Genomic DNA, 72,089 nt, shown 5'->3' on the forward strand with positions numbered 1-72,089 from the left:
CTGGAAAAGAGTTGGGTTGTGTTTGTTGGTGTTAGATATTTACATGTCAGCTGCTGTGAATTCCACCTTCAGTCACTTAATAGCCCATTAAGAGACTGCCTTGATGAATACTTATTAAGTACAAATCCTGAATCCATTTTCCGTTTTATTAATTAAAAGATTACTATTGGGATCTTGTGGCACACATCCCGGCATCGTTTGGTGTACGTGAAATATGATGATTCTTTTATTTTCCTATTAGAATATTTTAATATCTGCCTAAGGAGAGAAATGGTGCTATGTCTTGCTCTGTATATATCATTAGGCATGATTACTAATAATAATAAATAATAAATACTAATTATGGGCTGGCGTGTGCTTCTGGGAGGCCCTGTGCCTAAGGGTGTGTCTACACTGCATGCTCCTTATGGCAGTGTGGAGAACATAGATGCTGCCTGCCACCGCATGGGTATAAATACCAATGTAGACAGTGAGACACTGCTTAGATGAATAAAGACATGACTGACCACTGTGGGTATGTACCCAACACAGCTCTCTACACACCTAAGCCCTGCCTCACACATACACTGCTATTTTTAGTGGCGTCGTGTCCCACTGCCACCCCACTGCCATACCTTTTCACTGACGTGTGCCTGCAGTGTGGACACAGCTTGCTTTTCACGGCGGATTGTCACTACCCATGCCCTACACTCTGCCTCAAAGGGTGAGCAAGGTAGATGTACCCTAAGAGACACCCCTGTGAGACACAATTTCCTATCCCTTTGCTTCAGAACAATGGCATGTTAATGCATGATTATTGGCCTATATCACCAGTAAATTAAGATGTGCCAGCATAACGAAAGGGAGCTAACTGCACTGGTTGCACTGGGGGTTGGTATAAGTTGAGTCAAGGTTCTGTCCCTTTTTCCATCCCTCTCCCACGTCCCTCACCCACCAGCTCCAGGGCAAGCCCACTTAAGCTTGGTCCAGGCAGCCCCAGCCTAGCAGATCTCTATGGAAGGTTCTTTTCCACCTTCCACCTTTACTCTGCTCCTTGGGTACATAGGCCAGGGCCCAGTCTAGCCTAATGGGTGCTGACAATGTGGTTGTGGCATTGTACCCCGATGTACAGCCGGCAGAGGGATAAAACTCAACTCCAGCAAAATATACAGCAAAACCTGCCTCAGAAGCATTCTCAGATAGGCAGTATTCTGGGCTAAGCGTCCACTTCTAAATATCTCCAGGGGGCTTGTTATCATTTTGTTTGACCTCTCATTAAAGAGTCAGCTCAACAAGGCAACTGATCCTGGCTGGTCCCTTGGGTGGCTGGCCAGTGAGGCCTGGTTTAAACAATCAAAATAAAAAACAAAAAACCCAGCAGTCAAGATGAATCCACCAGCATCACAGCACCTAGAGATCAAAGCTGTCTTCAGTGCTTTTTCATAGACCAGCAGGGAGTGGCTAAACAGAGCCTCCAGTGGGAGCCTATCCACCCTTAGTTACTGGAGTCATTACTGCAAATAGCTGCTTGGTGCTAGATTTAACAAGGCAGCCCTTCTAAGAGATGGGCAGAGGAGTGCAGAGTCCATGAATGGAAAGCTGAGAGCAGTTTCAGAAAGGACTTGAATCCCAAGCAGGCTATTTTTATTCATGGATACTGTTATCCTTAGAATATCAAATTTGCAATTTTTGCAAATATTTTTTGCAAAAATGTCATCCACTTCTTGGACCAAAATACAAAAGTGGGACCAAAAATGTAGTTGAAGTTGAATGTTGCAATTTTTCAACTAGCTCTAATACATGCATTAGTGTCAAGAATACGTGACCACTTCGAACCTCACAACAGTCACCATGCTGCAAACTGTGGCCAAGAAATCCCTCCCAACCATTATTAAACAAACACAAAAAGCTTAAAATAATGTGGAACCAACATAGCGTTTGCAAGCCATGGCTGCACTGACTCTGCTTGTGTATTCTGGCTGTTCCTCCTACCTATTGTCTATGGAGTGTGCAGGTTCTTTAAGGCAAGGATTGTCTCTCACCCTGTGTTTGCACAATGCCCACCACAATGAGGCCCTGCTTTTGGTTGGGGTCTCTAGGCAGTACAGCAATAACAAGAAAGAATAAATAACTTGCATCCGACTAAGTGGGTATTCACCCACGAAAGCTCATGCTCTCAAATGTCTGTTCGTCTATAAGGTGTCACAGGACTCTTTGCTGCTTTTAATAATAACTTGGAACTTCATAGTGATTGCAGGTCTAGAATCATGTCTTTCTGTCCCCAAAGGACAGCTCGCTGCCTGGAAGAAAGGGAAGCATAAGGCTCAGGCACAGACGCACTTTCTGGTTTCCTTAAATTCAAGGGACGTCACTCATTTTAGTCCCTCTGTTATCTATGTTCCTCACAGATCTACGGTCCCCTTCACTTTTTCTATTCAAAATACTTTGCATCAGAAATAACTCATGAGCACAAGGCTATAGAAGGAATCATTGACATTAAAGGAAGGAATATCCCAAGGCATTTTAAATTTACTGCAGGAGAATACACACATACACTTATGATCCTAGAATACAGTACCTAAAAGCCTCCATGCACGGGCTTATTACTGACTTACATGGAAGTCCAACATGAAAGGTTTGCAAAGATCAGGCCCAAATGTTTTTTTCCAAAGGTGTCTTCATGATGTTGAGATTAATCTGTTCCTAGTCACAGCCTTTTCTCAGTGCTGACAAATATGGCCTTCAGGGTACCATTTTGTTGTCAATTGCAACAGATATGGAGATAGGAGCATTTAAAAAAAAACCCACAGGATACATAGTGAGTCTTTTTGCTTTGGTTCTAGGAAAGAGGAAATTTTCACAGAAGCATGGAAGAATTAGATGTTATAGGCCAATCTCATGGCAAAGAAGTTAATCCTACAATGAAATTGGATGAAGCACCTGAGGATGAGGTTTGGCATGTGGGTTTGTGAAAGTTGGCTACAGTAAAAGTTACCGCTGCACATGGGAGACTCCTAGAATGAGGTGGTCAAAGAATGCAAGAGTTTTATTTCTAGATAGACTGTTTTCTTACAGATATAACACCTTTACATGGTAATGGGTCCCTACCAAATGGCTATGACTTGGGCTGTAGAGCTGATGTTTGTCTATCAGGGTGATTCAGGAATAACTAAAGCCACCCTGCTGCAATGTGGTGAAATGGACCAGAGTCTCTTCTAACTAGAGATGGATCAAGCCCCATGTGACCCAAGAAGCTGTGGGTGCCAAATGACACAGGGCACAGAGGTTATAGAGGTAAAATAGAACCTCAAAGTTACAAACACCAGAGTTACAAACTGACTGGTCAACCACACACCTCATTTGGAACCGGAAGTACACAATCAGGTAGCAGAGACCAAAAAAAAAAGCAAAACCAGTACAGTACCATGTTAAATGTAAATTCCTAAAAAAAGAGAAAGCAGCATTTTTCTTCTGCATAGTAAAGTTTCAAAGCTGTATGAAGTCGATGTCCACTTTTTAAAGACCAGCCATAATGTTTTGTTCAGAGTTCTGAACATTTCAGAGTTATGAACAACCTCCATTCCCGAGGTGTTTGTAACTCTGAGGTTCTACTGAACAGGGATCCCCTGGGTTCACCAAAAGAATGCTACATAAAATCTCTACTGAAAGCCTGTGTCACTCTGGTCATCATAAAGTTTGTGTGTGTCTGTGTGAGGAATTATGTGGATAAACTAAAAAATGATGTTCTCGTGGTCCGGAGAACAAAGCAGGTTACTCAAAGGAAATAGGTCTTGAAACCGCAGGTCTCCAGGCAGAAGATAGGAGACACTTATCTCCATGGTGGACATGTCATACTATAGGTGTCTATTAGCTTACTAAATCAAATGCTAATGAAAAGCTGGTGAAGACTTGAGAAAGAAATTAACAGGAAGGAGTAAACAGCGGGGGCTGGACGGGGCCTTATTTTCATGTGAACAGTAAAGGCCTGCTGTGGTATATTTGAGGGTGCAAAGAGACACCCTGGCATCCTTCATTGAAGAAGTAAACTGGCAGTGGGTTTACTTAATGGAAAAGAGAATTTAGCTAGGCTTGGCTGAAAATGCTGGGAAGAAATTTGGGTGAAATAAATTTCTTCAAAGAGGATAACTGGTTAGTTAATTTTAGTCTCTAGAAAGCATATTAGGATTTTGTTTTAGATGTAACTGTTTGTTTCCAATATTCTCCCCCTCTGTTACGTGACTCTCTGTTCTTTGATAACAAACTTATTCTTGTTTTCACTATGTATTGTGACAAAGTTCCTCCTCTACCTTGGTGGGTCCCGCGCTTATTGGCAGATCTGCTCACCTCAGTGATCTTCCCCACAGTCTGGATCAACTCCTCCTGTGTCTGATCAGGAGTTGGGAGGTTTAGGGGGAACCCGGGCCCGCCCTCTACTCCAGGTTCCAGCCCAAGGCCCTGTGGATTGCAGCTGTCTATAGTGCCACCTGTAACAGCTGCATGACAGCTACAACTCCCTGGGCTACTTCCCCATGGCCTCCTCCAAACACCTCTTTATCCTCACCACAGGACCTTCCTCCTGGTGTCTGTTAACACTTGTACTCCTTAGTCCTCCAGCAGCACACCCTCTCACTCTCAGCTCCTCGTGCCCCTTGCTCCCAGCTCCTCACACACACTTCCTCTCCTCTAGCTTCTCCTCCCCTGACTGGAGTGAGCTGCTTTTTAAACCCAGGTGCCCTGATTAGCCTGCCTTGATTGGCTGCAGGTGATCTAATCAGCCTGTCTGCGGTAATTGGTTCTAGCAGGTTCCTGATTACTCTAGTGCAGCCCCTGCTCTGGTCACTCAGGGAACAGAAAACTACTCAGCCAGTGACCAGTATATTTGCCCTCTACCAGACTCCTGTATCCCACTGGCCTGGGTCTGTCACAAGATATATAGCTAAGTGCTGTGTGTTAGGAAAAGTGGTCATCCTGAGCTGAGTCTTACATGCTGGTGTATACTAATCCTTTGGGAGTAGCACCTTCCAGAAATGCATTAAGTAACACACTCATACAACAAAATATTCAGCTCCGCTGACAATTGCCTTGACTTCTATACACACATTGGCCACCAACACATTGCAAAGGCATCTAACTCAATCTGGAGAGCAAGAGGGGACATGAGAACAAGGCAAAGGGAGAGAGATGCTATTGCTCCAGACGCAAAAGGAAAAAAAAAAGATATAATTGAACTGCACAAAATCCTCTACATCATGGATAATGACAGCCTGCTGCCTGGGATACCTTTCTTTATCTGTGGATTAGAGATTAGCAAAAGGGGTGATAAAGGGAAATTAAAGACAAATAAATTAAGGGCCAGCATTTGGTAGCGGCTGATTTCCTGTCATTTACAAAGCAGAGCACCAGGAGGAATGAAAAAGTGTGGCAGATGTTTTCTTGGCCCTGGAGGGACAGTCACAGTGTTGTAAGCTTCTGCCACCTTTGCTCACAGTGAGTAGATCCTTACTCTTCGAGTAGCCCTATTGATTCCAATCGGACTACTCAAGGAGACTATTCAGTGTGAATAAGGGTGGCAGATTAAGGCTTTTCATGCCCCAAGCGTTCAGTTCAAAATGCTCCCGGCTCTCTGGCCACAAGTCCTGATCCTATCTCAGCTCTTCACCCTTCCCAGGTAGGTAAACTGAGCACTATGACCAAGATTGTCAAAGGTGAGCAGCGGTTTGGGCAGGCCTCTGTTTTTGGGAGCCCAATTTGGGACACCTTAAAGAGACCTGATTTTTAGAAAGTGCTGAGCACACACCCCTCTGGAAGTTAGGTCCTTTAAGGTGTCACAAATAGAACAAGGCACCCAAAATCATGAATCGCTTGGGGAAATCTTGACATATGTCATGTGGATCTGCTAAAAGCGGAGCCCCTGTCTGCCCTGCCTAGCACTAAAAGACCTCTGTCTGCTTTTGGAAGAGAAGGGCTATTTCCTCAGGTCCTTGGCCAAAATCTTTCCTGTGTGGCACAGAGATTCCTCTTGGTTGCCCATTGGTGGGCTGTGTGGGTGTAATGGGCTTTGGGATCTTTTTGGATGAGCACTGCTCTCTACAGTAAGTTATGTTTGTTCATCTCTTCGAGTAAAAAATGGTATATTTACAGCATACACAGAGAGAAAATTTAAAAAAAAAGAGTTTTGCTAGAAGGTTGCTGTGTACCACTACTTTATGTCTTAGAATGATAATACACAAGAACCCCAAAACAGAGAGAGAGAAAACAGGCTGCTCTCGAAGCAAGGCACAACTCATCTCATCTTGTTTACGCTGGCTTTTTACAGAATAACTTTCTCTGCTCACACTGCACACTTTCCCTCCACCTCCTCGGGTGGATGTTACATGCTATTACATGTGTAGGAACAAGATTAGTCCCTTCTCCAATCCCCTGGTGAGAGGCCAGCAGTGATGCCTACAGGGGAGTTGTATAGCCTGCCCAATCTGTGTATTGCCAGGCAGACGTTATGACAATTGGGCCTTACAAATACCTGGGAATTCCTGGGCAAGGCAGTGTTGTGATGGATAGCGTACAGAGTCTGACTTGAATTTAACAAAGCACTGAGCCCTGCAGCAAACAGTGTCATCCTTATTCCCCAAAACCTAGACTGTCACAGGCACTCTCATTCGTTTGTCCTTGTATTGCAAAGAGCCCAGAGCCGGGTTCAGTCTGGACAAAACACTCAGATCTTGCAGGAAGAAATATGAGGGGAGAGAGCAGGACAACCAGGAGGAATACAGCCCAGGAATGTACCACAGACTCAGGAAGACTAGAGCTAGAAATGACCCATTAGATCTTCTTATCCATCCACTCCACTGGAAGAGAAGTACAGAACTGCCCCAGTCAATACAATCCCCCCTTCACTATTCAGTTCACTTTGAAATAAAGCACTTGGTTCATGCATTTCAGGCTGAGCTGATCCCTCCCAGCCAGTGTGACTCAGATTGCAGCGGGAGGAGCAGCAGGAGGCGGCATATGGAAACCTGGCATTAGCATCGCTTTCAGCTGACAGAGGATCAAAGAGCTGGACCTGGGAGCGAATTAATACAGGGCTAGGATTCACTCAGAGGGTTTGCTGCTGTCACACACTTCTCTGGATTTCAGAGAGAATGAACACAAGGGCTGGGAATGGGATTCACTGACAGCACCCTGATGGCTGCACACAAGGCCCGTGTCAGTCAGATCCAGGGAGCAAGTTAATTCAGGATTAATATGCTCAGATTCATGCCAAGGGTCGGCATTGCGCACCATGAGAGCACATACTGAGTAATCTTGGGGTACAAATATACCCCAGGACAATCTCAATCACTATTGATAACAGGGATTGATCCAAAGGCTATTGGAGTGGATGAAAAGACTCCCACTAACTTCAGTCAGCTTTCTAGCAGACCCCTGAGTGCTGAGAGTGTGTTTGGCGCTAGACAAAAGGGGGACAAGGACCCTCCCCCACGAACCTTTTGATCTCACTGGATGGACAGCACAAATCACACCGTAATAGCACTAAGTGACCCCGGGGAATGTTTTAACTCAGAGAGCAGCTTCTGGGGCAATGGGTGTGTGAGGCTGTTTTTACACTGGTGTTGGTGTCGGGGGGGTTCACAAAATAAGGGAGTTTGCAGATGGTATTTGAATGGGGTTATTATTGGGGGGGCGGTGTCTGGCACAGTGAGATAGGATGTCCCAGTCCAAAGGGTCAGCCCGGATCACCGATGATCACTATCACTATTTATGGCTCCTTAACTGGCATTGGTGTCACTTAATGTACATTGCGGCTGCGTGATCTCAGACATGCGGGTGATTAACTTGGGAGGTTGGCTGCTGAGTCGCAGCAACTTCCCTCCTGCAATGGGAGCTGCTGATTTCCACAATGAGCAGGGTCTTTGATGCATAAAGTTTGGTTCCGCCGAAGCAGATTCAGGATTCTTGAGACAACGATCCTCACCTTTTCCATTTCTGTGGCCAACCCATCTCATGGCAACCCTGCTGTGATGCACGGTCACTCTCTTTGCTCAGAGCGTTAGTCCACACATGTAGGGCATTGCTGCAAGGCATTGTTCACAGCTAGAGGGACTGATGGCATTGGCAGGGCCATTGGTGCATGGGAGTCCATGCAACTGTTGAATGCACATTCCTGATATAGGGGTTGGCAGGTAGAATAAAAAACTGCTCTAATGCCATCATCTTCCAGTGGGCCATGGAAGGCAGAGGGGATATTAGGTTCATGGAGAAGGAAGTACATATGTCAACTAAAAATGGATCTGGGGAGGAGACGGAAAGTGAGACAGATATGTAGATATTGCAGTAAACCTACTGAGTTACAAAAAGAATCTGGTCCCCATGGTTGGAAGGTTAATGGTTATTCAGAATAATGCATCCCTGAGCCGGGGGGGAGGCGGCAATGGAGAGGAGGCTTTGATTCCCCCCCGCAAGGGGTAGGGAAGCATGGAGCCTTGAGCACAACAGCAGCCAAGTATTGTACAAATAGAGGGATAGAGCTCAAGTGAGCTCAAATCTCCACATCTCCAGCTCCCTGAAAAAGAGAGAGAGAGAGAGAGCCCTTGAAAACAAAATGAAGACAGAGAAGAAGGGAAAATCAGCACTAGAGGAAACAGGTTCAAATAATTACACTGTGTAAGTGTCACATAGACACAGCAGATGCTGGAGCGTCCCTCGCAAGGGAGGGACATCAGGACAGACAGAATGAAGGACACCTAGGAAAACTGTCGGAATAAAAATGAAACACTCTGGGCCAAATTCATCCCTGCTTTAACTCTGGGGAATGGTTTCAGGAATTAATATGATCCTGTATTTAAAACACCCCACAAACACACACCATGGTGTGGGGAGTTTAGTTCTGCACCCCTCTTTCTGGGACCCACAGTGACTCTCAGCCAGCCAGTAAAACAGAAGGTTTATTGGACAACAGGAACACAGGTTACAGCAGAGCTTGCAGGCACAGTTAGGACCCCTTCACCGAGTCCTTCTGGGCTTTTAGGGTGCTTGGATTTTAGCTAGGATACCCTGAATTTCGCCCACACAGCCCCAAGCCCAAACTCCAACTGCTTCCCTCCTGCCACTCCCTTTTTTTGTTTTCTTCCCGGGCACAGGTGCTGACCTTTTCCCTCCCTTACCTAGCTTAGGTTACAGGCCCTGGCATTGTTCATTCCCTAAAGTTCTCCCCTGCTCTCCCACTTCCCACACAGACAGTCCCTACTGCATCACATCTCTTCCCCCTTCGAGACTGAACTGAGCGGGGTCACTCTGCCCAGTGACCTGGGGAAGTTCAGGGCCCCCTTTTCGGGACAACGCATTTGCTGTCAGGTTGGCACTTTCTTTTACATGGACCACGTCCATGTCATAGTCCTGCAGGAGCAGGCTCCACCTTAGGAGCTTGGCGTTGGCTCCTTTCATTTGGTGCAGCCAGGTCAGGGGAGAGTGGTCGGTGTACACGGTGAAGTGTTGCCCAAAGAGATATGGCTTTAGTTTTTTAAGGGCCCACACCATGGCCAGGCATTTCTTTTTGATGGCTGCGTAGCTTTGTTTTTGGGGTAGCAGCTTTTTACTTAGGTACACGATGGGGTGTTTTTTTTCCTTTTTATTTTTTTGCATTAACACTGCCCCCAGTTCCGTGTCTGAGGCATTAGTGAACACCATAAAGGGTTTGTTAAAATTTGGGTTTGCCAGAACTGGGCCACTAACCAGAGCCTCCTTTAGCGCCCGGAAAGCCTCCTGGCACTGCTTAGTCCAGATCACCTTGTCTGGCTTTCCCTTTTTGCATAGTTTAGTGATGGGGCCGGCTATGGCACTAAAGTGGGGCACGAACCTTCGATAGTACCCCGCCATCCCAATAAAGGCCTGTACCTGCTTTTTGGTTTGGGGAGCAGGCCAGTTTTTGATTACCTTTACCTTGGCTGGTTTCGGCTTCAGGCAGCCGCTCCCCACCCGATGGCCCAGGTAAGATACTTCGGCCATTTCCACCTTGCACTTTTCAGCCTTTACGGTTAAGCCAGCCTTTTGGAGTCGGTTTAGGACTTGTTTAACCTGGGACATGTGGTCCTTTCAGGTCTGGCTGAAGATGCAGATGTTGTCAATATACGCCACGGCAAAACTTTTTATCCCCCTCAGTAGCTGATTTACCAGGCGCTGGAAGGTGGCTGGCGCTCCCTTGAGGCCGAAGGGCAGGGTCAGAAACTCATAGAGCCCCAGAGGGGTGATAAAGGCCGATTTTAGCCTGGCATCTGCGTTCAGCGGCACTTGCCAGTAGCCTTTGGTAAGATTCATAGTGGTGAGGTACCGAGCACCTCCTAGCTTGTCTAGGAGCTTGTCAGGCCTGGGCATAGGGTAGGCATTAGATACGGTGATGGCATTGAGCTTTTGATAGTTCACACAGAACCGGATTGACCCATCCTTTTTGGGGACTAGCACCACTGGCGAGGCCCAAGGGCTGGAAGACGGCTGGATTACCCCCAAAGCCAGCATGTTTCTGACCTCTTTTTTAAGATTTTGGGCAGTTTTACCAGTGACCCGAAAAGGGGAGCATCTTATAGGGGGATGTGACCCAGTTTTCACCCGGTGGACAGTTAAATTAGTGCGTCCAGGCTGGTTGGAAAACAGCTGTCGGTACAGATGCAGCACCCCTCTGATCTTAGCGTGCTGGCCCGGGGTCAGTTGCTTAGAGAGGGGAATCGCCTCCAGGGGGGGAACCAGCTTTTGTCCCAGGGAATAGATTCACTAAGGGGTCATCTCCCTGCCCCTCCCAATGTTCACACACGGCCAACACCACATTTCCCCTGTTATAGTATGGTTTTATTATGTTCACATGGTACACCCGACGGTGATGTGCCCGGTTTGACAGCTTTACCACATAGTTTACCTTATTTAGTTGCTTGATAACCTTGAAGGGCCCTTTTTAGGCGGCCTGGAGTTTGTTTCTTCTTACGGGGATAAGAACCATTACCTGATCCCCGGTGGCGAAGGTACGGGTTTGTGCTGTGCGGTTATACCAGACCGTCTGCCTCCTCTGGGCTCGGGCCAGATTTTTCCTGGCCAGGCCCATGAGCTCGGCCAGTTTTTTCCGGAAGGTCAGGACATACTCCACCACTGACTCTTCCTCGGGAGCGGCCTTCCCCTTCCATTTGTCCCTCATTAGGTTTAGGGGCCCCCTCACCTGCCTTTCATACAACAGTTTGAAAGGTGAAAACCCAGTAGATTCCTGGGGTACCTTCCTGTACGCAAACAGCAGGTGAGGTAAATACTTGTCCCAATATTGCGGATGCTGGTTTATAAATGTTTTTAGCATTATTTTTAGCGTCCCGTTGAACCTTTTTACCAGCCCGTTGGACTGGGGGTGATACGCTGAGGCCCAGTTGTGCTGGACCCCACATTTTTGCCATAAGGACCGGAGCAGGGCCGACATGAAGTTGGACCCCTGGTCCGTTAAGACCTCCTTGGGGAACCCCACCCGGCTGAAAATTGTCAGCAGCGCATCTGCCACTGTGTCTGCTTCGATAGAGGACAAGGCCACCGCCTCGGGGTAGCGAGTGGCAAAATCCACCACCACCAGGATGTATTTCTTCCCTGACCGGGTCGTCTTGCTGAGAGGTCCCACTATGTCCATGGCTACCTTCTGGAAAGGTTCTTCTATGATGGGTAAAGGCCTCAAAGCCGCTTTCCCCTTGTCCCAGGCCTTCCCCACCCTCTGGCAGGGGTCACAGGATTGGCAGTACTGTCGGACATGGGTAAAGACCCCAGGCCAGTAAAAGTTCTGTAGCAGCCTCTGCCTGGTGCGCCAGATTCCCTGGTGCCCTGCGAGAGGGATGTCATGGGCCAGGTACAACAGCTTGTGACGGAACTTCTGGGGAACCACCAGCTGCCTCCTGATCCCCCATGACTCTACTTCCCCTGGGGGAGCCCATTCTCGGTACAGGAACCCCTTTTCCCACAGGAACCTCTCCTTGCAACCTCTCCTCATGGTCTGTACCGCACTAAGGTCAGCCCGGTCCCTGTGCTTCCGCAAGGAGGGATCTTTCTGCAACTCGGCCTGGAACTCAGCAGCTGGGACAGGAATGGGGACCGGCTCTCTCTTGCTGGCTGGGTCTGAGGCCGCAGCCTCTCTGCACCGTGCCCCTGGGCGTTCCCCGCTCCCTGAGTTAGGGTCCTGCACCTTAGGTCGAGTACCTTCCCCGTTGTCGGGGAGCAGTGCCATTTGCCGACTCTGACTACGAGTCACGACCAGGGCACTCTGGGTGTTACTAGGCCAGTCCTCAAGGTCCCCTCCCATTAACACGTCAGTGGGCAAATATTGGTGTACCCCCACATCCTTGGGGCCCTCCTTGGCCCCCCATTTCAGGTGTACCCTTGCCACGGGTACCTTGAATGGGGTCCCGCCCACGCCCATCAGGGTCAGGTAGGTGTCGGGCACCATCCGATCTGAGGCCACCACCTCGGGCCGGGCCAGCGTCACCTCTGCGCCCGTGTCCCAGTACCCAGTGACCTTCCTCCCATCCACTTCCAGGGAAACAATGCACTCTTTCCGGAGGGGCAGCCCCGCGCCCACCCGGTAAACCAAAAACCCGGAACCGGGAGCATCAACAGGTGGTACGTTGCCAACCCCCCTTTCCTGGAAACGTAGCCCCTCCTCCGATTGGGTTTTTACCCAGTCCACCCTCTGCGGGTTGGGTCTGCTTGGTCTGTCCCTGAGCTTGGGGCACTGGGCCCGTATGTGACCTCGTTGGCCACAGCGATAGCAGCCCATATCTCGTGGGTCCCCTTGCGTGGGTCGGAGGGACCTGCCGCTGGATGTTCCCCTTTTGGGGGGGTTCTCCATAGGCCCCCTTTGGGAGGTCCCATGATGACTCTCTCTCTGCGTTGAGGCAGGCCTGCTCCTTCGAGACTCCTCCCTGCCATCCCCTGCCCGACTGTCCACAAATTGGTCGGCCAGCTGGCCTGCATGCTGCGGGTTCTCCGGCTTCTGGTCCATCAACCACAGCCTCAGGTCGGACGGGCACTGCTCGTACAGGTGCTCCAGTATAAATAGGTCAAGCAGGTCCTCTTTAGTTTGGGCCCCAGCTGTCCACTTGCGAGCATACCCCTGCGCCCGGTTGACCAGTTGCAGGTATGTAACCTCACGGGTTTTACGCTGGCTCCGGAACTTTTTCCGGTACATCTCAGGAGTCAGCCCAAACTCGCGGAGCAGGGCCTGTTTGAACAGTTCGTAGTCCCCTGCCTCCGCCCCTTTCAGTCGGCTGTACACCTCCACGGCTGTGGAGTCCAGTAAGGGGGTGAGAACTGCAATCCTGTCTGCAGGGTCAACCCTGTGCAGCTCGCAGGCATTCTCAAAGGCCGTCAGGAAGGTATCTATGTCCTCCCTCTCCTTACGCCGGGGCAGCAAGTGCTTATCAAAGCTCTTTGTAGGCTTGGGTCCCCCCTCACTCACCGCAGCTGGAGCCTCACTGCTCCTCAGCCGGGCCAGGTCCAGCTCATGTTTACGCTGTTTCTCCTTCTCCTTCCACTCACGCTGGCGCTGGTTCTCCTCATGTTTACGCTGGTTCTCCTCATGTTCACGCTGTTTCGCCTTCTCCTCCAGCTCATGTTCACGCTGTTTCGCCTTCTCCTCCAGCTCTCGCCTCTTTAACTCGAGCTCCTCCCGTCTCAGCTCCCTTTCATATTCCAGCCGCATCCGCTCCACGGATGCCGAGCGTTGCCGGGAGGATCCCCTGCTGGGGGGTGAGCTTCGCCGTGAAGCTCCCCTGCTGGCCGGGGGTGTCACGGTGCCCTCGGTATACACTGGGCTCCTTCCCGCCCTTCCTCTACGCCTAGGAAGGGGGGGTCTCGGGAAGCCCTCGTCTGCCGGCTGACCACTCCCAGCAGGGACAGTCACTGGTGCCTGCGCTGCATCTGCTCGGCTGCTTCCCTCAGAGACAGGGCTCCGTTCATTCATGCGGTGTCCCTGCTCCAGCTGGGCAATCAGCTGGTCCTTGCTGAGCCTCCCTGGGGGCAGCCCCCTTTGCTTACACAGCTCCACCAGGTCACACTTGCGCCGCTTGGCATACATCTTCCTGCTGGCCACTCACAGGCCGGGGTGCTCGCCGCTCCCCACGGTTTCCAGGGGGACCCCTAGTGCACCAGCCCTTCGTGAGGTCACCACCTCTCTGCCAGGGTCGAGCTGCAGACTCCTCCGCCCCTGGGACCGCTCGCTGCAATCCCCCGGGGGACCCTGTTACTGCAAAGTCCTTCTCACTGGGCACACACTCCCAGGGGTTAACCACCCCTTCGTTTTACTGCTCCCCAGTCACTTACTGCAGGAAGCGCCGTCCACGGGGTGCAGTATCTCCCACCGCTGCCACCAGTTGTCACGGAGTGTGGGGAGTCCAGTCCTGCACCCCTCTTCCTGGGACCCACAGTAACTCTCAGCCAGCCAGTAAAACAGAAGGTTTATTGGACAACAGGAACACAGGTTACAGCAGAGCTTGCAGGCACAGTCAGGACCCCTCCACCGAGTCCTTCTGGGCTTTCAGGGTGCTTGGATCCTAGCTAGGATACCCTGAATTCCGCCCACACAGCCCCAAGCCCAAACTCCAACTGCTTCCCTCCTGCCACTCCCTTCCTTTGTCCCCTTCCCGGGCACAGGTGCTGACCTTTCCCCTCCCTTACCTAGCTCAGGTTACAGGCCCTGGCATCGTCCATCCCCTAAAGTCCTCCCCTGCTCTCCCACTCCCCACACAGACAGTCCCTACTGCATCACATATGGCTTACATTACAGGCAGCTGGAAAGAGAGTACTATTGGAAGATCTTTGGGGCAGGGATTATCGTTCACCCTGAGCCAGATTTACACAGCTGAGCCTCACCTCCAGCTCCCAATGAGAGCAAGGGGAGCTGCTGCAGGTGAAGCAGTTTTGAAAATCTAGAGACTTACACATTTAAGTGCTTCCCTGAGCATTGAGCTCCAGTGCAGATCTGGCCTTGTAGGTTTTGTACAACACTTAGCACAATGAGGCCCTCAGCTTGGTCTTTAAGTGCTTTAATTATTCCATTTATTCAACTTGCCCCATTTATTTGCTTTCCTCCTCACCTGGAAAATATGTTGTTCAGTTTCACACTCGTTTCTAGTCAGTTTCACTTCCCAGTTCTCACAGGTGAACTCAATGCTATAGCCTTTTGCCCCAGGACTGCAGGGGATTTTTTTTTTCAAGAGCCAGGAGCTCAAGGGCCCAGAGAGCCCCTCACCCCAGCCCACCCACTACCTCACCGGACTCCCACCAAAACAAACCAAAACCCATCCCCTGAGAAACTTCCACATACTATGGGTATTTCCTCAAGCTGCATTTATGAAAAAAATAACAGTATTGCAAAGTAACGGCCCCACTCACCACAGGAACACTAGGGTAAGGCTACAGTATAATGCTATGGACTGTTGTATCACAGCATGCACACGCGCGCACCCACACACACTTTATAACCGTGTTTTAGGACATTACACTTTCCTGTTTCCACATTTGTGCTCAAGATCCTAAACGTCCCATCCCTCCCACTTACACACTCTGTTACAAGTGTGCTCTCTAATAGCGCTATCCCTGGATATGAGTACTTAGCTGTTGTGCTTTTTGCCTTTTTTGCTGCAAAAATAATATGAAGAAGCAACATAGCATGGTTATTTGGGACCCAAATGTGCCTTACTAGTTGGTTGCAAACACACCAGCCCTAATAGCATAAATCCTGACACTCTCGGCTGGTCTACATTAGGGAGGGGATCGATCTAAGATACACAACTTCAGCTATGTGTATAGTATAGCTGAAGTCGAAGTATCTTAGATCAAGTTACCTACCATCCTCACGGCACAGGATCGACATCCACGGCTCCCCCTGTCAACTCTGCTACAGCCGTTCGCGTTGGTGGAGTTCCGGAGTCGACAGGAGCTCATTCACGGATCGATATATCACGTCTAGATGAGACGCAATATATCGATCCCCGAGAAATCGATTGCTACCCGCCGATACGGCCGGAAGTGAAGACGTACCCTCTCACTGGTCTCTGCCAATGCCTGAAAACACAGACCAACCTGAGCACCACCAGGGGGCTCAGAGCTAGATATACCGCTCTATTCCTATCCATTACATTGGTTAATAGACAATGCACCATCTGCAGGCACATATGAATGCAACGCACTGCCTGAAAGTTAGTAGGTTAAATAAAGCTGTGGTTCTACACTGCAGACAGTTTCACGAGTGCTGCTGTCAACAAGCAGTTCCTAAGGCCCCCCCTCCTTCCGTCCTCCCCACACACACCCTGGCCCCCTCCAGCCAAAATGACACAAATATCTTTCATACGGAATGCGCCTCCATTATTCTACTTCCTATCGATCCCTCGGCCATTTCATTTCAATATCGATCCCTCAGATGATGGTAATTCACGATAGATGCAAGAGGTGAATATCAAGCAGATCCTCTGCCCTGTTACTGAGAAGTCTCTAGCTGTGCAGAACACAAGCCCTTCCGATTGGTTTGTTTGCTGTTTAGAGAAAAAATAACAAGCCAACTTATTTTCTGTATGTTATGGTTTAGAAGTGCCAGTCTGAGCAAACAATCCAAGCAAATCAGGGCATTTAATGTCTCTCTTTGAGTCTAAAAGTCTTTCCCTGTGCAGCAAGTTGAAAGAGAAAAAGAAGGGGGAGGTTGAATGAAGGCTTGGTGCGTGCTGGTGAGATATAAAAACCTTCTAAGCAGGCAAATCTAACGATTGTAGGATTTTTTTAAAATAAATCTCTCTCACAGACGACCTGGTATTAAATCAGGCATTAGTCAAAACATAGCAAGAAAAGTGCAGCTCAAAAGGCAAAGGTTTAAAGCAATCTCCCCCAGGTAGGAATGCTACAGGAGAAACCAGGGGACAGAGATCAATGGCCTGAGAAGATGGCAGGAGTAGAAGCAATGGATGTACTGAGCTGTCCAAGGCTAAGAAGCATCACAGAAAGGTCGCCTTCATTAAGCTCTTCATCAAATGGGCCTTCTGCTGTCTGAGACTGCAGCCGTCTCTGTGGTGCCAGCACGGAGTTCTCGCCCCATGCTCCTTTTCTCGTCATTGCTCATCTTTATCCCTGAGCCAGCAAGGGAGACGCATTTTATAACCCTAATATTATTCCTCTCTTGCTGCTCAATGATGGACTTTTAATATCGCCGTCCCCGAGGAGCCCAAGAGATATGGCTCCCACGAAAAGCCAGGCACAGCGCTGAATTGAGAGCTGCCAGTAGCCGCAAAGAAACGGAGCGCATGAATACAAATGCAGGCCAGATCAGGGAGGTCATTGTATCTATAGGATTTCATATGTTAGCAGTGCCATGCAATTAAACACACAAAAGAAGAAGAACATCCGCAAATCAAAGGGGAAAAATAAAATAAAACCCATTCATCTCGTCAGACAAAGCCACTGGCCTGCTCTCTATTTCCTGGCTGTTCAATAGCTGTCAAGTCCCTCCTCAGAGATGGCTGCATTGCCACTAAGGCTACGTCCAGACTACCCGCCGTATCGGCGGGTTAAAATCAATTGCTCGGGGATCGATATATCGCGTCTAATCTAGACGCGATATCTCGATCCCCGAGCACGCTTATATCGATTCCGGAACTCCATCAACCCCAACGGAGTTCCGGAATCGACACGGAGAGCCGCGGACATCGATCCCGCGCGGTGTGGACGGGTGAGTAATCCGATCTTAGATATTCGACTTCAGCTACGTTATTCACGTAGCTGAAGTTGCGTATCTAAGATCGATTTCCCCCCCGCAGTGTGGACCAGCCCAAAGAAACACACACATTTCTTCCTTTCCCTCCACGTATACCTCTCTCAGTTTGGCCATACTTCTCTTGTAACCACTCTTTTTGTGGTTTTTTGCCCACACTAGATTTTGTGGGCCCTGGTTGGAGTTGTCTTGCAACTTTGTGTAGCCATTCACGCCTATGTAACATGAGTGATTTGGTAGCATTGTATGCTCATTTTACGCTGCTTAAAAGACCCCCTAAGGCCAAGGGCATTGTTGTGTATGGTGGGAGTCACCAGATGGCACTATTGCATGTAGTTTTCCAAGTGATTTTCTTTAGCCTGTGAGCACGGTTCACTCTTAGAAGAAATGCTGCATTGTTGTTAGGGTTTTTTGCCGAATGCTTGGGGAGCTGTTGCAAACTGCAGCAGGGTTTACTCTCTGCCTTAATCTCTCTAACTAGAGTCAATTCTTGGAACAAAGTTGCTCCCTGGGACTTGGGTATTGGTGTTTTTGCTGAGATTCCTGAAAGAAGGGTTGGGCTGTATGCTGCCTGACCATCTCTGTTCCAGGACTGGTGTATATAATGTAAATGAAACAAGATACATTAAGAAAATACCTAGCTTCCAGCCCACTGATTTCTCCAATGGGAAACTGACCTGCAAGGCCCTGAAATCTGCCCCCATTTCTCAAAGCAGGTGACAGGTGACTCAAAGCTTACCATATATTAACTGGCAAACTGTGTCAGCAAGACAGGGCTGCATGAAGGAAAATATTGGCTCCATTGCATCTCTTTTCTAAATACCTATGTTCCATGAAGCATACAGGCCGTCCTGCATTCGTTTTGGATTGTGCAGTGCTGTACGGAATGTAAGCTGCTCAAGGCAGGAACCTGCTATCTGTTTGGCACAATTCACCTACCGTTAGCACTTCAGGCACAACGTAAATACTGGGTGGACTAGAAACATATGCCCCAAGCTCACCCCTACACATGAAACTGGATCAAGCCGGGATTCCTGTCCCATTTAGCAATCTAGGGAAAGCAGGATGGTGGTGACTCCCCAATAGCTTTTCATGACCCTACTAGAGGCTGAAACCCCTGGATTGAGAACCCCTGCATCTTCTGATTCAGACCATTATCAAGGTAGGCTAGATCTGTGCCATTCAAACCTGGATCTGAAGTTCAGATCCCAGGGGTTTAATGTGGGCCCATCCCAGAGGTAAAGCTCTGTTTTTTCTAGAGGATGCACAGCCTGAAACATTACAGGAACTTGCTTCCTTTCCTTTCATTTCCCCTCTCTCTGTGTGTCAGCTCAGATCCATCTCCTAGTGGTTGCCGCGAGAAATTGCTCTAAACGTCCCATAAATAGCAGCAGAATAATTGCAATGTATATTCTAATAACTGCTACTATAATAACACCCCTCCCAGCCCACTTTCCTCTTCAGGGGTGAGCTGCCAAAATGAGAAACAAAATTACTGTGTCTGTTCAGCAAATTTTTACTGACAAAATCTTTAAGCGCTGACAAGAGTAATACACTGAAAATTCGTTTAGAAGTGTTTCAAGTTTCAAAAATCAATCAAAATCAAATTAAGTTCTGAAGATGCTGTCTGTAGAGTTTAAGGAAAATAAAGATCAGCTCCAGTAACTCAGGAGCGTGGGCTCAACCTTCGAGCCGGTGACTGGTTCCTGCTCAGCAATTGGCTTGTTTTACAGTCACTTAGCCGGCTCCCGGCCTCTGGGAACCGAGGCCTTGGCTGGGCTGGGGGATTTCAGCCATCGGTAGTTGATAGTGCTCTACCAGTGCAAACCTCTAAACTGATATTTGCCATCAGGCACCTAACATGCTGCTTGACACTAATCTACATGAGGGGGCTGGGGGGCGGAGGAGGAGATTCACATCTCTGCTTTGGGGGATGGGCGATAGATCTCTGCTATTGAGTTGTGTAAAGGGACCATAAACAGCCTGCAAGTGCCTGGGGGGAGAACTCCCTAGACACAGTGAAATAGGCTGTGTGGTCCCTTCCTCGAAAGCTCTGACACATGGGCACACCAAGGGCCCGGGTCAAGCATGCGAGGGAGTGTGTTAGGGACAAGAGGGGGTGTGGGACCTGGGCAGTGGTGTAAGAGGGGGTTCCTCTCTCAGATGAGTATTGTAGTCCAAGGCACAATCTAACCTTGAATTAGCTCCAGTTTTATTCTGGGTCACGATAAATTCTTTTGGTTCTGGATAATGTAAACTATATCTGAGAACAATTATTCTTTCTGAGTGTCAGGTACTTGTCTGGGCTAATGGATCGCACCCCACACTCTGGATGTGCTGTCTTCCTTACCCTTCATCCATATGGTCACCAGACCCCTTCTTGGTCCAGCCAATCCAACAGTTTCTGACCTACAAATTCTCAGCCATCTGCTTTGCAAATCAACCTCCGCCCTGTTATTCCAGCATTGGCTCAGGTGGATTGATTTTTTTTTTTTTAGTCTATATTTTTAGGCTGACAGTTGTGTCATTGCTGATTATATTCCACCTCAGCTCCTGGCAGGAGAACCTTAACAACTCCCCAGGATTTCTGTTCCCAAAACTGTGAGCCAGTAGCTCGTTTCTGTCACTTGTATAAAGGGGCTTCAATCTGTTTCTTGGGCAAAGTTCCTTGATAAGATTATATGCTACATCAATGTCTCTAGCAAAACACATTTCAGAGGGAATTTATTGCACAACTTCTCCAGTTTACAGCACTTTATCGTTCCAAGACATCTCAAGGCACTTTCCAAAAGGTGTACAATAATAACACTGCCTTTTATGTGAATACCTCAGAGTGCTTTATAAAGATGGGCACGATCATCCCTGCTTTACAAACGGGGAGACTGAGGCACAAGAGAATATATAAATGAATTGCCCAAATGCACCATAGCAGAACCTACGACAGAGCCCAGTGGCTAGAAAACTGTACTCTTCAGTGGGAGACACAAAGTGGCTGATGTCTTTTATTGGACTGACTTCTGCGTGAGCGCAAAAGCTTCTCTCTCCCACCAACAGAAGCTGGTCCAATAGAAGATATTACCTCACTCTCCTTGTCTCTCTAATATCCTGGGACCAACACAGCTACCACAGCTCTTGAGTGGAAGTCACTCAGAATTTGTCTCCCCATAATTGCATCTGCAATGCCCGCTCATGACCAGAATAGACAGACATCAGACTGGCTCCAGTCTACATACTCTCTAGCATGTGTACAGCTCGGGGACTGCTGTAATAATTGGGCCTACAAATTTACCCTAATTGTGAGCTTGACTGGGAAAAGTGAGTGAAAATCCGTAAGATGTGTCACAATAACCTATGATGACAAATGTGGATGGGAAAAGGTGCAAAAACGAGACTGAACGACTGAATTACTCCAAACAAATAGGCCTTGAGGTATGCTTTCAGATCATAAATAAGAAAAACATGGAACTGTAAATCAGGGATCCAAAATTGGTGTGTCTGAATTAGGCTTAATTGGTGGAGAAAATAATGAGGGAGTGGGCTATTCCGCCCACCACTCCCTTTTGAGTCCATAAAGACTTTGGAAGAAAAATTGGCAATTCGTGCAAGCTTCACCATCCCACTCCCACCCTCTCTTGGGACCCCAGGCCTTCGTCATCCTGATCTTGAGAGCTGTGTCCTGACTAGACTGAGAGAGAAATTCCAGATAAAGTCCCCTCCACCAGCTCCAGCTAAATCCCAAATACCATCTGGAATGTGAGACTTAATCTCCCCAGTGTGTCCTTTTCCTTTCCTACTTCATTTCTTCTCTTTCCTATTGTTCCTCTTTTTCTTTCTGCCTAATAAGCATCTGGTGTAGCCAGCCAAGACTGTATATTTGGAGCACTGCTGTGAGCCTGGGACCAGAAAGAGGCAGCTGAAAGCAATGCCCTAACCAGTCCGATGCTGGTATAAGTTTGCAATGTCTCTGAGTGGCTGATAAGACCATGAGCTGTACTTGTGTTTTTCTGTGAAGTTGCAAGAGAGAGTCAACACCAGAAACAGAAGCTGCATTTTCTACCTTTGCTGCTTTTTTCGCTCCCCTTTTGTGTGTCTTTGTCTTGTTTTGTCTTCTAGGTGACGAGATGGGACTTTAGCAATAACAACAGCTCCAGTCCATCTCAACTAACTTCTTCTCTTTCCCTCAAAGGCACCTTTGATACCAGCCAAAAGACTGTCAGACAAGGGTTTTCTTCTTTCTAAAAAACTCTCTCCAGCTAAAGGAAAAGGGAACAAGGGATGTTGTTAAAACAAAAGCCTTACTGAATACTTTACCTTTCTAATGCTTTACTTGGTTTTCCTTTTTTTCTGTATCTTTAATAAATGGTTAAAAGGATTTTAATGAGGTGTTTGACAGGGTACTAAGCAGGCTGACAGCTCTGTACCCAAACCCTGAACCTTGTTTAATGCTGTATAAAGTTGGCTGTTTATACGTTAATGCTGTATAACAGTGACTGGATTCTGTTTACACCTTTGACTCTTTGGGCCTATATATTCCATCTAAATTAAAATGTATTCTTTTTTTTACCATTACCTGACTGCACAGATGATCTTTCAAAGGAAACCCAGGGTTTAACCTTCAGCTTGAAGGGAAAAAAAGAAAGGTCCTTCTCCCAACTGATGTAGAAGGCATGAAGGGTGTTCTCAAAGGTGCTGATTACTTAGGGAATCAACTGTCTCCAGCTTGAAAGTAGAGGAAAGTTCGTGATGTCCCCAGTACCCATTCTTGGCTGAAGATCGGCTGCAGTGTCCATGTGCAGCTACATGTGTGAGTCTGGAGATGGGCTGAGTGAGACTCCTGGTTTTCATATGGGATAGGAGATTGGAGGCTGGGGTGGCACTGCTATTGTCTACATGGAAATTGGTCACTGAAGATGATGAACTAAGAGATTCAACAGCCTGCTGGGTAATAGGTCCCTTAATTCCTCTAGAAAAGTGCTAGACAGGGTCTTTGCTAAGTATCAAAGGTTCCTTTTGCTCTTCACTGTGTAGATCATGCAGTGACATTCAAAGGCATTTGTGTCTGGGGTGGGGTGCCATCTGTGTCTGAGATTGGAAGGAATGGCTCTGTTACTCTGTCTCCTCTTTTGTGCTTTTAGCCTTGCCCTGGGGTCATCCTCTGTTTGTGTTGGATTGAGGAGTCTCCGAGGACCAGCTGGGCTAGAGATGACAGTTGACCCAGGCCTCAGTGACGTAAACTGGAGGGGGGGATGGGGTCTTGCCCAAAGTCACATAGTGGTGGCTTTACTGATGATCAATCTTGTTTTCAGCAGCAAGAGCTTGAGGCTGTTACCCTCCAGCAGAAGCACCAGAAACAGGCAATGGAAGGTATCACTAGCGTGACTGGGTTCATCTACCTCATTGTGTGCTTTGGCCTATGGGCTGGACTTGTTCACTTTAGCTGGTGGTATCTTTCATTTCCAATTCCTTCTAGAGACTGACTTCCCAGATGTTCCTTCCTCTTGGAGAGGCACATGCGGCTGCTGCTGTCAGGTTGAGGCTTCAGTGGCCTCTCACAAACCATTTGCTTCTACTGTTCACTAACTCTGTTGTATGGCTGGCCACCTTTATCACATGGTACTGAGTCGGCTCCCTGACTGTATGACTGAAAATTCTTTATAAAGGAGACTAACAAAAACAAATGAGCGTTGCCCTGTCTGGGGTGAATTTGCAGCCAAATAATCAGTGCTGCTAAAATGAGGGAGCAAGAGAGCTGGGAAAAAAAAATTAGACAAATAGTTTATTTGCCAAAAAGTACAGTTTTGGTCTAGCCGAAACGGTTTACTGATTTGACATGAATAGCTTTGCCCATTCATAAAACAGCATTAGGAGGTGACAGCTGCTGCTGCTTGAAAACCCCCACACCACCCCGATCCTATAACCTTTCACCCAGTGGTTAAGCATTCACATGAGTTCTGGGAGCTCTCCCTGGTTTGACTCTCCACTCTGAAAGAGATCCAAAACAGACTATTTCAATTCACCAATTTTTTTTTAAAATTGTCAGATTAGGTTTGACCTGAATGCTAGTGGTTTTAGTTTTTATTTTTTCTAAATAGCCACCAAACCAAAAGATCAGTTATTCAACCAGCTCTAGAGATCAAGGTCATGGCTGTGCAGTGCTAGGTGCTGTACATTTTCCTGGATACCCAGTGTGACAGATAGGGCAACTTCCTGCAATACCTTTGCGGTCATTTGGTTTAAATGAATAGTTTGTGTGTGATTGCGTTCTAGTCCATTGGAGAGGGCTACCCTAGTTCCTCCAGGAACTAAAAACAGTGAGGAGTGATTACAGCCAATCAGCCAGAGGAATTACACCCCCTCCCCCAGAGACGCTCATATATAAATGGACTCAGGGCCTGCTTTCTGAAGCAGCAATCACACAGGATCCTCAAGGGGTGGGGGAGGGGGGCCAATACTTGCAGAAGAGTTGAAAGGACTTGACCTACAAGGCCCCCCTTAAGACTGATCTTTGGTAAGCTTTCTAGCATCCATATAGGAACTTTTATTGTTTTTATATGTTTTCTTTGTAGTGCTTTCACCTTAAGAATAAATGAGCTTGCTTAGTAAGAGCTCTAACTTGTAACTGCTAGCAACACATTGTTCAGAGCTCTCAGAGAGACAGCAATGTGCAGACGCTAGCCTGTTTAGGCAGTCTGGCTTGCTGAGAATATCACAGTGTAACACAGGGAACTATGCAGCCTTCAAAAGCCTGATTTGGGGGAGAGAAAGACAAGGGTCTCTGCCCAAGAGAGGTGACTGCTGGGAGCTGGAAATCCCTAAGTAGGTGGATCATGGAGGGGGAATACAGGTTCAGTTATACTGAAACTCCAACATCCAGCAGTCCTTGTGACACTCCCAAGTATACACAGTCTTAGAAGTAACAGCAGCGTGGAAATTCATTGAGTTTACTGCTCTGATTCTCACCTGCATCCTTGCCCCCTGTGTCACTTTGAGCTCAGCTGCCTTGCTTCCTATCGGGTGGGTGTCCTTGGCTCCTGCTTTGCCCATCACCTTTCTCTGCATTTTATCATGTTCAGCATCTGCTTTTCCCTCCGCTCAGCTTGTATCATCAAAAATCCCTTTGGCACTTTTTCTATCAGAAAACAGCCGTTTATCTGCTGTATCGTTGGAGAGATCTCTAAAGCCTGCCTTGGAAATGGACCCGTTTTTATTTGATGCAGGATCATCTGAAAGGAGGATGAAAAGCCATGAGAATATGTTTTCTTTGCATGGATCAATATGACTTTTACCTTCCTCTTCGTCTACCATGGCAAGGCTTCTCTGCCCATCTTGCTGGCTTGTGTACGCCTCCTTCCCTCCCTCTTGCTTGTTTTCCTTCACCCCTCTGCTCCCTCCTACTGTTCAGTCTGCTTTAATGCTCTCACCACTTAGATAGTTCCCATCAACTCACATGGGAGCAGACTTTTGCCTTGGTGGAGGAGGGAACCAAGCAGATCCAGTGTGTGTGTCCATCTGTGCACCCCCATGTCAATCAATTTGCTGAATTCATCATCCAGTGAATCAAAGCTCCTTTTCAGCTTGCCCTCCCCCCTTAAATCTCTTTGCCTTCCCCAGTATTATATTATATTGAATTCAGATGTTTTGAGTCACTGAATGAAGCTCTGTATTTGCCCAGGAACCCACCAAAGAAAGATGAATTTCTAGTACCACTGAGGTAGTGTAAATTTTTTCCTGTCTTTCTCTTCTTCTCCTAGTCGAGTCACAAACAGTAGAGCACTTCTCTAAAATGCCCTTCCTTCCCACAGTGGCAGATTTACTCCTCTCTGGCTCCCTTACAGCTGCTGCAGCTGCCAGGTTGAACAAGAACCTCCACATTCATTTCAGCTTTCACCACATTCCTTTTCAGTGGGACCAGCTACAGAGACAGCAGCCGTTCAGGGCTTTTGTTGCATCTCGGAAGACACCGGGTCAAATTTAAAGAGGTGGATGCACCTGGTGAATGTCCAAAACTGCATTGTTTCTTTATCAGGTCCTCTGTGGGGCTCATCTCTGTAACACCTGAGCACCTCACAAACAACAATGAATATAGCCTTGCAACACATGAAGCTGGGAGTGGAGGGAGCAGCCTTTCAGTTTTGTGCAGCACCTAACACAATGGTGCAGGACTGCAGCTCCTAGGTGCTATCGCAACACACATTAATTAATTAGTATTATTTTGCAGAGTTAAGAGGAAAGAAGCTGAAAGGCAACTTTATTCTTAATAAATAATAATGATAATAATAATAATAATACCACCACCATACCTGGGGAAACTGAGGCACTGAGTGGCAAAAGGTTTTGCCCAGGAGTAAAGACTTCCCCCATCTACTCTGAATCAAAGTCCATGCACTGGACAGACTCAAAACTTATCCAGCTTCCTCCGGTTTGGCTTTAGTAATGGAGACATTAATAATATATTAATATAAGGTTCAGGTCAGACTCTTGGGTGATTCAAAGGGCCATAAAATACAGATCCTGTCTGCCTCCTTGTTGGTTAAAGCAATGTCAAAGACTGAATGGGATTGTGGCAGCACTTGGATGACTTAGGGACTGGAGCACAATAGATGACACTTATTACAGAGATTTGAAAGGAGCACATTGTTCTCCCATTTAAAAGGTGAAGAAACGGAGGCACATGCGTTGAAATGATTTGCCCAAGGTCAGTGGCAGATCTGGAATTAGCAACCAGCTCCCTTGACTCCCAATCCAGTTTCCTGTCCACTGGATCAGGCAGATAGACAGTGCAGCAAGACAGAAGTGTCCCCTACTCCTAACTGATGAGGAAAGCTCAGATACATGTCCAGGACAGTTGTAGGGGGGATGTTTACACGGCTGGGATTTGAGATGTATCTGCTGTGCCAATAATTAGTGGGTGTCATTTTCCAGGTTTCAGTCTGGCACCTTCCCCCAGCACCACACCTGCTAAAAAAAATGGAAGAATTAAACTTTCAGTACAAAAACCACTTTGATAGTGGGAACCCAGAGAAACATCAATTCTTGCCCCTTGTCAGAAAAGCTGTAAGGAAGGTGCTAATTTTATGATTATTACGGTAACGCCACAAGTCCTTAACCAAGATCAGAGCCCAGCTGTGGCAGATGCTGAACCTACACGAAATAAGAGAGTCATTGCTCCAAAGCACTGTCCATCTGAGAAGACAAAGGATGGGAGGAGAAACCGAGGGTACGTCTACACTGCAATTGGGAAGTGTGATAGTAGCACTTGTAGGCACACCTGAGCTAGCTTTGATTTAGCTAGATCAAGGCAGGCTCAGGTATGTCTACACATGCTGCAATCTCAGCTCCTGATTGCAGTGTAGACATACCCAGAGGCACAGAGGTAAAGTGACTTGCCCAAGGTCACCTAGCAAAACAGTGGCAGAGCTGGGAATAGAACCCAAGGGCATGATTTACAAAGTAACTTAGGTGCCTAACTCTCATTGAACTCAATGGGAGTTAGGCACCTGAATATTAGTCCAGCATCATATCCACTGGACCATGCTGCCACCTCGATTTAGGCCTCACCTGCTTAGCAAGCAGCCCTGGAGCCCCTTAGTTAGCTGAGGCAGGTTCAGAAGGCTGACATATATCCATACAAATAAGGGAAGTGTTACCAATGCACATTCCATTCAAGCCCTTCATCCTTCATGCAGAGCCCTCTTCCTGCGAGCAAAGGAGATGAGAAAACATTACAGAAAAGAAGGAAAATAAAATTAAAAAAAATAGATCCTGGGACCTAGGAGATGGTTTAAAGTCTCACATCAAAACAAAACAAAACAAAAAAGACACAGAGAGAGAGAGCTAGCATGTTCTGTCCATATCTAGCCGAATGCCAGGTGCTGTCAGAGATTAGACTTTTTCGCAGATAAAAACAGGTAATAGGACCTTGCCAGATAAGGACACAAAGAGGAGAATACAGGGGAGGGGAAAACCCAGAGATGAGAAAGAAGTGAAAGGACAGACAACAGCTCTGGCTATCAGAAGATCAATCAACCAAGCTGGCCAAGTTGCTCCCTGGCCCAATGGCAATGGGATCACTTCTACCCCTGTGCGGCCAGTGGAATGATATCGCTGTCTCCATATTCACCAGTATGGTATGCCCACGTATCACCTTGCCCTGGGCTAAGAGCAATGGTTTCTAAAGGCATGGGGTTGAGAAAGAATGAATGGCTTGTGGTGCAGCTGTCTGGCTTTGAGATAGAGACCCAGAAAGGGAAAACAACCGGAGGCAGATTCATCCCGTGTAACTCAATGGAGTTTCATCAAGGATGCATTGAGCCCTGTAAGTTGAGGGTGTTTGAAAGGGTCCTTGACCCTCGCTGAATGCTTCCTCCGCTCCTCAGTGTTACAAGAGCATGATGTTCACTGCATTACCTTGGTCTGGCCAGTGCCAAATTGAAGCCACTCCATCGATACTACCCGGCATCTCACGTCCTGGGCTAGACATCACTGAGTCCTGGTAAAGATAAAGCAGAAGGAAGCTGTGAATATAACTAGTGGTGTCTGAATATCCTGTGGGAATTTGCTGAGGCTGTGGGGATCCAGCAGTGGCTAATGCCTGTGGATTGCTATGTCTCAGAGAGCCTGAAATACATATGCCAAGAATCTCTGTTCATGGAAAGAAGTTACAGCTTCGTTCAATGCATCTTAGCATGATAGCTGTCTGTGGGGAATGCCCTAAATCTCCCTCAGTCCTATCCCAGCATAGGAAGGGTTCTTCAGGAATTGGCTGAACTTTGATGGTTCCAAAATCCCCATCAGAATCACAGAGGGGTTCTTAAAAGGGCAGTACCTCTAACTCTGACTTTATTAACACTCCATAACTCAGATTAGCAGGTTGGAGGAGAGGTGCCCAGATATGCTGTGTCTTGGCTAGGCCTTTCAAGAACCAGGAATCCTCTCTTCATCATTCAACCAGTCCACTGAAGGAAATAAATGCTCCAGAAGGGGATTCACTCTTCTGCCTGCAATTCCCATGTGTAACCTTAACAAATCACTTTCTTGTTCATGTGCCAGTGCCTCTGCTTTGTTAATTACGCCAGTCAAAAAATGAGAAAGAAAGAAGGAACCGGCCTCACCCCCTGTGACACCTTCTCTGGACATCACAAGTCTGCCAAGCACCATGGAGTAAATCAGGCCATTTGCTCACATTTCATTAGCCACAGCCCAGATATATAACAAATGGACTCACCATCTGCCCTGCAGCTGATGCATCAGCATAGGCAGCTCATTTGACCTCCTTTGATTATACAGTGCAAGGCAAAGGGGCAATCAGAGCCCTTTTGGGGTCTGGTGTTTTCTCTTTGATTCAGATGCAAGTGACCAAGGCTGGACGTCAGGATTCAATCATAGGCTTTCCTGCCTGAAGTCCGGTTAATAAACCTGACGACGTTGTCACAGCGAGACGTCGGCAGTGACAGGGCACACAGTGTTTCCACACAGAACACCAGCGTTTGACTTCTCCATCTCCCGAACTGTCACGGATGCAATCTTCTTGCTTGGTGGCTATCAATCACACGGTCCCTCAGGGCCCCGCAGCAGGAAAGTTTTCTCAGACTCTTATTAAAGGTTTCAGCCCAAGCAACAACTAAGGGCCTGATCCAGCATGGTGCAGAGACACTTCAGCTCCCAGCTGGATTTTGTGGGAGCTGAGAGCATTCAGCACCTTGCAGAATTAAGTGATCAGCTGCTGAACTGCATTACACCTGTCATTTCCCTTGTATTTAGCCTCTACTTCTTGCAAGTGTGGTCTCCTCCTAATAGTGAAATAGCCACTGCTTCCTGTGATTTATCTATTGTTTGAGTGGCCTGATAATTCCCAAATCTACCATTCCTCCTCATAAATGTGGAGTCTTCCTCGCTTAACGGGCTTCTTGCTGACAACTTAATAGGGCGAGCTCTGAAGAGGATATTGAAAACCTGGAAAGATCTTGAAAAACTGGATTCCAGCAGCTGTGCTTCTGACAGTTGTGCTGGAGAAAAACAGCTTTCAGAGGAGACGTAAAGCCCAAGCCCCGATCATTTGTGGTCATTAACTATCCCATGCTGTTTTTTTATAAAGATATGGCATTAAATGCAATGTCTTGGCAAAAATTTCAATTCAGCTACCCTGCCTAGTTCCCTAAATTCTCCACACAGTGTGAATGGGTGCAGCATCCTTCACCTTCTGTCCTACAGTGTTCTGTAAGTAATGTTGCCACATGCTGTTCAACAGCTGCCCCATTCCACCCCAGACGTGGCTTCGTTCCAGGGGTGTAACTTTAGCGTTGTCAATTAATTTAGCCATTTTTGTGTCAGTTTTCCCATTAGTAAAATGGGATGAATAATATTGATATATTTACCTGACAGGGAAGCTGTGAGGATGTACTTGTTACCATGCATGCTTGGGCCGCTCTTTGTAGTAGGACTAGGTTAAGAGAGGATTAATCACTGACGATAAATGGTTAATCGCTCATAATGCTTTGTATGCATGTGTTTATAACACATGCTGTAGCAGGCCTTTAACACATATTAACCCCTTATAATACGTCTATGAATGGATCCTCAATACAAAGTTTATCGATGGCTTGGCGGTCAAGAGCTCTAGAAATGCCCGGTATAGTTTTTCTTTTATTGGTCCTTCAATGACATAATGCTGAATTTAGCATGGCACCCAGTCCGCCAGCAGTGGAAATTGAACCTAGAAAGCCTGGCTCTAAAAGCGTGAGGTACCCACACCAGCTCTGTTAGCTGAGGCAGTAGGAGCTCATCCAGATCTATGGGTATGTCTACACTATGGGATTATTCTGATTTTACAGAAACCGGTATTTGGAAACAGATTGTTTAAAGTCGAGTGCACGCGGCCACACTAAGCACATTAATTCAGCAGTGTGCGTCCATGTACCGAGGCTAGCATCGATTTCTGGAGAGTTACACTGTGGGTAGCTGTCCCATAGCTATCCCATAGTTCCCGCAGTCTCCCCCGCTCATTGGAATTCTGGGTTGTGGTTAGAAAGGGCCACAACGACACACTGTGTGGGTAAGAGTGACACCTCACCAAAGATGTCAATGGCTCCGGTGCCCATTTCAGCAGCGTTTGTAGCTCTCTGCCTGTCTCTTCCCCTATTAATAGTATTCTTTATGGTGGCACCCATGATGGGACCAACCCTTTCCAAACACTGAAGAAAGCTCAGTCTCTGCTCCAGGGAGCTCACAGTCTAAGGTTACTAACACTAGGCATTTTGTTTCTGAGTCAGCTTGCTTCACCATGGCACACGGGTCTGTGAAGCAGACTTTAACATGGCCAGGGTAGGTCTGGGGGCATGAGTTCAGGGAGGTTGTCCCATTTGGGAGTTGGTCTGACTGGTACAAGAATTGATCATTGCAGATGGACCACTGAAGTAAGCAGCGTGTGAATCCTGCTGGAAATAACGACACCGCCATGAGCCGGGCGTTTTCATGGATAATAGCACAAGGTACGGTCCGAAGCTAGGCACGAGGAAGATGCCTTGGTATGAAGCAGCATGGGAGTACAAAGCAAATGCAGGACCAGATTTACCTCCCTGAGCTTCTCTCGCTTTCTGTCCACACAGTAAAAGGAAATCAGCATTTGCCAAGCTTTTTAGGACTCAGCCGTTCCCTTTGGTGCAAGGAAGAACTGAAGGTAAGGAGGCTCATGCAGTGCTGGGCAGTAAGAAGAGAGCACAATGCAACTGGTATCCTCTGGGAAGCATTAGATAATGCCAGGATAAGGAGCACACATTCCATTTTGTCCGGGGCAGTCCCTCTTTTAAGCCTTGTCCCAGCCGCCCTGACTTTTTTTTTTCTTCAAAAGAAGGCATTTGTCCTGTTTGCTCTTGCTGACTTGATCAGCTGGCAAGAGCAAACGGGACCAATGCCCACTTTTCTCAAAAAGTGGGGTACAGTGCAGAGGAACATGCGGGGGGGTGAGCAGAGATGCCAGCCCCCTGAAGGAGTGGGGGGAAGACAGAGCTAGGGAGAGAGGCAGCATTCCAGCATCCCCCCATCTCCAGGATTCCAGCGATGGGCAACAGCCTCATGCAGAGGGGGGGGTCTTGGGAAAGCAGCTGCGGGTGTCCTGTTTTCTCTTTGGGAAATATGGTCACCCTACTCCAGGACTGCAGAGGAAATATTCGCACTGCTGCACACTTCTGTGGACAGCACGCTCCTCTGTGCAGCTGCCATGGGGGTGTACCTCCTTCCCATCCCCCTCTGCAGTGTCTCTCCCACAATCTGACTGTAAACAGATTAGGGCCAGATGCCGAGTTCTGCTCTAACTCCAAATCTCAACTCTTGTGGGGAGAAGGCAGAGTGTCAAAGCTGGGCCCATCTCCAGCTGGGAACGGGACACCCCCCCTTACTGATCATTTTCAGCATGCAGCATTAGACAGAGGAGACCCAGGCAAAGCACTGTCAAACCACAGCTCGGCTGCACTAACTTTTCTGGGGGAAAACATGGGTGCTTTGCATAAGGCAGACATATGCTGCGGCTTTGGCACAAGGAGATCCGGTTGGCATTCGCTTGCCAGACTTTTCCCACCCTCCTCCCAGACCATCTGCCTCTGTAAAGCACTGAAACTCCCATCTGTCAATTTTACTGTAAACACACAATTACCGAGCTGCCGAAAAAGCTCAGCCGACCCCTGGAGGTTAGCAGGCAAGCCGGGGAGCTGGTCAGCCCTGGGTACATGTTATCTCACTCCTTTCCAGCGAGGTGCTCTGGCGCTTCTGAGTCTGTGCCCTCCTTTCCTGCTATGCTTTAATGGGGCTTTCTGAATCCTTCCTCCCAGCTGGGAATCAGAGCTATTAACCTCGCCGACTTCTCCTGACGTACTGAGGGCCTCGGAGAGCGCAGGGATCACGGACGTGAACTTGGAATTAAACACAAAGGAACAGAGCAGCACACTGGCAGTTGCAGAGCCCTGAGCATCACAGCTTAAATCAAAGCCCCCTTGACAGCCCTCATGGCTCATTTGCTGGAGAGCCCTACCCCATCCTGGCAATTAGCCGGGGATGCGCACTTCCTCCCAGCAGTGCCTGGCCAAGTCAACTAGAACTCCCAGCCATGTGAGTCTCCTCATGGCAATGCCACATTGATGGCATTCAGAATGCCAGCAGAATGAGCTTCACCTCCCGGGCTGTGCCAGACAGGATGCGTTCTGATGTCCATGCTGGCAGTGTGAACTTCCTAACAGCAGTGTCATAGATTCATAGACTTAAGGTCAGAAGGGACCGTTATGGTCATCTAGTCTGACCTCCTGCACAATGAAGGCCACAGAATCTCACCCACCCACTCCTGGAAGAAACCTCTAACCTATCCTCACGCCATACAGAGTGCTGCCTGGGAAAGCTTTGCTCCAGTCATACCAGGTAGGAAAGCACTGGCTGTGTCTGTAGCACAATCTCAGCATAAGCCAGCCAGCACCCTTGTCTGTGTTCAGCATCTGTAATGAGGTTTGTTGCTGATCAGCCACTTTGGTCCCTTCTCCTACTCCGAGCCAGAATGCAGGAGGAGAGGGTGGTGTGGAGACAGTGAGAGGTGGGGTGTTGGGGGCCGAGGAAGATGCAGATAGTTCACAAAATCATGGCCCCTCTGGGGCATCTCCAGCTCAGGATGTGGCTCCATCACCTGTTTCATTCACAGGGAAAGAGAAGGCAGGGGCGAGGGCAGCAGCTGGCAGATGGCATGTGTTCCAGGAGATAACATTGGGCTTGTTCACAGGTTACTAATTGGGTTTCTGCTTGCCTTTCATATTCAATGTGAATCAAAATGAGAATACACAGTTTAACACACACCTTGTCCTCTCCTCCTGCCTCCTCTCTCCCCCTCACCACCTCCCTGCGCGCTTGCACCAAAGTAGCTAGAACCAATGAATGAGATCATTACTGTTCATTCACAAGCCAAAGCAAAATAGCAGCACTTCTGGCAGAGAAGCCAGCCAGTCCCTGCTCACTCAAGGCAGCCCCAAAGACCAGGATTCAACCCTTCCATGCCAGCCCATCTACTACTAAGCTGCAGCCTCAAACAGCTAATGTTAAGCCATCCACTGATGCATGTGGCATGCAGAAGAAAACTCACTACCCAGGTAGTTCCCCAAGTGACTACAGAGCATGCTGGGGAGTGGTATGACACATGCCAGCCAGCAGAATCATAGAATATCAGGGTTGGAAGGGACCTCAGGAGGTATCTAGTCCAACTCCCTGCTCAAAGCATGACTAATCCCCAGACAGATTTTTGCCCCAGATCCCTAAATGGCCCCCTCAAGGATTGAACTCAGATTGAGCTATCCCCCAGTAGAAGACAGTCATGCATGCCCATAAGATCCCGTTCATTTCAGCCTTTGAAGGGGTGTGTCTTCAAGCTTCAAAAGCCTGCCCTGCTTTCCTTTCACAGCAGCGCACTCCCCTTGCCATCCAATTGTTGGACATGTATTTCCTTTTCAGGGGCTGCCACCTCTAGGCTATCTTGCCCCAATAACATGGCAGGACCTTCAAAAAGGGGTCTCTAGCGATGGCAGCAGGAGCTGCTCAGGAGACTCTGATGGTGTTTTTGCAGAAAGGGAGCACGGTGCAGTCATTAGATGCCCTTGGTCGGGATGTTTGTGGGATGCAAAGCCTTGGCCTTGGGCTCTAAAAGCACAAGCCTCTACTGCTTGAGCTAAAATTAACTGCTACGGTCTGAGAGTTAAGGGAGACTCTCTATGTGGTGCAGCCACCAGAGGAGGAGAAAAAAAACTTACAGCTGCCAGCATGAGTTATGCAAAGCCCAGGCCTGCATAGTTTATGAGCCCATGGGGACAGCAGACATATGGACAACATTTCTCCCTTGAGTAAATAGCTGTATTTTCACAGCATACAGTTTGTGGTGGGCACCATAATATGGTCTCCTAGCCGGTGTCAGGATATGAGACTGATGGCTCTTGTATTCTATCCTCGGCTCAGCTGCTGACTTCCTGCCTGGCCTTGGATAAATCACACAGGGCCAGATTTTTAAAGGCATGTAGTTGCTCAGGTCCCATTGAAATCCAGACCTGCCTCTGTAAAAGAGGTTGCTCGGGAGCTTCACTGATGTTTGTAAAGTACTGTGAGCTTCTTGACTGAAAGATGCCATAGAAATGAAAAAAAAAAAAAAGTCTGAAAATGCAACCAAACAGGCCATCATGATTTCTGTAGGAAAGGCCTGGTTAGAATCAAATCCCATCAATATTAGGATTAAAAAAAATAAGCATCTAGAGTCTCTGGGCAGGTCCAGACTAGAGCTTCAAATCGATTTTAAGAGCTCTAAATCGATTTAAAGCTGTAACCGTCCACACTACAGAGTGCATAAAATCGATTTTAAGGGTCCCTAAAATCGATTTTGGAACTCCATCAAAACGAGAGGAGTAACCCCAAAATCGATTTTTTAAAATCGATTTTATGATAGTGTGGACGGCCATCGAAGTTAATGGCCTCCGGGACGTATCCCACAGTGCTCTAGTGGCCGCTCTACACAGGTAAAGGTACTCTTCTGCTGGCCAGGTAAACAGGAAAAGCCCCGGGAAGTTTGAAATTCCATTTCCTGCTTGCACAGCGTGGAGCTCTCAGCAGCAGAGAGAAGAATGCAGTCTCCTGAAAATAGGAAAAGAGCTCCAGCATGGAGCACACAGGAGTTACTCGATCTGATAGCTGTATGGGGAGAAGAGTCAGTGCTTTCAGAACTGCGCTCGAGCAGACGAAATGAGAAAACCTTTGAAAAAATTTCTAATGCCATGCGGGAGAGGGGACATACCAGGGACTCGTTACAGTGCCGAGTGAAAGTGAAAGAGCTCAGACAGGCGTATCAGAAGACCAAAGCAGCAAAGGGCAGGTCAGGCTCTGCCCCCAAAACATGCCGGTTCTACGACGAGCTTAATGCAATATTGGGGAACAGCGCAACGACGAACCCCCCCTTGTCTGTTGATTCAGAGGTGGGCGTTGTGATTCCTGCAACTACGGAAGATTTATTTGATGGCGATGATCAGTATGATGAGGACCAAGAGGAGGAGGCTCCAGCAGAGAGCACAGAGCATTTTATCCCCCCAAACAGCCAGGATCTTTTCCTCACCCTTACTGAGGTTCCCTGCCAGCCATCTCAAGGCAGTACTCCAGAAAATGAAGCTGAGGGACCGTCCTCTGGTGAGTGTAATTTTTTTTACTAAAAGCTTCGGTTTACTGTAAGCCTTTTTTAATGGGTGCTTCAAATCACTACCTGTACTTAGAGTCACTGACCAAGTAGATTAAAAACCTTTCCTAAAACAGTGACCCATGAGGTGGTTTTTAGAAAAGTCTCCATTGTAACAGGGCGGATTCATCCTGCTTGTTGGGGGAACGCGAGAGCAAAGCAGGGAAGGAGAGTAGCTTTGCCGCGGTTTGCTCTCGCGTTCCCCGAACCACCCAGCAAACCGCAGGCAAGGAGACCTGCTTGTTCGGGGAACGCGAGAGCAAAGCAGGGAAGGAGAGTAGCTTTGCCGCGGTTTGCTCTCGCCTTCCCCTAACCACCCAGCAAACCGCAGGCAAGGAGACCTGCTTGTTCGGGGAACGCGAGAGCAAAGCAGGGAAGGAGAGTAGCTTTGCCGCGGTTTGCTCTCGCCTTCCCCTAACCACCCAGCAAACCGCAGGCAAGGAGACCTGCTTGATTACCAGGACAATCTACTACAGGGATTACTAGCCATTATTAACTTAACATTTTCTCCGGACACGGTCTGTGTGCTCCCCTGACCTGCGTCTGAGCAGAACTCTCTGTCCTCAGCCACAAGCAATAAGTATTAAATGAATCCTAAGGTGACCTTGTGGTAAAGTAAAATGTTCCAGGTTCGGTAACAGGCACAGGTCAGTGAGGAGAAAGACTGTATGCATGGTTGTGTGAAATGTGTCTCTTATGATTCTTTTATCACTCTTTCCAAACCCCACCCCCCCACACACAGCTGCACATTTCTCCAGCCTCCCTCTCGCTTCTCATCTACGTGGGGGGGGTATCATAAGAAGACTGAGGAAAAGGAGGACGCGTGAGGACATGTTCACCGAAATTATGGCAGTAACCCGTACAGAGAGAGCTCAGCAGGGAGACTGGAAACAATTGGTCGCAAAGTACAGGGAGGCTGCCAGTCAACGCGAAGACAGGAGGGACCAACGCGAAGACAGGAGGGACGCCAAAAATGATGTCAGGTGGCAGGAAGATCAGCGCTGGCGAGCAGCAACTCTGGATCTTCTTCGTGATCAGACTGACATCCTCCGCGATATGCTGCAAGAGCTCCGTGGTTTCAGAATGCCCCTACAGCCCGTGTATAACCTCCCTCAGTACTCACCCTGTCCCACACCTTCCAGAACCAGGCGTGTAAGAACGCGTGGGGGAAGGCTCTCTGCACCAGCCCCCTCCACTGCTGCGGACACTCCAACCAGAAGGCTTTCATTAGATTGAAAAGCCCTTTGTGTCCTGTTTTTTCCCTCCTCTAATGATCCAAACTTCTCCCATGGCACCTTTGCCTATTTTTACTCTCAGGTCATGCTATTAAGGCAGTGTGACTGTAGTTTGGTAATGAACTAAAGCAAGCAGCTTTGGAAAGCTGCACGGAAGCTAGTTATCAGCATCAGGATTTGACAATTGGGGATATGGGTAATACAGGGAAAACAAAGAAAGCAGCCATACCGTAACCTGGTCCATGAGAATTCTTGTTCTGTCTTCTCTGATGCACTTTCTTCTTTCAAACCTCCCTCCCCCTTCCTCCAAACCTCCCTCGCTCCGTCCCCCATAGAACGCTGAGTTATGAAATTTCATGCACAGTACTGTAACAACAAGCATGATGCTTGATTGATGAAAGGGTCTGATTTTAAATAAAGAACACAATTCTTGTAACAAATAGTAGTAACTTTATTTTCAATAAAAAAGCAGTTAAGGAAGGTTGCAGGTACTGTGCCTAGCAGCAGACGGAAGCAGCTAATGGTGGAGGTAGGTAATAATTGGGAAATACAGAATTATATGTTTTCCAATGGACAGCTCTCGCAAGTAACCTAAGCAAGCAATTGAGGAATGCTGCAGGCAAAGTATCTTGCAGCAGCAACACCGCATAGACGGGGAGGGCAGCAATCAATTGAAAGGAAAAATCAGCATTCAAACTGTACCCTGGCCCATGAGGAAGCTACTTTTCAGTGCTTCTCTGATGCGCACAGCATCCTGGTGAGATCTTCTAATTGCCCTGGTGTCCGGCTGCGCATAATCAGCGGCCAGGTGGTTTACCTCAGTCTCCCACCCCGCTATAAAGGCCTCCCCTTTGCTCTCACAGAGATTGTGGAGCACACAGCAAGCAGCAATGACAAAGGGGATATTGGTTTGGCTAAGATCTGAGCGAGTAAGAAGCGTTCGCCATCTCGCCTTAAGCCTGCCAAATGCACATTCTACCACCATTCTGCACTTGCTCAGCCTGTAATTAAACAACTCCTGAGCACTGTCAAGGCTGCCTGTGTATGGCTTCATTAGCCAGGGCATCAAGGGGTAGGCTGGGTCCCCAAGGATAACAATAGGCATTTGGACATCTCCAACTGTTATTCTCTGATCAGGGAAGTAGGTCCCTTGCTGCAGCCATTTAAACAGTGTAGTGCTCCTGAAGACACGTGCGTCGTGAACCCTTCCTGGCCATCCCACGTGGATGTTGGTGAAACGTCCCTTGTGATCCACCAGGGCTTGCAGAACCATCGAAAAGTACCCCTTGCGGTTAATGTACTGGGCACCCTGGTGTTCCGGTGCCAAAATAGGGATGTGGGTTCCATCTATGGCCCCCCCACAGTTAGGGAATCCCATTGCAGCAAAGCCATCCACAATGGCCTGCACGTTTCCCAGAGTCACAACCTTTCGAAGCAGCAGCTTAATGATTGCTTTGGATACTTCCAGCACAGCAGCCCCCACAGTAGATTTGCCCACTCCAAATTGATTACCGACTGACCGGTAGCTGTCTGGCGTAGCAAGCTTCCATATGGCTATTGCCACTCGCTTTTCCACTGTGAGGGCTGGTCTCATCCTGGTATTATGCCGCTTCAGGACAGGAGAAAGCGAGTCACAAAGTTCAAAGAAAGTGCTCTTACGCATGCGAAAGTTCCGCAGCCACTGCGAATCGTCCCACACCTGCAGGACTATGCGGTCCCACCAGTCAGTGCTTGTTTCCCGTGCCCAAAAGCAGCGCGGAACGGGTAGAACCTCACCCATAACCGTCAGGAGCTCCAACGTGCAGGGGCCCGGGGTGTCAGAAAACTCGTTCTCCAGTTCGTCATCGCTGTCGTCCCCGCATTCAAGCATTCTCTCTTGCATTTCTGCATCATGGGTCAGCAGTGATAGAACGAGAATGCGTGAATTATTTACAGCATTCGCGATCAAGGACAAGAGCAGACCTGAATCCATGCTTGCTGCAAAATGGCGTTTCCCTCACTGCAGCCAGTAAAAACAGCGCGAACTGACTGTGTGCCGTTTACAGGAAGGGGGGGGGGGCTGTACCCAGAACCACCCAGGACGGGGACTTTGATCCCATCATGCACTGGGCTAGTAACCCATAATTCCAAAGGGCAGGGACCCGTGCAGGAACTGTGGGATAGGTACCCAGAGTGCAACGCTCAGGGAAAAGATGGACGCCAGGGAACATGGACGCTCAACATCGATGTAAGTAGCCCTAGTGTGGACGCGCAAAATCGATTTTATAAAGCCTGCTTTATAAAATCGATTTTAATAACATCGATTTTACCCTGTAGTGTGGACGTGGGCTCTGACTCATAGACTCTAGGGCTGGAAGGGACCTCGAGAGGTCATTGAGTCCAGTCCCCTGCCCTCATGGCAGGACCAAATACTGTCTAGACCATCCCTAATAGACATTTATCTAACCTACTCTTAAATATCTCCAGAGATGGAGATTCCACAACTTCCCTAGGCAATCTATTCCAGTGTTTACTACCCTGACAGTTAGGAACTTTTTCCTAATGTCCAATCTAAATCTCCCTTGCTGCAGTTTAAGCCCATTGCTTCCTGTTCTATCACTGGAGGCTAAGGTGAACAAGTTTTCTCCCTCCTCCTGATGACACCCTTTTAGATACCTGAAAACTGCTATTATGTCCCCTCTCAGTCTTCTCTTTTCCAAACTAAACAAACCCAATTCCTTCAGCCTTCCTTCATAGGTCATGTTCTCAAGACCTTTAATCATTCTCATTGCTCTTCTCTGGACCCTCTCCAATTTCTCCACATCTTTCTTGAAATGTGGTGCTCAGAACTGGACACAATACTCCAGCTGAGGCCTAACCAGCGCAGAGTAAAGCGGAAGAATGACTTCTCGTGTCTTGTTTACAACACATCTGTTAATGCATCCCAGAATCATGTTTGCTTTTTTTGCAACAGTATCACACTGTTGACTCATATTAAGCTTGTGGTCCACTATGACCCCTAGATCTCTTTCTGCCATACTCCTTCCTAGACAGTCTCTTCCCATTCTGTATGTGTGAAACTGATTGTTCCTTCCTAAGTGGAGCACTTTGCATTTATCTTTATTGAACTTCATCCTGTTTACCTCAGACCATTTCTCCAATTTGTCCAGATCATTTTGAATTTTGACCCTGTCCTCCAAAGCAGTTGCAATCCCTCCCAGTTTGGTATCGTCCGCAAACTTAATAAGCATACTTTCTATGCCAACATCTAAATCGTTGATGAAGATATTGAACAGAACCGGTCCCAAAACAGACCCCTGCGGAACCCCACTTGTTATACCTTTCCAGCAGGATTGGGAGCCATTAACAACTACTCTCTGAGTACGGTTATCCAGCCAGTTATGCATCCACCTTATAGTAGCCCCATCTAAATTGTACTTTCCTAGCTTATCTATAAGAATATCATGCGAGACCGTATCAAATGCCTTACTAAAGTCTAGGTATATCACATCCACCACTTCTCCCTTATCCACAAGGCTCGTTATCCTATCAAAGAACGCTATCAGATTAGTTTGACATGATTTGTTCTTTACAAATCCATGCTGGCTATTCCCTATCACCTTACGACCTTCCAAGTGTTTGCAGATGATTTCTTTGATTACCTGCTCCATTATCTTCCCTGGCACAGAAGTTAAACTAACTGGTCTGTAGTTTCCTGGGTGGTTTTTATTTCCCTTTTTATAGATGGGCACTATATTTGCCCCCTTCCAGTCTTCTGGAATCTCCCCCGTCTCCCATGATTTCCCAAAGATAATAGCTAGAGGCTCAGATACCTCTTCTATTAACTCCTTGAGTATTCTAGGATGCATTTCATCAGGCCCTGGTGACTTGCAGGCATCTAACTTTTCTAAGTGATTTTTTACTTGCTCTTTCCTTATTTTCTCTTCTAAACCTACCCTCTTCCCGTAAGCATTCACTATACTAGACATTCCTTCAGACTTCTCAGTGAAGACCGAAACAAAGAAGTCATTAAGCATCTCTGCCATTTCCAAGTCTCCGGTTACCGTTTCCCCCTCCTCATTGAGCAGTGGGCCTACCCTGTCCTTAGTCTTCCTCTTGCTTCTAATGTATTGATAAAAAGTCTTCTTGTTTCCCTTTATTCCCATAACTAGTTTGAGTTCATTTTGTGCCTTTGTGACCCTGACTTTCCTCTCACTTACACGGGTATTACACCCTCAGGGATAGCTTGTCAAGGGGAGAGCATTAGATGTGGTCAAACATTCTCCATCTAAACATTTTTCCCCATGAAAAATGGCCATTTTCCCAAAATTTCAAATTCACTCCATCCTAAATGTTATTGTTTTCCGCTCAACAACAAAAACGTTTTTCAAAATCCAAAAAGCGAAAAAGGTAACAAAAAAAATCAGTTTGGGGGTTTGCATTAAAAAAAAATCAGCTTTTTTTCTGTAAGTTTTTGTCTCTCTTTCGAAATGTTTTGTAAAAATGATGTTCCACTTTCTGACTTCCCACAATCAGGGCCAAATTTTCAAAAGGGCTCCACATCCAACCTGCACCCTTCACGTTGAGCTCTTTTCAAAATCTGGCCATTTATTTAGCTGTCTCATTAGGAAAAATTGGATCCAGTGTAGCTACCTTGTCAGCGCTACAATCACTCCTGTTTACACCAGTTTAAATGACTGTAATGCAATTATATTAACCACTGGTTGGGCGCAATCACCAGTAGCTTTTCTCGGCAGGCATTCACCACTGGGGGATGCCTGACACCCTGATGCAGTTAGGCACCATGAAAAGGCAGCCTGTCGACGAGTGCATTTGTGATGTCCATTTTGAGAAGCACAGGATTGGGGAGGGAGGAGGAGACAGAGAAAGATGGATGAAAACTTGTGGAACCTGTGGAACTCCTTGCCTGAGGAGGTTGTGAAGGCTAGGACTATAACAGAGTTTAAAAGAGAACTGGATAAATTAATGGAGTAACCATTAAGTCCATTAATGGCTATTAGCCATGACAGGTAAGGAATGGCGTCTCTAGCCTCTGTTTGTCAGAGGGTGGAGATGGATGGCAGGAGAGAGATCACTTGATCATTCTCTGTTAGGTTCACTCCCTCTGGGGCACCTCGTATTGGTCACTGTCGGTAGACAGGACACTGGGCTGGATGGACCTTTGGTCTGACCCAGTACGGACATTCTTATGTTAAAAAAGAAGGGGCGTGAGCAGGAGCAGTGCCAGGGTTTTAGGCGCCCGAGGCGGGGGTCCTTCCACGCTCCCGGTCGGCAGCAATTCGGCGGCGGGGAGGTCCTTCCGCGCTCCCGGTCTTCGAGGCACTTCAGCGGCGGGTCCCGGAGCGAGTGAAGGACCCGCCACCGAATTGCCGCAGAAGACCCGGAGCACGGAAGGACCCCCCGCTGCAGAATTGCTGCCAAGGGCGGCAAAATGCTGCCCCCCAAATCCTGGTGCCTAGGCGACCGCCTAGGTCACCTAAATGGAAGCGCCGGCCCTGGGTGTGAGAAAGAAAGAGAGAGAGAGGGAAAGAAAGAGAAATGGTAAGAGGGAAGGGGAACAATTTGAGAGAAGAGAAGGAAAAAGCCTTCAAAAGCCACATCTCCAGGCTGGTAGCAGTATTCTTGGCTTTGCTCTGCTCCAAAGCTAGCGCGGCTTCTGGTGACAGTGAGAGTGGGACTGCTCGCGGGGGGGGTGGGTACCGGCCATGGGCACAAAGCTCTGGAAGCAACATGTAACTTCACGGGAAAGCACGAAGAGCAGGGAGGGCTGTGTGAGGAGGGAGTACTGGCCGGTGTGTCCTGGGGGCTGTGTGACATGGGAGAGGGAGGCAGGGTGGAGATGGCTCCTTCATGTCATACCAGCCCCCTGGCTCTTTTACAATACAGTTAGATTCTGTAGTCTTTTCTTCTCTCCCCACCTCCCAGACACATGCCCCGGACATAAATCACTGTCGATCGGGATAAATGGAGGCCTGTAAGTGCTGTAAACACTAATGACAACATTCATCAAAAGCTGAAGTTCTCCATATTGCGCTGGTCGCAGGGACGCCCACGGCCATCTGGACGGAGCTCACTCCAGCAGCTTTTGCTCCCCAACTGCCAGCCCCCTCATCCTCCTGTGCCAGGCAGCGGGCCTTTGCCTCTCCTTCACACACCAGCGTGGAGCAGCATCTTAGAGCTCACACGTGAAGCGACCTCAAGCAATAACATGCCAGCTCCTCAGATGAATGGATGGCAGACGAGACTGCAAATGGGCCCCTCCCCTCTAAGCTTCATGCAGCCCAGGTGGGGATGACTGCTAGATGTTACCATCTGATGGCCACTGAGCATCCTATGTAATATGGACTGGCCTCAGTCCAGGTTCCAACTGTTCAAGTATCCACCTTATTGGAAAACCCTTTGCTGCAACTGGATGTTTCAGCTCAGAGCCCCAAGAGTCCTAGTTACTCTCTCACTTTGAGTGGGGAAGGTTATGGGAAGCTCACATGGCCAATGCCTACTTTATACCAGCCCTGTGGGTGCATAGAAAAATCCAGGTGCCTGTGAGGGACAGCCCAGACCAAACAGCACTAAAAAAAAATCCTCTCAATAGGAAAAACAAAACAGGGACTTCTACATAAAACAATAAGAACAGCCATATTGGCCAGACCAATGGTCCATCTAGTCCAGTATCCTGTCTCTGACAGTGGCCTGATGCTTTAGAAGAAATGAACAGAACAGCGCAATTATCAAGTGATCCATCCCCTGACATCCAGTCCCAGCATCCGACAGTCAAAGGCTCAGGGACCCCCAGAGCATGAGGGTCTGTCCCTGACCACCTTTCCTAATAGCCATTGATGGATCCATCCTCCATGAACCCACTTATACTTTTGACCTTCACAGCAGCTCCTGGCAGCCAGTTCTATAGGTTGACTGTGCATTCTGTGAAGTATTTCCCTTCGTATGTTTTTAACTTTCATTGGGTGACCCCTGGTACTTGTGTTATATGAAGGGTGTAAATAACACTTCTTTATTCACTTGCTGCACACCATTCCTGATTTTATAGATTTCTGTCATAGCCCCCCTTAGTTGTCTCTTTTCTAAGCTGAACAATCCCAGTCTTTTGAATCTTTCCTGGTATGGAAGCAGTTCCATACCCCTAATCATTTTTGTTGCCCTTTTCTATTTCCAATATATCTTTTTTTAGAGAGGATGACTGGAATTGCACACAGTATTCAAGGTGTGGGCGTACCATGAATCTATATAGTGGCATTATGATATTTTCTGTTTTATTATCTATCCCTTTCATAATGGTTTCTAACATTTTGTTAGCCTTTTTGACTGTCCCTGCACATTGAGAAGATGTTTTCAGAGAACTAGCCAGAAAAATTCACTTGTAAATGGAAATAAATAAAAGTTTATTGAAATATGAAATCACAAATGGAAACGGATGGTTTGGGCCCTTTACGGCAATTATGCAAGGGACGTTCATCTCCTTGTTTTTATATGCAAGTAAAAAGATATTTTAAAGTAAATTTGTAATTTATTTACCCTAGGGAAGCTCAACTCAGATGCAGGATCTGTTTTTCCCACAGCAGAGCTGATGTTCCTTAGTTAGTTTTCTAGCTACCTTGAGATGCAAGAAGGTGAAGTGAAGTGACTTACCTAAGGTCATAGAACAAGTCAGAACCTCAGTCAGGTTTAGAAGAACTTTTGGCTATGTTTATCCCCGTCTAACCAGTCACCTCAGAGGTCCCACAAAGTAGACAGAACCAGGAACAGTTGCTTTTAGAAATATCATTTATATTATGGTAGCACCCAGAGCTGGGAGGGAGATGACAAGGGTGGGCTGGGAGTCGTTTGGCATGGTGGGAAACTGAAGTCAGATCAAAAGCCAGGACTGGGACCAACTAGACAAGGAGACTGGGACTAGGAACCAGTGGGACAAGGAAACTGGAGACTGTTTCTGACTAAGAGGGGGGTGATGTGGGAAGAACTGGGATTGGCTGGGCAAAGAATAGAGATCAGGGCTGCATTGGCACTGGGTGCTATACCAGCTCATAGAAGAGATAGTCCCTGCTCCAAAAAGCTCACAGTCTAACTAGACAAGAGATGAGAGGGGAACAGAGAAATATGTAGCCCCAGCTCACCCAGCAGGGCAGAGGCAGAGCCAGAGCCTGAATCAGAACCCAGGAGTCCTGGCGTGACAGTGGCCTACCCAGCCAACGCACCGGGGACCTCCAAAGATGGAAAAAAATAGGAGCTGAAGCTCCCTAGCAGGGCTGTAACAGACTGAGGGCACCAAGGAGGGACCTGTAACACACACAGGGTTACACTGGCTCCTAGTCTCACGTCCTAATCGCTTGACCATGTGGCCTCTCAAAATGATTAGCCTGGTTCGGTTTTGCAAAAAAATCAGGGGTGAGATGGATCTGGGTCCCCTTTCACGTAACTGTTGAAGTTCAAGTGTGGAAGAGCTCTGGAAGGGAGGTGCTGGGTAAACAATTCTGGGTTCAGGCCCAAAACTATAGTTAGAAAGGCAGTTGCCCAGCCTGTGCCTTCAGCTTATTATTCTGCTCCAAATCACACACAGTCCCTGGGATAGACCATCCCTTAATTCCTTCATTTCATGAGTGAATTTCACGTTTGCGGAAGCAAGGGGGAAATGGCTCAAATCAGGTCTGCAAGGATGTCCCCAAACTGTAATCCTGGCTCTGAACACAGACTTTGTCCAAACCAGGTCCCATGCCCAAAGACTGGCTCTGGGCCAACTCTTCTATAATGCAGGCAGGCTCTGTGCATGCCTCCCCATCCCTGGCAATGCACCATACCCATGACCCACCCGTGGTGTGGTGTGTAGGGTTTTTAATGTCGTGTAAGTGATCAGCTGGGGGTCCTGGCTTGCTGGGAGTGGGACACTGTTCCAGGCATAGCGGAGGTCTGAGACTCACTGCCCTCGCCTGTGAGTCAGCCGTCTCCCACTGACCACTTCAACACCCCTGTCTCTGTTCTCCCTTTTGCAGCAGCAAGGGGTGCTCTTCCCGCCAAAGGGGTTAACATTAGCGTAAGAGCCATCTCTTTACAGAGGCAAATCCTCTGAACAGAATTTCTGGTAGCAGCAGTGTCTGCAAACACAGAGCAGTCATTTCAAGCAGGGTTCACAGTAGTGGGCGGAGGGAGCAGGCATTGCAGTGAATGGGCGCGGGGTGGAGGGTAGGAGTTATTGTTCCAAGCAGTATTTGCCGCTGGGTAGGAAGCTGCTTAGGAGGGGACATTGCTCTGATCAAGGTATTGATTGGTCCTAGTTACTGCTTTCTGCATAGGCGCACCGCGCGCATTGGGCTCACCTCTTGCCTGAGTCCTTATTATTTACTCCTGGCAATTATGGTGTGAAATGAAGGCTGGGCTGGAAAAATCCTATGTAACCACATTCAGGATAAATTTCAAACAAGCAGCCTTTCAAACTCGATAATATTTCAGGGGCCATTAATCACGCACGCTGCTCACTGCTATGGCAGATGACTACAGGTTAATGAAGAGGGGGCTAGAAATAAAACTTAAAAATAAAGTGTGGTGAAAGGCAATGTTCCCTCTCCTCTCCGTGTGGAGAGATCTGAGCTATTGGGCTGGGGCCAGGTTGTGAGACACATCCCCTCATCCCACGTTAGCAGGGGCTCTGTAGAGTCATAAACTCATAGACTTAAAAGTCAGAAAGGATCCTCGTGACTGGACTTCACTCTGCCCCACTGAGTCACTAACCCCTCCACCCCTCAGCTCTCTGCGTCTTACAACAGGATTAGGTCGGAGGCGAGGGGGAGCTGAGTCCACATGGAATCATAGAAATCTAGGTCCCTTCACATCTAACTCCACCTCTACATAAGTAGCCCCCTCTCCCTCATAGTGGAAAGGCCCTGTCTCTAGGGTTGTAACACCCTCTCCCCCAGAGTCTCCTTTCTCCCACACTAAATGGAGGTGTCTTGCGCTTTATCCCTTTTCTCCAGCTCGAAGACATTCAGACCTACAGCAGTGTGGACGTGGCATTTCTCTACACCCTGTGGTTACCGACACCTGGCGCCGAGGGAGGTGCCCGCTCTCCAAGGCCGGCTCTAGCTTTTTGGCCATCCCAAGCAAAAAGGATTTGAGGGAATGCCGCCCCTTAGAATCTGCCACCCCAAGCCCAGAGAGAGAAGAGGGGCAGCCAGGGCTTCCACCGTGCCGCTCTGGTCGGCAGGGAGGGAAGGACTTGGGCTGCCCTGCAGGGCTTGCTACAGACCTGGCACCAGCTGGGGCAGATGGAGGGTGTAGCCCACTTCCAACAGGGAGCTCCCCTCCTCCACGCCACCGCCCCTACAGGGCGGCCGGAGCAGTGAACCAAAAAGAAAAAAATCTGCGGGGCGGCCGAAGCGGAGTGTCACGGAGTCACCGGGCGATGCTCTGGAACTGCTCCCCACCAATCCAGGCAGGACTTTGGGGAGCCTCCTCTCCCTTGGAGCAGACTTGTTCAGGGCAAGAAGCTCACATGTCTTCACCTCCTGAGTCTCTCCTTGGAGCATTCAGCATCCTTTGCCCCTCCGTGCGCTTCCCACAGCGAGCCTGCCCCAGCAGGGTCCTGGGGAAGCCACCGGGTCCTGCACCCCCACTTTGCAGTCAGACGTGACTCTCAGCCAGCCAGTAAATCAGAGGTTTATTCGATGACAGGAACAGGGTCTAAAACAGAGCTTGTAGATACAGCGAACCGGACCCCTCGGCCGGGTCCATTCTAGGGGGCAGTGAGCCAGACCCCTCACATCTGCACTTCACTCCTCGTCCCCAGCCAACTCCAGACTAACAACCCCTCCCAGCCCCTCCTCTCTGCTCAGCCCCTTTCCGGGGCCAGGAGGTCACCTGATCCCTTTGTCTCCAACACCTTCAGCTGGCACCTTTGCAGAGGAGGGGCCCAGGCCATCAGTTGCTAGGAGACAGAGTGTCAGGCATTTAGGTGCACTGGCCCTTTGCTCTGCCAGATACTTAAGAACTGCCATGGGGACACTGAGGCACCAACACAGTATTCAGAGCAAACATTAAGAACATTCCTAGTTCGTCACACGGAGACGCAAAACAAATAAAATAAAAGGATTCGAGGGAATGCCGCCCCTTAGAATCTGCTGCCCCAAGCACAAGCTTGCTCAGCTGGTGCCTGGAGCCGGCCCTGCCGCTCTTGACAGCGCCCAGTTCAACTGCAGTGTGTTCTGTGCTCACCCCTTCTAAGTTGTAGTGAGTTATTTTGCATCCAGCTGGGGAAGGCGAATTGGATGCAAGCCCTGGCTTCTTGTGGCAGAGAAGGAACACCCCCGTAGCTACTCTTTCAGGATTCCTGCCTCACTCTCTCCTCCTCCTCCCCTTCCCACCAAAGAAAGAAAAAGAAAGCAAGCAAGAAAGAAGAGTCCTCACAGCCTCAACTCTCCTCTTCCTTGGGAACTCACAAAGAGAAATGAAAAGATGAGAGGGGGCAAAAACAGATAAGGGAAAAATGAGAGAGAGGTGCAGCATTTCTGAATGGCACAGATTCTAATCTTGTTATCGAGTTCAGTTCAGGAGGTTGATACACCCCTGAGGACAGATTGACATTTTGATGCTCTTAGTTAGGAAAAACATGAACTGGGGAAGCCGCATTAACAAGCAAATAAATTTATGGTCGGCTGGCACCGAAATGAATCTCGCTGTTTGGCTGCTGCGTTTAGGCAGTGATATATGAACAGGGTGAGCTGCCGGTAAAGCATCCTCCTCTCCCCCTTGGAAACCAACGCTCACAACCAGATTGGGGTGGGAGGGTGGATTTCCAGTGCTCCCATCCTGCAGGCAGGCAAAGCTAAATGACAAATCACATGGCAAAGCTGGGCGGGGGCGTAAAACACAGTCTGAGGTTTGCAAATGATGCTGACTCAGCACTCAGCCTAGTAGAACTAGGGAGCCTGGCAGGCCCGGGGATGGGAGCAAAGTCATTCTAGAGGCAAGAAGTGTTTGATTTATAGCAGGCATCAGAGCAGCTGTGATTTGAAGCAGACTCGTGTCATATACAGAGAAGGGGGTTGGGGGAATCCTTCAGTATCCAAGACATAGTCTTATGCTTGAAGCACCAGAAAGGGAGTCAGGAGACCTAGGCTCTAGCCCAGCTCTGCCACTTGACCCACTGTGTGACCTTGGGTGAGTCACTTTGCCTCGCTGTGATTAGTTTTCTAACCTGTGAAGCGGGGTTAGTGCTCACCACGTGAGGGGAAGGGAAGAGTTGGACTGTAAAATGATTTGAGATGGTACAATGGAAAGCACAATAAAAGAGCAAGGCCCCTTTTATCATAAGGGTGGGGAGTCCGATTATCAGGACGAGGGCTGGATTGGAACTCACAGCAGCATGACAGGGAGAGATTTTCTGGATTTCTGTTAGACCATCCTTTTGTTCTGGGGATGCACCTAGCACTACAGCGTCCTGGTCCATACTAGGCCTCCTAGGTGCTCCAGTAATACAAATAATCATAATACAATTGCTCTTTGAGGACCAGATCCACAGCCCACTGGATTCAGTGGGCTTCTTTCCATTGACTTCAAGGGGCTTTTGCTCAGGCTGTTACGTGAGATGTCAAATGAAAACCACTATATTTAATATGAATAAGTTCAGCCTCTCAACTCACCCCCCGCAAGTGAGATTGGTAAGGGATATACAGTTCTGGGCTTCCCCTCCCCTACACACACACCCCTCTGGAACATTGCCCCCTCAGGGATGCAGAACAGCAGGTATTTAGCAATGCCCATTGGGGGCAGTCAGGAAATAATTTGGGGCCTGATTCTCCTCTCACTTATATCGGAACAAATCAAGAATAACCCCACTGAAACCAACAGAGCTTCGCTGCTTTAAACCCAGCATGCCCGAGAGGAGAGTCAGTCCCAGTATCCAAGGGAATCTCAAGTGGGAATTTATAGAAATAATACTAAATGAATCATGCTTTGCTCTTCTCTAGCACTTTTCTCCTCAGAAACTCAACGCTCTTGAAATGTTAATTAAGCTTCACAAAGCCCCCCCTATGAGGTAGGTCAAGGACATCTGGGGCCTTTTCAATTCATCCTGAAATGCAGAGAATGTTTAAGCAGCACAGACCAGCAATGCACAACAGTCCAGGAGAGGACAGAAAGAATGCTGCATCAAATGGAAACTACAGAGCGCAGCAGGGGTCAGCAAAATGTAACCAGTGGAGATGGAATTTGGCCAACACCCTGGGGTTACCACCCTTATTCTTACAAAAAGTACCCTTGAGTCTTCAATAACCACACGTGGCTAGGAGCTCATTGGACATTTGAAAGTCCAGCACCTACTAGTGCCACTTTGGGGCATTGGTCCCACACAGACTCCAAAGAAAGATCTCTCTGTGGAGTTAGCACTACTACCCGCAATGCTTTGGAGATCTGCCTTCCAGTTACTGACCAGGCCCTGCAGTGCCTCTAGTAGCAGGATGACTGCCTAATGACCCCCACTCATAGCTAAAGGTCTCTCTGTGGTGCCCTGCTATCAATTTCTCCCACTTCAGAGCCCCTTATTAACTCACAGTCCACAGGTAAATTAAAACATTCTCCTCCTGCAGTTCCAGTTCAAAGTCTTTCAGGTTTTACCTGGCTGGAGCTCAGCCTTCTTCAGCCATCTGGCTTCCAGGCCCCCAAAGCCTCCTCCAGCCAGAGTCTCTAGCAGGAGCTGGGCTCAGTACTCCCAGGCTGAGCTTCATTCAGGGAAAGCCTCTCTCAGCCCTCTGGTTCTGGCTTCCAGGCCCAAACCCTTCTCTCAGTCAGGAGCTTCCTGATTGCAGGAAGTCCTCTCTGTCTCAGTTCCCTTGGTCTCAGGAGCCTTCTCCATTCTTTGTAGCCTCTAAGCTACTTCCTCAGCTTCATCTACTTGACGGCAGCCTTCTGCTGCTCTTTATAGCACAATGACACCCAGTCTTTCCATTCTGTAATCAGGTGTGGCCCATCAGGGGCAAGCCACCCTGTTCCACTTCCCCTGCAGGAGCCGACACACTCACAGTACAAGGTGGTGACTGTACATGAATGCCTAGTTCAGGCCCAGGCGGAGACAGTAGGCATCACAAGATGCATTAGCCAACGTGGCTGGTAGAGAACTTCGGAGAAACACTGGGGCATCATTCTATGTCCCGCAAGCAAAATAAAGCACTAGCTTTGTATTCACTACAGTGGAGAACTCTCTCTTCTCTATCTGACAGATTTCTCTCCCTCTCCCGGTCTCTGTGCGAGTCCAGAGCTGGATTTCCACTACTCCCTTCCCTCTTCTCACCCACTTCCACCTCAAGAGGAAGACTTGAAGCTTCTATCACATCTGGATTCGTTTTCCACCACTGTGAGAAAAACTCAAGTCTGGAATGGTATTCCAAATTCCAGTCCTTCTCTTAACCAGAACAAGTCACGTCATGCCAGTCCCAGGCACAGAAAAAAGCACGGATGACAGAGAACTAGAAACTAGGGAATGAGCAAAGACATTTGCAATCCCATGCAGCTGGTATGGCTGTCACTTTGGCCACTGCAATGACTAGTCCCTTTCAGCATCCTGCTGGGATCCGGCATCATCTGACAGCCATGGCCTCATTATAAATAAATTGCATCACCAGGTAAAAATCAGAAAGTTTATCCAAAAGAGAAAGAACTCCCCCCACAACACATGGACACCTGCAGGAACACCCAAACAGACATCTGTGCAATCACAACCAAAGATGTCACAGACAGTATGTCTGACTGGTGATGAATGCCAGTTTGTGTCTAACACATAGGAGGTAGACTTACTCAGGCACACAGATGCAGCCACACACAAACACAGACATGCAGACTCAACTCATCCACAGATACATACAGAGCAACCCCATACAAACGTGTGAATTCCCGCTCAACAGAGAAAGACACACAAATACAGACACCCACCCACACCCCCAAGAAAAGTGATCCATATAAAGGCACAAATATAAATCTGTGCACATATACATGTGCCCCACAGACATATTGCTACACATATACATTCTACCATTCTACCACCTCATACATTTAGATGTGTCACTTTTCATGTTGGCACTTTTCCCAGGAAAGGCACAATGGCAGAGATGCTGTGTGGTTCTGTGGTACAGACACTTGCTGGGGAAGGTAAGGCAGAGGGAAAGATGACCATACAGTTAGAAAGTTGGCTGCAGTGGCGATACAGGAAAGTTAGCCCATCTCTGTCAAACTGCCTTCTCCCAGTACATTTGCATTTTGCTGTGAATGATTATTCCTTTCTGCCAGCACAAGCAGCCTCCCTGATAAAGTTAAGCTCGAGGATATTAGGGAACAGATCTTCACTTGGTTAATTTTCAAGGTCCTTCATATCTCCTGCCAGCAATTCCAGTGCCTCACAACTCCTTCAAAGAGCTGCTCTCCGGGAAGGCTCAGGCGGCCCTTCCTCCGTCTTATCAGCCTCCCTCAGACTGGCTTATTTGCCTAATGGCAGTTCTGTATCTGCCATGAGACACACAGTGCACATGAAGCAAATGACCACCAGGTGACCTCTCAGAGCTGAGCTTCTCCAGCTCCTTGCTTCAGAGTACCAGATCCCTACTGGCTCCCTGCACCTTTTCACTCCTTCTCATGCACCCATCCCCTGGCTGTAGGTGCAGAGTGGTAACCCCCTCCAGCCCCCAATAACTATCTTTTGGGTTGATAAACCAGACCCAGTGGCTTTGGATGCTGGGTCAAATGGGACTATTGAGAGAACCAGCTGTGGGGCTGAGTCCACAAACATCACATCTGCTATGCTATTGTGGACATTGACCTACAGAATCAATTTCTATTGGGCTTTGCTCACTTATGGCCCTGGGATGCTCCCCTGCCTTGGGTGTCCCAGCCTCAGAAACTCTCAAGCCCCCTTGCTGCTCCAGTCCTCTGGAAATGAACCCTCCACTAAGCCCCCATCCTGCGTACAGAGCCATACTGATATGGCCCTCTCTTTCTGCAACACTTCCCATCCCTCCTTGGCACACTGAGCCTTGGCAAGGTCACAGTGGGCCATCAAATGCCTCTTGGAGATTGAAACACTCATGGTTTCCAAGCCTTTTCAGGTTCTCCTTCACCTGGGAGAGACCCATTTCTTTTCCCATAAGCCACCAAAGAGCTGGTAACAACTTTGGGTCTGTAATGAGCTGGGTTGGTGTAAATCAGCACCCAGGAGCCAAAAGGCTCAACAGCTCTGTGCCAAATCCCCTTCCCATCAATGCACAGCTGTTTTCCAACCAGCACGAGGCCCTGCAGTTCAACAGTTCCAACGGTGCTTTTCATTGCATGACATGGAGTTGGTTCTCATCTCTCTCACAGGCAGGCCCAACCACATCTCCAGGGCCTGTCTCCTAGACCATAGACACCAGGCTCACTGGCTCTCATCAAAATCTCCCTCGCTCAATTTAGTTGTGTTGGCGGGGAGGAGGGGGGAGATGAAACCAGACTTGTCTCTTCCGAGGTAGCACCACAGCTGATGATCCAGCCGCTTGCCTAACTGCGCTGGAGAGCTGGTCATAGAGGGGGTCCAGGACCACTGCAGGGATCCAGTAGGTGGAGCTGGGGAAGTTCTGCACGGAGCAGTCACCAGTGATGAGGATGAGGATAGAAAAGAGAGAAGATCATGAGGGACAGGAAGAGCAAAGACAGTTGAAGGGGAGAGAATGGGAAGAGAAGAGACAAGAGGGATGGAGATGTGTGTGAGGAAAGAAGGCACAGCTGGGATTTGTTCCACGGTCTCTCTGCTCACCCAGCACTGGCCTCTCTTTCCTTTCCCCAGTATCTGTGTGAAAGCCTTCTTCAGCTGCTTGGAACAGCCTCCCTCCATCATTTCATTCCCAGCATCCCCTGGGAGGATTCGTTTCACTCTCCCCCGGTTAGATGATTTGGGATAGAGATTTTAGGAAAAGTGCTATGCAGAATGACACAGCATTGCTCCGTGCTACATTTTGCATTGCAGCGCACTCTGCAAGCCACATGCAATTAGGACTGTGAGAAGAGGCGTTCCTGGGCAGTTAATTGGAGTCTAGCTAACACAGTGCCTACGTTGCCAGCTGACAAGAGCTAGCACAGAGAACAGTTGCCATGGCTCATCATATGCCTAAGATATGTGTGTTTATTACCTTGTCCTTTTCCCCTCCCCTTCCTCTCCAACCCCAGTCTATTTAATCAACCTTTAATATTCCACTAACCGAGACTGTCAATTCGTTGGGGTTAGGCACTCTCTTTTTAACAAGGCCGTGGACAGCACCTTGCACATCAGGGTATGGATCCTTGATTGGAGCCCTTAGGCACTACTGGAATAATTTCTTTACAAAAACAAAATCTACAGTCTCCTTGTATATTTAAATTTGGAGTCAAGGCGCGTAGAGCCCTGGACTGGCCCTTTCCCCTGTATCTATTTGTTCTGAATTGAAATAAATAAAGCCCAAAGGCTAAAAAGGTGGACATGATTATCTAAGGACTACCTACACTTGAAATGCTACAGCAATGCCTCAGGGTAGACGCTACCTATGCTAATGAGAGGGGTTCTCCCATTGGTGTATGTAATCCACCTCCCCAAGAAGGGGCAGCTAGGTCAACAGAAGAATTCTTTCATCTGCCTAGCTCCATCTACACCAGGAGCTAGATTGGTTTACCTATGTCACTCAGGGGTGTGGATTTTTAACACCCATGAGTGACGTAGCTGGGTTGACCTAATTTTTTAGCATAGATCAGGCCTAAGAGATCCAGCCAGTATCTCCTCTAGCATATAACCCTCCCTCTCTCACTACCTTCCCCTTTCCTTCCCCAGTTCTATACCACTCACCCAACCTTAAATTTGTCCCTCAAAATTTGCACACACAGAAATTTGCCAAGTTCAAAACAACAAATGCCAACAGGTCAGCGTCTCCACCCCTTATTCACACTGCATATATCTTCCTCCCAGAGAACTGCCTTTGGCTTCAAGGGGCCTACGCACGGAGAGAGGGTAGCAGAATCTGGCTGTATGAGATAATATGGTGTTTCCTATTCAAGGGAGCCATTCCCAACATACTATGGACTCAATCCTGCAAGATATCCTTCTGATTTCAATGCGACTACTCACATGCATGAAGCGAGCTTTGCTGGATCAAGGCCAGAGCAGTCGTCATCTTGTAGCTCTGAGCCCTCCAACACTAACATTTATTGCTGGGTTACACACAATGTGAAAACTACATATGCCTGCTGGCCCACTAGCTGATTATCACCAATACAAGCCAGCAAGCAGAACCAGTCAAGATCTTCTGATGGAACAAAAAATGAGGGGTCCTTGTGGCACCTTAGAGACTAACAAATTTATTTGGGTATAAGCTTTCATGGGCTAAAATTCATTTCATCAGATGCATGGAGTGAAAAATACTGTAAGCAGTATATATATTAATGCACATGAAAAGATGAGAGTTGCCTTACCAAGTAGGGGGCGGGTCCATGCTAACGAGCCAATTCAATTAAGGTGGACATGGCACTGTGGAGCTGATGGAACAGTTTTCCACCAGAAAATGCTGATTTGACTAAATGAAAACACTCTGTGGAAACAGGAAATTTCAATGAAATTGTCACTAAGGATAAAAAAAACCAACACTATTCTTTTCAATTTTTCCATTTTGCTTTTGACTCTTTTATAATAGAATATAAAATAAAGTTAAAACAATTAAGGTCAAAACAAAATTTTTGATTTCATCAACATGACCATTGGTCGACCTGATGGAAGCGAAACGTTTCGCTGAGCTCAGAACAAAACTTTTTGCATTATTCTATTTTGCCGGAATTTCAATTTTTTTCCTCTTCTGATTTGGAACAAAACAACATTCCAGAATCTGAGAATCTCTCATGGCTTGGCAATTCCTCGTTTTTACTCAGCTCCCCTACCCAGCTCTCCATGTGCTGACCCAAACCCAACCCACCAGCTGATCAACACATGTCAGAACACCAGACGGAACATCCGTCCAGTTCTATTAATAGGAATATTCTTCTCCTCTGCCCACACCCTGTACTGTGAGCACTCTGCATTCCCTCTCAAAGCTTTGCTACACATTTCAAGTCATATACCTCATTGAAATACAGCACCGTCCCCGTTATCCAAACAGCAATAGGGACAGGGATTTTATTCAGATAATTGAGAGGCAGGAGCCATTCAGTAGTGGGGTAGCCTCCTTTATGGCTGGGGGTTTATCCTCCTCCTCCTCGCTGTTCTGCCCAGGGGTCTCTGCTCTGCCCGGTGATAGCAGGGCTGCAGGGGACTCTGCACTGCCACATATCCAGCGATACCCGATCCCCACAGATGCAAGGTGCAAAGCAGAGATCCCCAGCCAGGACTCTGTCCTGCCAGGACGGCAGCCCTTCCCGCACCTTGCACCTGCAGAGACAGCCGTCATCGCCTCTGCGGCAAGGCAGGGAGCCCTCGGTAGCAGTGAGGTCACAGCCCCACTCACTCCCACAACAACAGGGCTGCAGAGAGATTCCTGCATAGCCACACAAGCCATTCAGCAGCAAGGTGTCCTCCCCGTGGCCGGGGGCCTGGCCTCCTCCTAGCCCTGGCTGGGGATCTCTCATCTGTTATCCCAACCTCCACATTATCCCAATCCCGTCCTTGTCCCCCAGCATGAGGGGGCTGCAGATAATGTGGAGGTTCAGATGACAGGGATTTGGATAAATGGGAGCATACCATAGTGGGCTCCCTAACTCCTGCAGGCTCCTGTGATAATCCTTAATAAACCATCTATAAAACCAGTGGCACTGCAGAATTAAACAATTTCTTCTCATTTCTTTTTCTTGTATTAGTATCACAAGAACACCAAAGATCCCCCTTCATGGACCAGGACCCCATCGTGGATGGTGCAGATAAGAAGAGGGGGCAGAGTTAAGGTTAGATGGGCAGCATGAATTGAGGGGGAGATGATGCTTTGTTGCCATAGGGAACTGGCTGTTTGTTTCTCGATAGTCTTTGTAAGCTGTACACCCTCTGCAGTTAAGTGTTTGTTAGCTGGCCAACGCCCATATAGAAACCTTTCTGTGAAATGCTCCCAATCATTTTTATTTGGGAATAACACTTGCCAGCTACAAGGGCCTGTAATGAATCCCCATTCCATGAAGTCGTACAATGCTTTGAGATCCTTGCATGGAAGGCAACATTGAAGGGGCCAGTGTCATTAGGGCGGAGAATCGGACAAGCAAGAAGAACTCCTAGTGCTGGGGGTTGGGGCTGGGATGAACTTCCTGGCCTGCCACGCTGCTTTCTCTGCTTGCCTCCAGCCTTTCCGCAGCTCCATTCAGTCTGTTCCCAGGTCTTTGCCATGGAGCTCTGACGCCCCCTGCTGTGAGCAGCTCTCTGAAATGGAGTCGTTTTCCTGCCTTTTCACACTACACAGCAGTGCAAACGGGAATCTCTGAATCCATGGGAACAACAGAATTGAGACTCATCGGCTTAAAAAAAAAAAAAAAAACAAACCTCCCAGAACCCCTTCAGCAGGGAGTGCTTATCCTAGCAGGGACAGCTCTCCAGGCCACTGCTAGGAGCAGCCAGGTATGCACACACCAAGCATGAGTTTACAGACCATTTACTGCCGAAGCCCTTCACACCTCCAAAGTGTTGGCTGTCCTTCAGCCTGAGATCCACTAGAAGAGGCGGCAGTGAGAGCCCAGGAAGATGGTCACGTCAGTTCTAAGGCAACGTGGGCCCCTGTCCCCAAAGCTCGACTTGGACTACGAAGGCAAACTTAATCTCTTCACTGAGGTGTGAAAAAGTTTGGTCAGCTAATTATTCTCTCCCCTGCAGCTGGGGGTCTGCGCCTCTGGGCTCCAGGAAGGGCCAGATCCTCAGCTGGTGTAAACTCCATTAACTTCAGAGCAGCTGCACTAAGTTACATCACAGGAGGATGTGACCTGAAGTGTCAAGATAGCATGAGAGGCTGCTCTGCGGATCCGCAAGCCTGATGGGACATCCCTATGGGCTGGCCTCCTCCCCCTGAGATTGCTCCCAAGAGGTTCGCGCTGTCACCTGAACTCCACCTACAAGCCTCCGGAGGATCAGCCAGCCTTGACTTGTTCCTTTGCCCCCTGCTTCCCTCCTCTGCCTGGGGCAGTGAAGAACAAAGCCCTGAGGGGAAATGGTTGCTTATAGCAGGGCCCATTCAGAGCTCCGCTCTTCTTCCTCCACCTCCTCAGCATGGGAGGATGAAAGAACTGGCCTCGCCTGGCTGGCGAGATCCCACGGCATTGCCACAACGTCAGTAGTTTCACACACGCCCTCGTTCTTGTGCTGTTATTCTTGGCTTGGGTGAAAATCAGCCCTACCCAGCTGCGCCAGTGGGAGGCTATGAGGGACCTCTTTCACAGAGCCCTTCTAGAGAGGCAGATGAATCGGGAGTGCCTGGCTCCCTCCCACAGATAAAGCTTTACACATCAGGGGCCCTGAAATGCAGCCTGAACAATTCCTCAGGAGCCCAGAATCTAAGATGCCATGATCTGGGGGGTGGGGCCTGGCAGCGCGGAGTGGTCTCAGAGCCTGGGCTTCAGCCCGAGCCTGAACATCTGCACTTCAATTTTATAGCCCTGCAGCCTGAGCCCCGCAAGTCTCCGTCAACTGACCCAGGCTCTGAGCCATGGCGTTTTTTAATCACAGTGCAGAGGTGCCCTGGAAGTCTGCTTTGCTCCTAGTCCCATGTGCAGCCCAGCTGAGTCCAACATGTTTAACCAAGGCATTAATTCTTGCCATCATGGAGGGGACTTAAAACATATGTTAACCAGGTTACCGAATCATTCCACCCCTTAACATAGCCCGGAGCCTTAGCACAACTGGTAACGCTGTTCCATTCCACCAGGACCAAAACCAGCCTGGGCACTATTAGGCTGAAACCAGTGCATCTGTACAGAGCAGATGCAACTGACCATCCCATTGTGCACATCGCTAACCAGAGCAACTGCCATTTCTCCGTATCATCACTCTCGCTTCCCTCTAATTGTCTGCCAACCTCCCTTCTTGTGCCTTGCAAATTGAGACTTAGGGGCCAGATTCTTGGTTGGTCTAAATACACCTAGCCCCATTGGTGTGTGATGTCACCAGGTAGGCATCCAAAGTCAGAGGCCTTCTGAAATCACTGTCAGGATGATAACTCTTTGGCCTCAACCCTCCCACTGCAGGGGTACACATATGTCCCACTGATGGCAGAGGGAAAGGACAGCAGGATTTCTCTCTCTCTCTTGCAGAGGGGGATGGGGGGAGCCTGCTGGATTATCTGAGTTTCCACACGGCAGACGTTCCCTTTTGATAAGGATGCTGACTGTGATGGATCAGAGGAAGTGTTACTGTTTGAAGAGGGCACAGAAGGAAAAAACACATCAGCAAAGTTTCCACATGCAATTATTAACTTCACCTCTGGAAGTAGGCAAGGGCAGCGGAGGCACGAGTGAGTGCTCAGATTCCCAGGGGGGTGCTTTGGATCAGCTTGCTGAGCCCAGTGGAGTATATGGCAGGGAGATCTCTGGTCTCTGCATCACCAGCGTTGTGGTGGAAGAGAAACTGCAGATGCGCCATTCACTGAGCAAAGTGACCAGAAACAAGCTCTCACTAGAAGAAAAACAGATGTGTGTGGGGCAGGAGCAGATCCCACCACTGGAAAAAGTCATGACTGGCTGTCCTGGAGCAATCCTGCAGCAGGGGAATCCGAGCGCCGGATGCAATGAGAACCGGGTCAACGCCAACAGGACACGAAGTCTGTGCCCACAGGAAGTGGAGAGGAAAGGGAACTCAGGTAGGACAGGTGGCCGAGAGAGGAAGGCTGGTCTCGTGGTCAAGAACTAGGTTTAATTCCTGGCTTTGCCCCAGACTCACCGTATGGTGTTGGGCAAGTCACGTCACTTGGCAGGGCTAGATTTTCAGTTCCTATTTAAGTTGCGTGCTAAGCCCTTATGAGAATTTGATCCTATCCCTTACAGGCCCAGGCAGAGGGACACTGTCACGGAGTCCCCGGGCAATGCTCTGGAACTGCTCCTCACAAAGCCAGTCAGGACTTTGGGGAGCCTCCTCCCCCTTGGAGCAGACTTGTTCAGGGCAAGAATCTCCCATGGCTTCACCTCCTCTGTCTCTCCTTGGAGCATTCAGCATCCTCTGCCCCTCCATGCGCTTCCCACAGCGAGCCCATCCCAGCGGGGTCCTGGGGAAGCCACAGGGTTCTGCACCCCCACTTTGCAGTCAGACGTGACTCTCAGCCAGCCAGTAAAACAGAGGTTTATTCGATGACAGGAACAGGGTCTAAAACAGAGCTGGTAGATACAGCGAACCGGACCCCTCGGCCGGGTCCATTCTAGGGGGCAGTGAGCCAGACCCCCCCATCTGCCCTCAGCCAGCTCCAGACTAACAACCCCCTCCAGCCCCTCCTCCTCTGCTCAGCCCCTTTCCCGGGCCAGGAGGTTACCTGACCTCTTTGTCTCCAACACCTTCAGTTGGCATCTTTGCAGAGGAGGGGCCCAGGCCATCAGCTGCTAGGAGACAGAGTGCCAGGCATTTAGGTGCACTGGCCCTTTGCTCTGCCAGATACTTAAGAACTGCCTAGGGGACACTGAGGCACCAACACAGTATTCAGAGAAAACATTAAGAACATTCCCAGTTTGTCACAGACACTAACTGGTCTTTGTTTTGCAGCTAACATTTCAAGTTGCCATTATCAATAGAGCTCTGCAACAGCAGCTTCCATTGCTGCTGGGCACTGAGGCCTTTTGAAAATCTGTCCCTCACTTCAGTACCTTGGTAGGAGTTGAGGAGAGCTGAGCTCTTGGGAATATCTGGCCCCAACTGAGGAGGCATGTCTGGTGGGTAGAGGAAGACACCATAAACCTGAGCTCCTACTCTGGCTCTGTCACCAAATCACTCTGTGACCTTTGGAAAATCACTTCATTTTTATATTTGATATATTATTCTTCATTGGCTGGCACCGAAAAGCACACTGGGCACTTGAGCTGGCCAGAAAACAAGAATTCTGTTCCACATAAGATTTCAAGCTGCTAAAATTTGTTTTCATTCTGCCTTGTAACAAAAATGAGACCTTTTCATGAACAAATCAGAAAGAACAGGGAAGAGTATGCCCTTGCTAGCCAACAACCTCGTATGAGGGAGACCCAGATTCAAATCCCTGCTCTTCCTGATTCTCTCTCTCTCTTTTCTGTGGTTTGATCAGAAATTCCAACCCAGACCCAAGAAACCTTCCCAACAAACGTTGTCAAAACCAATATGTTTCTGCCCAAAATTTCAGTTTTGATGAATCAGCATTTTGCAGTGAAAAATTCCGAGCTACCTTTACCAGACACCTCCCAGTAAATATCTCATCATCCTTGCTCCAAAGAACTTCTCTACTTGTGCCCCCATATCTCTGGAGCTGATTGGAAAACAGGGGGGTGGGGTGGGGGTTGTTTCTGTCAACATTTCTGATTAAAGAAAAATAAAATTTTCATTCTCAAAATTCTTCTTCAACTGTTTTCATGGAAAACGTGAAAAAAAATCAACACAATCAGAACACTTCCCATGGAAATTTCCATTTTGATGAAAAAATGTATAGTTTGAGCAAAAAAATTTCAACTGGCTCTGCATAAGACTTTTATAAAATGGAGATAATAAACACTGAGGGTAAGTTGTCTCAGGTGGTGGTTGGGGGAGATAGTGCGTTCTTAACACAGTCTAGCTACTGTGAGTTAAAATAGCAGTGAGGACAAGGCAAGGTTGTAACTCACATTGAAGTCCAATCTCTCCTATAAGCTTTAACCTGATGATTTAGTTGGGGATTGGTCCTGCTTTAAGCAGGGAGTTGGACTAGATGACCTCCTGAGGTCCCTTCCAACCCTGATCTTCTAGGATTCTGTGATTCTGAGCTGCTAGGAGTACAGGTGAGTCTCATCTTACGCGCATTTAACATGCACAAATTCAGCTTTGCACTGTTGGCAAAAAAAGACAAATAATTTAAATACTGTACCTGCAGTGCAGGTGATTCCACCTGCCATTACACTCAATCTAATTTTGACTATATGCGATTTTCACTTTATGCGCTGACAGCGGAACATAACCCCAGCATAAGATGAGACTCACCTGTAGTTAAAAGCAATTGCTGTGTCTTCACTCTTCTTTTAACCCAAGTTAACTAATCCAATTTAAGAACATCTCCCCTCTTTCTTTATGTGCAATGAAGTCATATCTCTACTTGCAGGCATGTTAGTGAGTCTTCATTAACTGAGGCTCAATTAGTGTCTATACAAGGCTTTGAGCAACTGGACCAAGAGGCTGTATAGAAGAACTAAATTAATTTTCCTAGTGCAAGATCAGCAGCAAGATGATAGGGACCCCATTAGTGTGGGCGTGGCTACCTGGTTTGTCAGCAGGGTTGAAGGATGCCCCACGCAGTCATCTGATGGGGATACTGCTCTGATTTGCAAACACTGATTTGGGTTGGGTAGCCAAACTGCAGCTGCAGGCTGAAAGCACCATTGTCTCTTCACAGCTCTAACGTTTGCCTAGCTTGGGAGTCTGCCCGAGACCGTTTGAAGTAGGAGGGGTTTTTAATGGCACATTTTGTGGTAGCTAAGAGTCCCCTTGAGCCAATCAGGCTGCCTGCGGTAGAGGCAGAGCATTGCGTCGAGCTGCTGAGCTGAGCCAGTGCTCAGAGAATGCCTTGTGAAAGGACACTTGCAAATGAATTCTACTCTGGTGTCTCCGTGGCAGATTTACCAGGTCATACAGATCTCTGGTGTAAATGAAATTAACTAGGCCCATAGCAAGGAATTGGTTCAGCAAAACAGGGTTCCAGCCAGATGCAGATTGACTTAGTCTATTCAAATCCCTGCAAGGAGCACAGCTCATTCCCACACACGTTCCTCTTTGTCAAGGGCTGGTAGGATTGTGGGAAGGAAGCAACAGACGGGATAGCAGCAGCATCCGCCGAAGCTCTTCCAGGCAGTCAGGAGCAGTGGCGAATGAAACCCTATAACTGGAGAAACTAGGGTGACCAGATGTCCCGATTTTATAGGGACAGTCCCAATTTTGGGGTCTTTTTCTTATATAGGCATCTATTACCTCCCACCTCCTGTCCCGATTTTTCACATTTGCTGTCTGGTCACCCTAGGAGAAACGGAGATGGATGCCAAGATGTGGGGATTCAAACTCTTGTCTAGGAGCCAGGTCTCTGTGTGCTGTTCTGCCACAGAGAGCCAACCTGTGTGAGCATTGACTAGTCACATCTTCCTTGTGTGCCTCAGTTTCCCCATGTCACATGGGAACAACAAATAGAATATTAGGGTTGGAAGAGACCTCAGGAGGTCATCTAGTCCAACCCCCTGCTCAAAGCAGGACCAACCCCAACTAAATCAAAAGTATTTCCCTACCTGTTAGGGCATGGAAAGGTTCAGATCCTCCCATGGAAGGGGTCCAGTGGTGGAAGGAGGAAGTCAGAAGCAGAAGTGGGAGGGATCTAGACCAGGCATCAACAAACCTTTGAGAAGTGGTGTGTCAAGTCTTGATTTATTTACTGTAATTTAATGTTTTGCATGCCAGTCATACATTTTACATTTACAGGGGCCAGCAGACAGAACCCCAGACCGGCAGCGGGCTGAGCCGTTCAGCTTGCTGCTGGTCTGGGGTTTTGTCCACTGGCTTCTGCCAGCCAGGTTCCCAGCCATCAGCCCCGCTCAGCTTGCTGCTGACCTGGGGTTCCTTTCATCCAGCAGACAGTGGGCTGAGTGGGGCCGGCAGCCAGGACCCCATCTGGCAGCAGAGTGCCACTAAAAATCAGCTCGCGTGCCGCCTTTCGCACGCATGTTGCAGTATGCTGACCCCTGATCCAGACAAAGGTGGCAGTGCTGAAAGGGATGACTGAGGACTCACCAAGCAGACTGGGAGTTTGACACCAGGCTCCCAGAGCACTGAGTCTTACTGAAATAAAGGAGAGGAGAAAACAACAGAAGGCAATGGAAATCTGAGAGATAGTCACCTGTGAAACACAAGACATGAAATTTACATAAACTCCAGCCTCTGCTCTCCGACTCTCTGACAGTTGTGTCTGAGGGCTTGAATTCACTGCAGGATTCTCAGTAAACAAATGTAAGAGCTTTATGCAACAGAGTAATTGTTTAGCACTAAATAATTCTCTCAGATTGTGTATTTCAAACCTCAGACACCCTCCATTTAATCAGAGACGCGAATAAAACCAGCTGCTCTACTAAAAAGCCAGCTTAATGGAAGAAACATTGTCATGATCCATCCTCTGGGTGCTTGCAGGCAGCTCCTTGAGTGGCTTCTCTTTCCCCTCCATATCCCTCTCTGTGCTGGGTTTCTCCAGGACTCTGTCCTCAGTCCCCTCCACACATCTTTTTCAACCAGTGTTTCCCAGCTGAGATGGGGGAACCTCAGACTCATCCAGGAAGTGGAAGGCTGATGATAAGAACAGCAGGAGGATGGAGAAAGTTAAATGATCCTGGGTCTATCTTCTCCCAAACAGCCACCTACGCTCCCCCAGAAGTTCGGACTTCACCCTTTCATAGCACCTCTCCCCTGGGCAGCTCAACCATTTAGAAACATCTGCTAATCAAGCCCCACAACACCCGTGAGGCAGGTATGATGTATTATCCCCATTTTACAGATGGGAAAACTGAGGCACAGACTGGTTTAAGGCCAAACATTTCCGAAGTGACCACTGATTTTAGCTGCCTCAGGTACTGAGGTGCTCAAGTTGGGCACCCAGAAAACGAAGGTACTCAAAAATCGATGCCCGCTTTGGAAACATTTGGCCCAAGTGTCTGGTCAATGGCGGCTTACAAAGTCAGCGACAGGCTAGGAATAGAACCTAGCAGAGTTTGTCCTTGTAGTTGCCATCTTCAAGCAATAGACAAGCTGCCACTCTTGAGAATTCAGCAATATCTTGATAGCAGGCAAAGCAACCAGGGAAATCTTACATTAAATCTCTATATTTATGTGTGTAACACAAGTAGTATCAGCAAAACCTTCCTGCACCAAAGCAAATCACTTTCCTATTTTTAGCCGTACAATTTAGTCACACACTTGCAGGAAATAAGGTCAGTTTCCTTGCAATGTGTCCCTTTTTCGCGCTCTCTTTCCTTATTAAAATTTCCCACCCTGCAGCAGAGCTCAGAGATTCGGTGAGATCCTTAGCATCTGCAAGTTCAATCTGTCACTGGCCTGGCTGGACATTGTCCAGCTGTCAGTGTGTCTGGGCTAATGAAGGGATGAAGCCACACAGTCTGGATCTACAGTTGGATCCAAATGTCTCCATAGGTTAGGAGCATTTGGTGTTTTTATTGGTCATTCTCCAGCCAGACCTCATATAGAAGAGGGAAAGGCATGGTCCAATGGTCTGAGCACGGAGCTGGGGAAACAGACCCTTAGCTTGTGTAAATCAACATGTCAAAGAAGCTGCATTGCTTTGCACCAGTGGAGGCTCTGACGTGGGAACTCCCAAGTACTGATACCTGACACTGACTCTGTGGCCTTGAGTCAATCACAAGTTCCATGCCTCAGTTTCCCTATCCATTAACAGAGGTGGAAAAATACCTCCTGCCCCGAAAGAACGGATGAGTCAATGTGATAATGCCCAATACTATTACTGGTGCCCCCGCCACGCACAGCACCATGTTAATCTGCCGTCAGTTAGAAAGACTCTGTCAGTCCACACTCAGAGCAGGGCAGGACCAGATGATAACTGGCTGCAACAAGCTTGGCAGCAAGTGCCCACTGTGTTTCAGGACCCACAGGGCAAAATGCTGGAGGTTCTGTGCACTTCTCAGCTGACCACTTTAGAAAGATGGCAGTTATAAAAATAAAAAAAAGCAAACAGGAGGTTAGGAATCATTTAAAAAGGGATAGAGAATAAGACAGAGAATATCTTATTGCCCTTATATAAATCCATGGTACACTCACATCTTGAATACTGTGTACAGATGTGGTCTCCTCATCTCAAAAAAAGATATACTGGCATTAAAAAAACTTCAGAAAGGGCAACTAAAATGATTAGGGGTTTGGAACAGGTCCCAGCTGAGGAGAGGAGTGATATGATAGAGGTATATAAAATCCATGAGTGAGAAAGTGAATAAGGAAAAGTGATTTACTTGTTCCCATAATATAAGAACTAGGGGCCACCAAATGAAATTAATAGGCAGCAGGTTTAAAACAAATAAAAGGAAGTTCTTCTTCACACAGTGCACAGCCAACCTGTGGAACTCCTTGCCTGAGGAGGTTGTGAAGGCTAGGACTATAACAGGGTTTAAAAGAGAACTGGATAAATTCATGAAGGTTAAGTCCATTAATGGCTATTAGCCAGGATGGGTAAGGAATGGTGTCCCTAGCCTCTGTTTGTCAGAGGGTGGAGATGGATGGCAGGAGAGAGATCACTTGATCATTGCCTGTTAGGTTCACTCCCTCTGGGGCACCTGGCATTGACCACTGTCAGTAGACAGGATACTGACCTGGATGGACCTTTGGTCTGACCCAGTACAGCCGTTCTTATGTTCTTATGACCCAACAGTGAAAGAAGGGTGAAATTTGCACTGGAGAACGTCGCTCCCTGCAGAGGACAGCTGCCTCTCAATCCCCATGCTGCTGTTACTAACCGGTTCTGAAAGCTGCTCCAGGGAAACTGGCATCTCTCTCGGAGGCTGCAGCAAATGCAAGATGCATCTTTGGGAGCAATGACAGCTTGCCAGAGAGCAAGGAGAACAGGGTGCGTTGTTACGAACGCTTGCAATCCAGGGCTGCAGTCAGAACTGCACAGAGCTCAAAACAACTTGTTATTTCCAGCTCAAAGGGAGGGATCCAGACACCTAAACAACAGCATTGCCAACTGCAAGTATCTCAAAAAAATCACAAGTTACAGGCCAAATAATGATGAGACAGGTTGGAAAATAACAAGATTTTAAAAAATAAAGAACGTAAGGTTCATTTGATTTGTCTTCTCTTGTTGGAGACTTTAAGGTTCAAATGTTCACGTTTTGGCTGCTGCCATGGGGGCTAGAAATGTACTTTATGTAGAAGCCAGCCAAGATTCTTGGGCAATAACATGACTCCAGCAGTTTGGGGCATTAAGAAAATCCCCAAAATAGTGAGACTCATAAAATCACAAGAGTTGGCAACACACTCAAATTCCAGCTCAAATCCAATCACTTGGGGCCTGCTTCAAACTCCCCTGTTCCATGCTCTCTGTTTGCGCTATCCCTAAAGAGAGGTTTGGGATCTGAAGGCTGCCACTCCACTGCCAGATTTCCAGGCAGCCCCATAGTAACACACACCTATGGGAAGTAGAGAGTGGGGGAAATGCAAGAGAATGGGTGCTACCGCCAGAAGGGAGCAAAGACGGGGTTCTGGACATACCCCCATGCGGGGCCGGCTTCAGGAAGTGCGGAGCCCAATTCGAACATTTTCGACAGAGCCCCGGCAGGGATGACTAAAAAAAAACCACTTGAGGCTTGTACTCACCGGGCGGTGCTCCGAGTCTTTGACAGCACTTCAGCGGCGGGTCCTTCACTCGCTCCAGGTCTTCAGCGGCACTGAAAGACCAGCCACCGAAGTGCCGCCGAAGACCCAAAGCAAGCGAAGGACCCGCTACCAAAGACCTGGAGCTAGCGAAGGACCCGCCACCAAAGTGCCATTGAAGACCCGGAGCGCCGCCAATGAGTAAAAAATAAAAAGACGCCTCTAGCCAGGGAAGAGATTCTCACTGGGCGCGGGGCCTGATTCAGGGGAATTGATGGAATAGGCCAAAACCGGCCCTGCCCCCATGCTTTGTGTCACTTTGATCAGCCTCTCTCAAAGGGCTGGGACAGACATGAGGCATCTGTGCCACAGACCAGCCGTTCCATTCTTCTCCTTCACTCTCTACTGTTCAGTGGAGTCAGAGGCTGTGCACATGCCTTATTCCTTGAAGCTTCATCCTTCACCTGTTGAGCCGTGTCCCCTGTGGCGTGTCCCTCTTGTCTCTCAAGTACAGAGATAGGCACAGGGCATGGGAGCAGCATAGTCCTGTGTTTTATAGAAGGTCATACTAGATATCTGAGCAGACCAGACGAGACGACCTTGGAATCTGAGAATTCCAAGCAATGCCCCATTGGTAGTCAGTGCTCCAGGGCCTTTTGTTTTCTTAACATGTGGCCCCTGGGAATGGTGGGGCAGCACTCCTGGTGGGATGCTGAGGTCTCTACCCAGAGGGGAGGAGAATGAGGAAGGAAGAATCTGCCCCTTCCCTCTCCCCAGCCCACTAGTGAGCCTGGCTGCGTATACAAGACTCAAGTGTCTATAAGTGCAGAAGTCCCTTTCTTGCCAATAATGCAATTGTTACCACTTGCGAAAACCCAGGTGCCTTTCGTAGAGCCCCTGCAGTCACCGATGCTGCTGTGACTCAGAGCGGCAAGGAGCAATGCAAATGAATGCCCCCGAAACATCATCTTCCCCATGACTCCCAGAATGCTGCTCTCTCCAGTAGTGTAAATGCCTTCAGCAATTCACTTAAAACTCTCCTGGCCTAGATCAATATTCCTCCCTGCAGCCCCCCATGCTGCTGCTGCCAACTCAGGAGAATTTCTTTTTTCTCCATTCCTCTGCAGAAAAAACAGACTCCCTCCATCAGCTGCTCCTGTCCTTTTCACACCATCATCCCCCCCATTATTACCATCTGCAGCAGACACATTTGCAGCAAGGAGCATGGAGCTAATGGAATTTCTGTGAAGTTGTAAACGATTATTCAAAAGGAAGGCCGCACCTATTTATCCGCTAATATAGTCATTTTTTTAAAGTCCTTTAATTGCGTTTGGAATCTATTTTAATGATCTACCCATGTGAGTATTAAGATGCCAATGCTTTTCCATTAGTAATATATTCCCAAGCAAAATCTTTGTTAAAATAGGTTAAGGTGGTAACTAGCCAGTAAATAGACAATTAATTTCCAACAACATAATTAGAACACTGTAGTTATGTTAAAAAACAAACAAACACCATATTATTTGAAAGTCAGGATATTGAAAGGCAAGATGTAAAATGTAAATTGGCGAATCAGTGAATTTACAACCAGCTTTTCAAAAAATCCCAAATGCCGAAAAGTGTGGAAAGATTTGATTAAGGGTACAATATTGATCTTAACTGAGCCCCATTGCTCAGAAACACCCTCCTAACGGCAGCTGTGCCAACAAAAACATCGTCCCACAAATATTCATGAGTGGCAAATAATAAACACTGTAATCATGGCTAGACCTGGCAGCCTTTTGGAATTCAAACCAATATTTGTGAACAAAGTTATGCAAAACTCAACTTACGCTAAGAACTGAAGGCTAGATGCTGTGCGACTTCCAATCAGAAGCCACAACACCTCCCACTAGAGACGGTGGAAAACTTATCAGAAGGCACCATTCTGATTTTTCATTTCAAAATTACTTTTTGTTTTCAAGTTATAATTCAAAATTGGAGAGGGAAAAAGTTGGAAATTAGAATAAAATGTTTCAGTTGACCCAAAATGAATATTTTTCCTGTACAAAATTTCATTTTCTGGGACAGTTTTTTTTTTAATTGCTTCATTACCAATTCAAAACAAAAACAAATGTAGAAATGTTAGAGTTGCTTGAAACTTGGAATTTCCATTCCACTGGAAACTCTATCTTTCACAAGGCTGTGGATGGGATTTAGAGTATAAAGGACCTTCCAAGGTCATAAGCGGCACAAAATTTAGATCCTCAAGATGGTAAAGTTCTAAAGCTGTGATTCTCAACCCCGGGTACGTGTACCCCTGGGGGTACACAGATCTTCCAGGGGGTACATCAGCTGATCTAGAGATTTGCCTAGTTTTACAACGTATGACATAAAAAGCACTAGCAAAGTCAGTACAAACTAAAATTTCATACAGACACTGACTTGTTTATAAGGCTGTATATACCATACACTGAAATGTAAGTACAATATTTATATTCCAATTGATGTATTTTATAATTATATAGTAAAAATGAGAAAGTCAGCAATTTTTCACTAATAGTGCGCTGTGACACTTTTGTATTTTTATGCCTGATTTTGTAAGCAAATAGTTTGAGTGAGGTGAAACTTGGAGGTACGCAAGACAAATCAGACTCCTGAGAGGAGGACAGTCGTCTGGAAAGGCTGAGAGTCGCTGCTCTAAAGCATGAACATTACTAAAGAGATAAACAATTAAAATGTACAGACTTAGTGGTCACCGTTGCTATTGTAAATTGTGACAAGTTATAAAATTGATAAGAAGTAATGAGATTATCTTCTGCTGTACAGTAAAACCTCAGAGTTATGAACACCAGAGTTATGAACTGACCAGTCAATCACTCTCCTCATTTGAAACAGGAAGTACACAATCAGGCAGCAGCAGAGACAAAAATAATAATAATACAGTACAGCTCCCCAGACAAGCAGCTGCAGCATATTCAGCCTTCTGCAGCTTGTGCACCTCAGAAGCCATTGTACTTTGTGTTCAGAATAAGGCTCAACGCTACCAGGTGCTGAATGGAATGGAAGGTTGTGTGATGCCTGTGTAAGTGTGATCCATGTACAACTCTGCTCAGGCTTATTGCAGAAGATCTGTCCACACACGTGCACAGAGACACCCACACGCTCACATGCACATGCCCGTGTCTACACGGACCTGCAGAGAAACACACATGCATGTGCCCCATGGAATGTACCACCCCGCCACTCCCGAAGAGCTGCAGCACCCATGTCTACTTAGCTCGTTCCTTCCTTAAGCTCGTTGGGGCAAGGGCCATCTTTTATTCTGTTCCGTGTTTGTACAGCACCTAGCACAGTGACTAGAGCGACTAGATCCTACTGTGCTACTGCTACTATAACGAGCATATGCCTGTGGTCACTTGCTCAGACATACACATTCCTCAGTGGTTTGAACATTGGCCTGCTAAACTCAAGGTTGTGAGTTCAATCCTAAAGGAGGCCATTTAGGGAACTGGGGTAAAATTCTATCTAGGGATTGGTCCTGCTTTGAGCAGGGGGTTGGACTAGATACCTCCTGAGGTCCCTTCCAACCCTGAGATTCTATGTGTGCACACACAAAGAGAGGTGCACAGGTGACCCACTTATGAGTCTTTGGTGCAAGTCTCCCTCTGTGCCAGTCCACAAAGAATGACAGTCCGGGACCACGCCCAGCAACAGAGTTTTAGCTCAAGCTGCAGTAACTCCTCCATGGTTTCCGTTCTGGAGGTTCCCCAGTTCAAGCCCTGGTGCATCAGCCAAGATGGCTCCTGTCATGTATGCACAAATATTCACATGCGCACCACATTCCCCCTTGGGTTGAACTGCCTCTGCCTTAACAAGGATGGATGCACATGTCCCCGAGAGGCTGCACCGTATGCAGGGGAAAGCCATGGTCCTGTACATTTTGCTGCCAAGCAGCAGGTCTGATGCCGAGGGTTTCTGCCTTTGATCTCTGCCTCCCCATCCACCCCCCAGAGTGCAAATTTCCAAAAGGTACCCAATTAAAGCACAATCAAACGCTTCCAAGGGAGGAGGAGGGTAGGGGGCACATGCAGCTTCCCTGCGAGAGGTTGGCATTAATGTTCCTGAACTAATCTGTCACTTCATGCCCGCTGGACCCTCCAATTGGGCTTTTACATTTAGAACCGGCTCATCTTGGCATGTTTATGGCACGACTCTGGTGTTGGCTCGCTGCAGTTATCATCTCTGATTTTAAAGACATTTATTTAGCCTATTACTGCCACTCCCCCAGCCTTATTTGCCACTAATGAGGGCTTTGTTCCACGCTGGGGTTTTCAGAGGGTTGCAGATTGCTGCATCCCCACCGCCCCTCCTTCCTCTGTCCCAGATCTG

The 72,089-nt window shown here is 48.1% G+C and overlaps 1 protein-coding gene across 1 annotated transcript; it reads left to right on the plus strand.

The window, feature by feature from the left end:
• Nucleotides 1-35,353: 35,353 nt before the first annotated feature.
• On the plus strand, nt 35,354-38,026 carry LOC127036199 (uncharacterized). Its single transcript, XM_050926913.1, has 2 exons — nt 35,354-35,929; nt 36,718-38,026. Exons 1-2 carry the CDS (start codon nt 35,374-35,376, stop codon nt 37,209-37,211), a joined length of 1,050 nt encoding a protein of 349 aa, XP_050782870.1. The 5' UTR covers nt 35,354-35,373; the 3' UTR covers nt 37,212-38,026.
• The last annotated feature ends 34,063 nt before the right edge of the window (nt 38,027-72,089 follow it).

This window comes from Gopherus flavomarginatus, chromosome 17 (assembly GCF_025201925.1).
Source record: "Gopherus flavomarginatus isolate rGopFla2 chromosome 17, rGopFla2.mat.asm, whole genome shotgun sequence".
NCBI classification, from domain to species: domain Eukaryota; kingdom Metazoa; phylum Chordata; order Testudines; family Testudinidae; genus Gopherus; species Gopherus flavomarginatus.

Coding starts and splice junctions, on each gene's coding strand:
- LOC127036199 (XM_050926913.1), top strand. CDS start 35,374: ATGCAGTCTCCTGAAAATAGGAAAAGAGCTCCAGCATGGAGCACACAG. Junction 35,930..36,717: donor AGCTGAGGGACCGTCCTCTG/GTGAGTGTAATT, acceptor CCCCACACACAG/CTGCACATTTCTCCAGCCTC.